Here is a 71,463-nt window from a genome sequence, read left to right on the forward strand (position 1 = left end):
GCTGGAGCCCCAGTCTTGAATTGGAGGGAGTGACTGCTGGAGAAAACTAAGTACAAGAACACTCCCAGCCAGACAGAGCTAGACTGGAGGGCCTGTCCTCTGCTGGGGGAGCTGCCTCTGTCCAGTGAGACATGGCCTGCGGCCAAGTGCCCAGAACCTGGCCCTTCTTTATCCCCAAGGCACAAAGCTTGTTTTCCCTAAATCCCTGGTGGAGACTTGGCTTGGTCTTTGTCCCTGGGGGAAGGGGACGGCTGAACCCCCATGAGGGAGAGGAGGAATCTGGGGCAGCTGAGCCCTGTGTGTCAGCACTGGATTCTTGGTCTGCACCAAAGGCCCCTCTTGGCAAGTCTCTCTTGCCTCATTGGCTTTGACAAAGGAGAAAGCCAGGTGGGCTCAGCTTTATTACTAGCCAGAGACCCAGAAGACATAAGCATCACAGAAATTAAACAGTTTTCTGCTTCCTCCCTGAGAATTCCCTCAACTCCAACCCAAAGCACAACAAGCTTTTACTTAGAAGTTACAGTAGGCCAGACACTATTCTGTGGCTTTACATGCATTACTTGATTAAATCCTCATGCTTCTATGAATAGTTGTAATATTATCTCCATTTTATAGATAAGAAAACTAAGATCCAGGGAGGTTAGGTTACTGGCCCAAGATCACCCAATTTTTCAGTGGAGGACCAATATTTGAGCCCAGGCCTCAAGGGAGCCAGTAGGTGCCTAAGTCTGGTTTGGGGGCAGGAAAGCCCAGGTTCAGGAGTCAGATCAGAAGTAGCAAGTAGCTAGCTGTCTGGATCTCAACTGCCCAGGTTCCCCCATCTGACCTGGAGCAGCCATAGGCCCAGCCTTTCCACAAGTAGCATCAACTTCTTGTCTGTGTTGATGGAAAGGTGGAAGCACTTACATCCCTTTCCTTTCCCCTTTTTATTGAACTCCTACCTTCTCAAGAACAAAAGTCTCATCAATTTGAAACATCAACTATTTACATCAATCATAATGTTTTATCCCTGGATCTTCATCAAGGTTAAAACTTGTACTCTTTTGGAGTTGTAGTCAGTTAGACCATACAATCTTTGAATTTTTAAAATGTAGCATTGCATTGCACCTGTATTTCCCTGAATCTACATATCCTCTTAGTCATTATTTTAATTATTTAATCCATCTTGCAGTTGATTTTATATGATACAAAATAAATAATTTTTCAAGTGGCAAAGTTTTTTTCCAACACCATTTCTTGAGTTTTGTTCCCTTACTCCATGTTTTCTAATATCTATATTAAATTATCAGGTGTGGTCTATTTCTGGGCTCTATTCTGTACCACTTATAAATATGTCTATTTTGGTACCTAGTCCACCCTGTGTTCATTTAGTTGCCCTATAACAAAATGTTTTAACATCCAGTCACACTTGCTCTTTTTAGAAAGTTATTCAATATGTTCACCTACTTATTCATGTGAAACTTGGAATCTTATTTTTTTTCTGAGTTCCAAGAAAACTTCTAGTATGGCTTTGATGAGCAGGACATTAAGTCTATACATTTTCTTGGGGGTATTGATATTTTTACATGGCTTGGCATCTTCACCTAGGAACAAAGTATGGCCCACCATTTGTCTGAATCACGGTTGGCACTTTGAACGGCTGTGTACTATTCCTTGGTGCTGATGTCCTCTAGCTGGCTTAACCATTTCCCTGGTGTTGGGTATTTGGGTTGTTTCCAAGGTTGAGCTATTATGAATAGTACTGCTATAAACATCTTTGTACAAATTTCTCTTTTATTTCCTCGGGATATCATCCCAAAAGTGGGATTATCAGATCAAAGGATATGAACAGTATTGTGGTTTTTGTTACATAATCCAGGGAGGATAGGACCAATTTACAGTGCCACCAGCAACATATAAAGAAATATCTACTCTTCCCTTAACAAACCCTTGAACAGCCTGAAGACTTAAAAGGGTAACCTGTTCCTAAGGTAAACAAATCACAGCCACCAGAGGACAAAAGCAGGAGTTTGAGAGTACAGGGTTCTGAAAAGCACTGATCTGTCAGACAAAAGAAGCAGGCTGCCCCTGGCCTGTGGCTGCCCTCCTGCCTCTTAGTCCTTCTTGGAACAAGATTCCCCATCAGCATGTGAGCCTGGTTTGTTTTTAGAATTTACTTAGCATATGTTTGTGTAGCATTTATTACACGTCAGGTACTATTCTAAGCACCTTACAAATATCAACTCACTTACTTCTCATAACAAGCTCACAAGGTAGATCCTAGTATTATTACGTCCATTTTACAGATGAAGAAACTGAGGCATAGAGAAATTTTTCTCCAGGTCATATAGCTAGTAGGATTTGAACTCAGGCAGTCTGGCATTAGAATATCAACCACCAGGCACTGCTCCCCTTGACTAGGAACAGGCACTTCAGACTGTAGCTACCATTCTTTTTCTGGCTCCTGTGTTGGCCCCGACAGCCCCAATCCCCTCCAGGGAAGAAAGACCCAAATCTTCTTGTACTGGGTTTCGGGCCTTCTTACCTGGCCTTCCAGTTACCTCCTTCTCATACACAGCTACCTCCTGTTGGATCCTAACACATGCCAGCGACTGGGTAAGTCCTTTTACATCTTTTCTTTTAAGTCTCACCACAATCATACGAAGTAAGTAGCATATCTTCATTTTACAGAGAAGGAAACTAGGATCAGAGAGGGTAATTGTGTTGTACAAGACCACACAGTTGGTGGAGTGGCAGAGGGAGAATTTGAATCTTGTTCAAACATCAATGCCTTTGGTCTTCCCATTATACCTGGCTCCTCTCTGGCCCCCTGAAGCCCCACCCTTAACCCCGATTGGTTTTCTTGAAGTGGGACTCTGTGTAGAAACAGACCCTTCTGGTGTAGTTTCACTGCTTTTCCTGCCATAGTGAGGCCTGGCTTCACCAGGGCCCCAGTAGTTACCCCTAAGAAAGGGATATCTTTACCTTGCACTTTTTAAAACTGAGAACCACTTCCTGAGAGAGGCCCAAACAACTCCTTCCTTTCTTGTTTCAAAATCCATGCCACTCTGGAGCCTGCCCACTAGGTCCCTACTTCTTGCCTCAGGATCTTCCACTGATTAACAGACTGTAGATGATGGGCAGGTGCTGATTCCAATGAGCAGACCACACCTCTCCACTCAGATCTGTGCTCCTGCTAGTTCTCCAGGTCCTCTGGGATGACTCATAGCTCAGCTACCTATGGGGAGTGGTTTTCCCAAGCCTGTAGTCATACAGTTGTAAGCCCCAAATACTCTTAAGCATACATGATCCTAGATATACAGAATTCCCACCAAGGATAGAAGAAGGTGTTTCCTTGATCCCTGGCAAACTCTGGAAGATTCATTGGCAGCATCAAGTTTCAGAAACTATGGTTGTCATGTTGATTGGTTATGTATTTGTGTGTCCTTTTGTGTGAACATGTCAAAATATGTGGTTGGAATCTTCTCTACATGTATGTGTTTCAGTGGGAGATGCACAGATGCATGTCTATGAAGGTGGACCCAGGACTTCAGTGATGGACTGATGTTTTATGCTCAGGAGTTTGTACATGTGTTTTTGAGAGTAAGGGTCTGAGTTTGTGTGTGTGTGTGTGTGTGTGTGTGTGCATGTGCACACAATGTACAAGTTGGGTAAAAGGGCTGGTTAGGAAGGTTTCCCATACCAAGAGCACTAAGAAAAGACTCAGCAGGGAGACTGGGCAGAGAGGTAGAGCAGAGAGAGAAGAAGAATAGAAAAGAGAGTCAAGTCTAATGCTTAGTAAATAAGCAAAAGGATGTGCTAAGTCCAAAATGTCCCAGACAGATTCATCAGACAGGTTTACAGCATTCAGCAGTCACTTGTAGCCCAGGGTAAAAATGGCAAGTTGGAGTTAGTGGTAAGTATGTGTTGGTCTGACCAGGTGTTGGTGTTGTCCCAGTTTTAAGGGGTGAAGGACAGGAAAATATGGTGAAGCAGTGCCCTGCCACCTGCCCCCAGGCCTGAGCTCTGGCCTGTCCCCTCAGACCATGTGACCTCTCTTAAGTAAAGATGCTTTGGCCTTGGTAGAGAGGTGGTGGGGAGAGGAGAGAGGCTCCAGGAACCTATAAAGAGGACTTGTTGGTACCCTCTTCCCCTCTTGCCTGCTCCAAAGGCAAAGGAACCTCCTTCTTCCTGGAGCAGCTCAAAGGTTTTGCTGACTTCAGAGGGATGGCAGAGGAGGGAGGAAGGAGAAAAGGCCTCTGAGGTGGGGAAGGTTTTGCTGAGCCTGCAGGCTACCCAGCCCCTCCCTGGTTCCTCATTACTAAGGTCCTTGTGCATGAAGTCTTTTTATTTGAAGGCCAAGAAGAACCCAGGGATGAGTTAATGACCAGCCAGCACCTGGGTGAGGCCTGAGGCAGGGGACTGGCTCTTTTGACCTAATTTTCTAGAACTTATCTCTACTGCCTTATCCCTGTCCTCTCAGTGAGACCCAAAAGAGGCCTCAAGAGAACAGAGGGAGACAAGGAGAAGGGCATCTAGTATGTCTGAGGAGCTCATCAACTGGGTCTGGGAAACTGAGCAGGGCTGGACAGCCATTCCACTTCAACAACTCCCAGACCAGTAAGGATGACAAGCATTTTACCTACATGTTAATACAAAAGGAAAGATGGTAAAGCAGAGACAGACCTAATGAATTAGGAAACTTTTACATTGTTTCCACTTTATATTGATTCTGACAATGGCTTAATGAAATAGAAGGCAGAGTCCACTGTGCCTGTTTTGTAAACAAAGAAAGCAAAGGCCAGAGAAGTCAACTCATCTATTCTGATTCACATGTATAAAGCCACGTGGCTGGGACTCCAATTCATGTCTCTATGACTTCAAACCTACAACAACGAAAAAGGTAATTTTAAAAACTTGTGTGCTGTTGGTCACTTGGGCTCATGAATTATGTCTGGAGAATGTCAGGGGTGGCAGAAATTTGAGCCGATTTTTGAAGTCAGAGTAGGAGTTATTCTTGTGAATGTGTGGCGAGGGAGGAAGGGTGTTGTTGGAGCAGTACATGCCAAGAGATGGGTGCAAGTGGGAAGGTGCAAGGGTTTATCTCAGTTGGTACAGAATGGCTAATAGTAGCTAGCCATTGGGAGAGGGCCCTAAAGATGAAGCAGTGAGTTGAGGGCCTTGAATGGTGGGATAAGGGGTTTGGATTTTCCCATAGGCTATGGTGAGTGGTTTCTTAGCTAGGGAAAAATGTGCCCTGTAGGCCCTCTAGGGGAGGAGAACTGAGCCCCTCCAGTAGTACAGATTGGGAGAGAGGGGTGGGGTGCCACAGACCAAACTGTATTGTCAGGGGGGAGAACAGTTAAGTGGAGAAAGTAAGGGTGTTAATGAGGCGCTGGGGGTGGATGGGGAAGCCTGCCTCCAAAGGGGTGCAGAGAGGGAGCTGCAAGCCAAGAGGCCTAGAGAGGAGGGAGGTGGTAGCCCATGAAGAAGGTGCAAGCTGGGGACATGCCTGAGCTCCAGGCAGCTCTGCCACCGCCATTCTTACCAAATGTGTGGCCGCCCTGGGCTCCACATTCTGAGCCTTGCGCCTCATTGAGAGGTTATTAATAGGGAGTTTGTCTGGTGTCAGAGCACAGACATAAACTGCATTAGCATTACCCCATAATCTTATTTAGTAAATGCTCTTGCCGCTCCGTCTCCTGTAATTGCATTGGGAAGATGTAATATTTATGAAAGGGGAGAAGGGGATGTCACTGCTCATCTTGGTGCTGCAGTAAAAGTCCCAGGAAATATGGCGCAGGCCACCGAGGCCTGGCCCCAGGCCTGTGAGGGTTGGCAGCATTGGAGCTTAGTGTCCTAGCCCACATTCCTTGCCCCCTCTCCAGAGCCTTGGCTACTGGGGCATGGGAGTATGGGCAGAAGAGGCAGCTACTGCTCCCCTTGGCATTAGTCCTCCAGAAGGTTCAGGTCCCTATCAGATGCACTATGCTTTGGATTGCTCCTACCCCTAGTTGGATTTCTAGGGGACCTCATCTTCACTGCATAGCCTGGGTGGTTTGGTGAAGCTATGAGGGCAGCAATGAAGGGCAGCAGCAGGCTGGACGTCAGGGGCCAGGGGTCCTGGCTGGCATGGGATCTCTATAGCAGTGCTGGGAACTAAATGATCCCCAAAGTCCACTGCAGCCCTCGGTTCCTGGGGCTGTGGCCCTCCTCCACTCTCCTGGGATCCTCAAGGCTCAGTTCCTAGGACAACCTCCATGTACACTTCGGGTCAGTCCCAGGTTTCCTGCTTCTGGGTGAAGGCAAGGGTATGAACTTGCCCCATGAGACTTGGAAGCATGGCCAAGAGCCAACCATACCTGAAAACCGTGGTCGCTGAAGCTCTGGGAGGAGCTCACCAGACAAGGAAATCTCGCTGGTATTCAGAGCATCTATGAGTGTATGTCAGTGCTGAGGGGCAAGCCAGGACTCTGGTCTGCCTCCAGGCACTTACCATTTAGGAGCAGTACAGTTGCACAGAGATGCTTCCTATTCGAGGAGTCCCTGGCCACCTTGAACAGGGGAGTTATTTCCCATCCACATGTGGGGGAGCTTCCTGTGGTGAGGGTACTGCCAGTCAGAACTCATAGGGCTGCCAGTACTGGGCCAGCCAAATGCAGAGGATATCAGGGTAGGAGAAGAACTGAACAAAAAGATGCCTGTGCTTGGAGACCATTACCTAGAAAGGAGGGAGAGAGCTGGGTGTACTGGTTCAGGAACCATATTGTCAGTTGCTGGTGGTGGGGTTCAGGTGGGAGTTTTCAAGAGGCCGCTGTGAAATCCAGGCTGAGAGGAAGGCAGGTGCCCAGGCAGGCACTTCCTGCAGGATCCAGGGCAGTGCACAGCTCAGCCTAGGTTCCTGGCCTTGAGGTCAGTGTGATGACCCCCAGAGCCAGGAGCTCCCTCTGCTTACATAGCCCATTCACACCCCTTCACCTCACAGCCCCTGTGCGGTGTGCTTAAACCAGCACTCCTGTTCACTACGGAGAGGCTTAAGGCTCTCAGTGCCCTTAACACATCATGCAATCTGTGAAGATCCCCACCCACTCTTCTACCCCAGCTCGTGTGGGCTACACTGTGCCTGCCCATGCAGTGTATACACCTCCCTCACCAAGGCATCCAACTGATCTAATTTCTAGTGGCCAGTTCGCCTCCCTCCCACTTTGGCCCTCACTTACCTAGCCTGGTGGGGAAGGTGCACCCAAACTGAAGGCAGCTGAGAACCAGGGAGAAGGGTGGGTGGAGGAGGGCCATGGGCCCTCCCAGTGTCAGCTCCCTTGCTGCTGTCCCATTAATCACAGCGTCACAGTGCAGTTGGGGATCCCGGACGCCAGTGCCACACGCAGCCCCAGGAACAATGGGATTATTTCCGGGGGGAGAGGCCGCCTCGGGCAGGGGCTCAGGCGGCAGTACCGCCTTCCCTCAATCCGTCCCTCGGCACCCGAGTGCCTGCGGCGTCTGGGGACTGGTGGCAGAGCAGGCACGGGTGGCCCGCGGGTGGCAGGGCCTGGCCGGTCTAATTCAATTAGCTGGGCCGCCACTGCCTCCTCGCAACTCAGGGCCCACTGGGGCTCAGCTTCGGGCAGCTGCTCTTTGTGCTGGTAACCCATACATATGGATACAGACCCTCCCCTTTAGGGACCCCCACCCCTCCTGGCACCTGGGGCTCCATCCCTCGTTTGAGAAGGCAATGTTGGCCTCCCCAGAAAAGTTGGGGAACTGGCAGCTTGTGGGCCCAAGGTGGCAGAGAGTGTGCCTGAGGGAGGGAGGTGTTTTTTATCTGAACTGGAGAAGCAGAATGGAAGTGAGTGTACTTATAGGTTTGTAGCAGCTGTGTGTACCCTTGTACATGTGACCTGTACGATTGTGTGTGTGAGGAAGGTTTATGTTTTGTTTTGAATCTGTGCGGGAGGTGTGTGCATCTGGTTGGGTGTGCCTGTGTGCATCTGTGTATGGATACACGAAGGCGGCCTTGTAAGCATCTGTGGGGACTACACACAAGAGTGCCTGCCTTTTTGTATGCAAGGGTGAGTGTGGGTCTCTGAGTGTGAGCCAGACAGGGTGTTGTACCTGCTCCAGTGCTGCACCTGGAAAGCCTCTGTGTTTGGCATGCAGGTGTGTCTGCACTGCCCGCTGGTGCGTAGGCAGTGGTCCCTGTGCAGGCAGGACAGTGTGGAACACATTACCTCAGCACAGCAGCAGCAGCTGGGTCTCCCAAGCCATTTGTTCCCCCTCGTACTGCCTGTGCTTTTCTGATGGAGAAGGAGCTTGGTGAGTTGATTTCAAGCCTGAAGTCCAGTTCAATTCATTCATTCAGAGCACATTTCTCCAACCCACCTGGCTCAGCAATTAGGCAGAGGTTGTGGCCAGGCCCTATCCTCTGGTAGTGGGGTCAGAGCCAGCCAGGTTTCCACTCCCTGGCAGAGCCGGACAGCAGCTCAGAGAGTGCCTACAGCTTCCATGTGCCCTGGGCACCCCTGAAATTACCAGACCTGCTCGTGGCAAGGTGGCTCGAGCTCCTAGCAGTGACCTCAAGACCTTCAATTCTGCCTCCTCCACCATAGCCCAGGACTGAGCCCCTCTGGGAATCTGAACTTCCAAAGCGTAATGGTCTCCATCTACCGATCCTCTGAGGCCAAATCTATGCTTCCAGTGGGGTGAGGGATCCAGGTAAGAAGTGCAGGTTCATAGCCCAGAGGGAAATCCCCCTCATTCTCAGCTTTATTGAGGGGCCACAGTGGGAGGGCCCACACACCCGCAGAGGTCTGGTAGGATCATGGAGGGAGACTGCCAGCCCCGTTCTCACAGAGAGTAGTAGGTTCCTAGAAGTCAGTTGTGGCCCTCAGAGGCCAGGTCTGAAGCTGGCTAATGTTCTCTCTGTTCCTTCCTCCTCCCCGGCACTCTGCTCAGAGCCTGGCTACCAGGGTGTCCTCTGCCTCCCCAAATTGCTCAGACCAACAAGAACAGGGCAGGGACCCTACTGACAGCTGAGTAAAGCCAAGGATAAAGGACAAGGATGGGTGAGGCCGGGGTGGGCCCATAGCTGTGGGTCCTAGGCCAAAGCACTCTACTGGGGTCCGCTGGTGGGAAGCCTAACTTGGTGTCACCCTGGGTGGTATCTGGGGAGCCCTCTGGATGCTGCAAGGGGATAGCAGGGCCACAGAGGTCTGTCCTGACCTGAACCTTCTCTCAGTCCACCCCCTGCCCTGCCTTTTCTGCCATTCTGGTACCCTGAGAAGAGACCTATCATCAAAGATAGGCCCAGTCAAGGGCACTAGTGGTAGACGGCACCAGCCTTGGGGGTTTCTGGGCCTTCTTTGGGAGGGAGTTGATCAGAGAGGCCTGAGCCCTAGTTAGACGCCCAGAGATGATGAAGCCAACCCAGCCTCCTTTCAGTCAGAAGCTGAGAGGGGGTGCCCTAGAGAGGAAGGTCTAGATATAAGGGTCCCATCGCTCAAGCGGGCTCTGGGGTGGGGAGTAGAGGAGAAAGGTGCTGGCCTCTACACCAGGTGACAGCTGAGGTGTGTCCTCTGTCAGGGAATGTCTGTCCCCATCCCTGTGTCTTCAACCCATTCAAGATCCCTCCACTGATAGGGAAACATGTATGCCTGTCCTTCCATGTTGAAGAGGTCCTCCATCCCTGTTACTGCAAGGACTGGGTGGGGGCAGCTGGGGCTGGCCCTGGACAGCCCGTACCCCCAGCCCTGAAGAATCATTGAGTTGTGTATGGGGAATCAGCCAGGCCTGCTCACTCCCTCCTTCCCCAACCTAGGTTCCTAGAGAAAAACCATCCACCTCCCAGTGGGTGGAGAGCCCTTTATTGGATCTCTAAATCCCTAAGTGACTAGCTGTACCTGCCCTGTCCATGGAAGGGGAAATTTTCTGCCTCCTTTCTAAAGCAGATGAGCAAGGCAGCATGGGTCACTTTGGTACTGGGAATTCAGACTCCAATGGCCCCACCATGGACTGCTTCATGTTACATGTCCCAGTACATATTTCTCAGTCGGTTCCACCCTTTTCCTGCTAAATACTTATTGAGCATACCTGTCTCCCCCTTCCCACACCCACAGGCTCATATATATATATATATAAATGTCACATTTCCCTGACAACCTGACTAGAAAATAAGATGCTCCTCTCACAGATGTACACAAACACACATTGTTATTGTCCTCACTCTCACACAGTAGCCAAGGGATATTATCACCCCATAGTATGTGCCTCCTATGGAGGAACAGTTGTAGAAACACACATTCTTATCCTGTTCCAGAAAACACACATTCACCTGCATTCTCACTGATACACACATCCTTACACATCTAAATCCAATTGTAAAAATGACCCAGACCTCCTTCCTCTCTCCCAGCACCCTTACAGGCATGTGTTTTGCTTGCAGTTGTACCCCAACAGCCTAACACTGATACCTCATAGACACTCAATACATATTTGTGGGGTAAATTTGAAAAATTATTCCTCAAAGACATGCCCAGTATATCTGCACAGCTACCCTCACTGCCATGCACACTTTCACATCTGGCTCTCCCCTTGTGGATGCACAGTCCCACAAACACAAAGTAATTAAGTTATCACACAACCCCCTAAGCTAAAGGACAACCCCTGGCCCAGGGGTCTCTCCTGAAGGGGGGAAGGAGTCACTATGGGATTCAAAGGGGCCTCCCCCTGTGGCTGTTTCTCCCTTTTCTCCTCCCCCAGCCCCAGACTCAGCCCCAGCTGCTCCTCTTTTAATTGGAGGCACTTCTTTATTTTGCAGGCAGAGGGGGAGGGGGTGTGGGGATGGTGCTTGGAGGAGGATGTTACCAGGTGGCCTCAGGGCTGGAACTCACCTAGATGTGTGCAAGATACTCCCGTAAAGCAAGGACCATATCTGCCAAGTTTGGTGCTGAGAAAGCAGTTTGTAATGAGTAGAGTCAGAAAAGCAGCATTTGGGTCCAGTATCTGTTCTGTTCCAGCTTTCAGTGCCTTGGTTTTCTCATCTGTAAAATGGAGATAGCAAAAGACACATCATGGGATTACTAGAGGATGGGGTGAGATGATCAGTGTGACTGAAGGTGCCTGGGACATCACTGGTGTCTTGGGAGTCCTGTTTTCTTTTGCTCTCCTCTTTCCTAACAGGGCTACTCTGCACAGTTTGCAAAAGCACTATGGAAACACAGAAGCTGCACCGTATATAAGCTCTGTGTGAGTCTCCTCCACCATTTCAGAAACCTTTCCAACCACAGCACCGTGCTCAAGTAACACTGCTTCCAGAAGGGGACGGGGCCAGAGCCAGTGAATTCTGATGCTTTTGTCTCATCTTCCTAGGCAGAGAAGGGGCTGAGAGGGTAACCCTGGTCCTCAGCAACTACCCAATTGGAAAACAAAGGCTGAGGTAGAGCTGGACTCAAAGAACCCAGCTGAGGGGAAGCCAGCACGTCAGAACTGGATTAGGATAAAAGTTGACTCTAATTAGTGAGGGAGTGGAAAGTACAGAAAAGACCAGGAGGCAGGCAGTTAAGGGCAGGGAAAAGTCAAGACGTCCCTGGGTTGCTGGATTTCCATGAGAAGAGCATCCTAACCGTCTTAATGGACTGCGAGGCAGCTGTGACCTCTTCGGACATTAGGCTGGACCAGCAAGGATAAGGTCTCCTCCCATGTACCCTGGACAACTGGTGCCAGATCTGAGGAGTCCAAGAGGTGAGTGGGGCAGATGCCCTAAGGGTTGGAACAGGCAAGACTGGAAAGCCACTGGGGCTGCAAAGTGCATGGAAGAGGAAGAGAGAAGAGGGAGAGTGTTAGGAACACTCTAGGCATTCCCTGCATGGGCCAAAGTGACAAAGAGAAGTTGTTCTGAGGACAACCTAGAAAGATAGAGTTTTCACTGCAGCAGGCAAAACCGTGAGTAGACACAAATGCGACTTTATTAAATGGAGCAGAGCCACTGGGACCCAGTGTCAAAGGATGCTGAAACACCCCTTCCCATAGTTTTCAACCTCATACAGGGAAAATAGTTCAGATTTGGGGATCTCAGATTAATCCTCTTCTGTCTGTGGACTTTGGGCAACTTTGTTGATCTCACTGAATCTCAGTTTTGTTTTTTCTTTCTAAAAATGAGTTTTAATTCATGTACTATAATATTTGGCCCTTTAAATTGTACAAGTGAGTGGTTTTAGTGCATTCAAAAAGTTGTGCAAACATCACCACTATCTAATTCCAGAATATTTTCATCACACCAAATCTGAACTTTGTATTCATTTGCAGTCACTGCCCACTCTCCCCTCCTCCCACCCCCTGGTGACCATTAATCTGCTTTCTGCCTCGATGAATTTGCCTATTCTGAATGTTTCATATAAATGGAATCATACAATATGAAGTCTTTTGTCCCTGGCTCCCTTCACTTAGCATAATGTTTTCTAGGTTCTTCCATGTTGAAGCATGAACCAAGACTACTTTTTATTCTTTTTTGTGGCTGAATAATATTCCATTGTATGACTATACCACATTTTGTCTGCCTATTCATCCAATGATGGACATTTGAATTGTTTCCAACTTTTGGCCATTATGAATAATACTGCTATGAACATTCATTCCACTTTCCTATTTACTAAAAATAGGGATGTTTCTATTAAGTTCACAGGGTTGTTGTCTTAAATGAGATAAATGTGGTCTGATGCCTGGCACATGGTAGTTTCTCAGTAAAACATGTATATTTATCTCTGCTATAGTTTCCTCAAGATTAGAGGCAGGAAAGAGATGAATTCAGGTTCAAACAACTTCTAAAGAGAGTGATAGAACCTCCTGGGTAGAGGTGTAGACCTGGATTGCATAAGTGGAAAGGAGAGAACTGGGAAAGGAGTGGAGCTCTCTCCTTATGTTTCTGCTGGGTGTTTACAAACAGCCACCAAGTTCTCACCTGGCTTTGTCTGAGGGCCTTTGTCCCCCTGCCTGGATCCCAAACAAGGCTTTCCCTGTAGAGATGCACTTCCAAATAGCAGCTAGGTTTCCAAGGTGTCACTTAGCTTCTCTGAAATCTGATTTCCTTGTATCTGTAAAAATAGGGATAATACTTGCCTCATAGAGGTGGTGAGAGTGTATGGTGTTCCCCATAACACTTATTATTATCCAGCTTATTGTATTTGCTTATTTTTTATTGTCTGACCAACTTCTAAGGAATGTAAGCTGTATCAAGGCAGGGACTTTGTTTCGTGCACTGAACTTTCCCAATGCCAAGAACGATGCCTGCACATAGTGGGTACTCAATAAATATTTGTTGAATAAGGAGATTCATTCATTCAATTTCCACCCAAGGCGAGAATATTTTCTTAGTGAAGCTATACTCCACAAGAGGTAACAGATAAGTAAAACCATTCCCTGCCTTCAAGGAGGTCTTTTCAAATGGGTGGGACATGGCCCAAGCAAATAGATTGCTATGAGACATGATAAGTAGAATGTGAGTCTTCACATTCTAGCATCTTGCCTGGTAGAGACAGCCTCTCCCTGAAGGCCTGTTGAATCTGAAGTAGACCAGAAATAGATCCTAAGTGATCCAACCTGCACCCTTCCCAGAGCTTGGCTCCTAGGAGGGAGCAGACCTTTCACTCCTGGAGAGGGGAAAGGGAGGAAGCAGAAAAAGGGAGTTTCCTCCTTCTCTCCTGGGCTCTAAGCCAGTCAGCCACAGGCAAAACTTCGAAAAGGCCTGAATTTGTCCTGGATGCACTTCCCTGATCTTGGTCCCATCATCCCCAGCCCCCACCGCCTTAGCCCCTAGGCCTCCCTCCCAAGGCTCCAAAAGTAAGAAAATAACTCCTTCCCTCACCACAGTCCAAAGGTTTCCTGCTTGGAACAGCCAGCCTTGGGTTAGTTGCTCGTGAAAACAACCTGATTGAATTCATTCACATACTGTGGCAACTGCTTCTGAAGGCAACTATTTATTTAAAACAAAAGAGGTATCTTGAAGCTTGGGCACTCTGGCAGTAGTCTCCAAGCCAGCTCCCTCGACTTGCGCCTGCCTTTGAGTAAGTCTTCCTTTCCTCAGTTTCTCTGAACAGGCTGAGTTTAGGTGTTTATTTTTTTCACCCATATATAGCCAGTTATTCATAAGCCTATGTTTTAAAGAAGGACAAGCCTGAATTCACCTTCCTGCCTTAGGGGGCTGGGCTCCATACCTGAGGAAAAGACAGTCTTCTACTTTCTAACGAGCTGGACTTGAAGTTTGGAGTAAATCCTCTGGTTGAAGGGCAGGTGCTTCCCAGCTGAGCGCGTGGGGAAGTTCTCCAGCAGCACAGGGACACCTCTTCCCTAGACACCTGATGGACTGGACCCCTTTGGCCCAATTCAAAGAGAGCGGGAGGCTCCTGCCAGCTTGGGAAGAGGGCTCTGACCTCCACTTCCTTGAGTCCGTCTGTCGTTCTCTGGGAATGGCCGGCTCCTCTTCTTTCTCCTTCTCCTTTTAAATCTCTGGTTCCCCTCTTCTCACGCTTCCTGAACTACTTCTCTGAGCCTTGGTCTCCGTCCCTCTGTCTTCGGCTCCTGCGTCTGTCTCGGCTCCTGGCTTTCCTCTCCCCCTCTCCGCCCCTCCCCCGCGCTGTCATTCACCCCACTCCTCTCCGCGCACAGCCAATGGAGAGACCCGGCCGAAACTGCAAGGCTCGCTCGCACCGGGCTTTTTCGCCCCGTGATTGATGTCCCAGAGTCAACATCGAGCTAGCAGCCGGAGAGGGGAAGGCGCAGCCGGAGAGGGGAAGAATACGGCGACCACTCTCTCCTTCCCCTCCCCCCTACTTTAGCCCTTCTGTGCACTTCGCCTCCAAGTCTCCGAGCAGCCAGGAGCCGCTGCCGCCCCCGCGCCCCTGCGCGCTGTCCCCAGAGCCAAACTCAGCGAGCGTTGTTGTCCAGGCCCCCCGGCGGGGCCGGGGCCGGGGGCCAGCATGGAGCACCTGGGCCCGCACCATCTTCACCCAGGCCACGCGGAGCCCATCAGCTTTGGCATCGACCAGATCCTCAACAGCCCGGACCAGAGCGGCTGCATGGGGCCCGCCTCGCGCCTCCAGGATGGAGAATATGGCCTTGGCTGTTTGGTTGGAGGCGCCTACGCTTACGGCGGTGGGGGCCCCGCGGCCGGGCCGGGGGCCGGGGGCGCTGGGGCCTATGGTGCTGGCGGCCCGAGCGGCCCTAGTGGCCCGGCGGGAGGCGGCGGCGGCGCCTGCAGCATGGGCCCTCTGGCCGGCTCCTACAACGTGAACATGGCCTTGGCAGGCGGCCCCGGTCCCGGCGGCGGCGGCAGCGGGGGCAGCGGGGGCGGGGGGTCACTGAGCGCTGCGGGTGTGATCCGAGTGCCCGCGCACAGGCCGCTAGCTGGAGCGGTGGCCCACACCCAGCCTCTGGCTACCGGCTTACCCACCGTGCCCTCCGTGTCTGCCGTGCCAGGCGTCAACAACCTCACCGGCCTCACCTTTCCCTGGATGGAGAGTAACCGCAGATATACAAAGGACAGGTTCACAGGTGAGTCCGGCCTGCGCGCGCCCCGCCTGGCCGCGGCCCGGGCTCTGAGCTTACCTCTCTCCCACCCGGTTGCTACCCGCAGCCCCCTCTGAGTGCCAGGTCGCCCAGTTCCTGAGTGCCTTCCCCAAGTTCAGCTGCCACCTTTCTGTGCTCGCAGAATCTCAATGCTCTAAGTGTTCTCCCAACCTGGGCCCCTCTCCGGCTCTCCCGCAAGACCCCTGTTATGAGAAGCGCTCCCTGATCCCCTCTTGGCGTCCCTGGGCTCGATCAGGGTAGTGATGGGGCATATAGCTTCGGGACCACCTTCCACCGGCATGTGGGGCTCGGGAATCACGGGGAAAGGGGCACAATGTGAAGCAAACTATTTCTTCAGTTCTGGCCGACGTTCTCGGACCTATGTGCCGAGCTCCAGAATCAGACGCGAGGAAAGAACAGGTTCCCATTCACCCGTCTCCACGCACACACGCACACACACACACACACACACACACACACACACACACACACACACACACACACACACACACACACACACACCGCACTCCCTCCTGTAGAAGCCCCGAGTAAGGCAGCAGAGCTGGCAGACCCTTCTCCCCGGATTTCGGGCCTCGTCCTGTCCTGGTGGTTGGCAGCGTGAGGCTAGGCCTCCTGCTTCATTTTCTTTCGGTCCGGTCCCGGCATGGCGTCTTCCCCCGAGCCCTGATCTGTTCCCTCCGGCGTGAGTAACGCACCAGCCGGGCCAGCGATCAATCGGCGGCCGAAGGACCACTCCTGGGACGATTGGGCACTCGGCGGAGGACTGCCGCCCTCTCCGCTGCCTGCCCCGTGCCTTCCTCCGTTCGCCCCGGCTCCCTCCGCTCCCGCTTCCGCCCTCGGCGCTCGGCACTCACCTCTCGCTCCAGTTCTGCGCCTTCCCAGCCTCACTTCCCGCTGCTCTTAGCGTTCTCTTGGATAGGAGACTAGATCCTCCTGCCGGCCTGGCCCCCAAGCCCGCTGGGAAGCAGCCACGAGTTGAGCCTGGGTTCCCTGCCAGAACCTAGAGAGAGGAGGCAGAAGGCACAGGCCGCTGCCGACAGCGTCGTGGGACTCCCTTGGGGTTTGGGCTCCAGAGCCCAAAGGTGGAAGTGGGTTGGCATCTTAGAACTAGACCCTGGGCTAGGTGGTCCCAAGATACCCCAGGCTCCTTGCTTCTGTTCCAGCCATGGAATCTTGGCCCAGACTCTGGGTCTGTGGCAAAAGCAGAGGCGGGGAGTCGGAGGCAGAAGCAGAACAGCCATTCTGTTCTGGGCCTCCCAAAAGGGCCCTTTATTCAAGGGGGTCCTGTGCTCCAACCAGAGTCCTCTCAGGCATGGGGAGGCAGGGCCTAGTGCCCATCCCACTACCCCCACCAAGGCCAGGCCAGTATTGAAGGTTTCTGATGGAACCCCCAGCCTGGAGCCAACTGGCCCTGGGTCTCTGGTGAAAGGTACTCCACATAAGGCCTACCTAGGGGAGCCACAGCCAGGCCTAATCTTGCTTCCAGCCTGAGGAAGGTTCTGAGGGAGTGAATAGCTGTTATCTTGTGTCGCCTTGTGTTGTCCTGTGTCCTGTGTGCCTGTGCCCATTTGGGTGTACAGATCTGTAATTTGTCACTATGGTATGTAATGTCTGTGTGTTGTTGTGTGATGGAGCTCAGGTCAAGACCCAGGGCTTGAGGCCTTGACCAAGCAGGGCCTCTTACTGTTGAGCAGCTTCTCTGAGGCTGGAGGCCTGGGCTGTGGGGTGTGTTTCCACCTTCAGATCGCCTCAGACATGCCCCTCAAGGAGACCAGGGAGGCTACTGCAGCGTTTCTGGTTGGGCACTTTGGGAGCCCTGGACTAGGGAGGCCTCTGTGGTGGCGGTGGCAGTGGCCTGGCGGTGGGAGGGGGCCGCTTCCCGCCGAGGGCTCGTAGCTGAGGGCTGATGGGAGGATCACGGCCTGGCTCCTGGGGTCTAGCCACAGTGCTCACTGACTCATGGGGTGTCAGGCCTGGGACACTTCCTGACGCTCTGCCGCTTGCCTCTGCCGTCTGTCTGTCTCCCGCTCCAGTGGCCCTCTCACCCTTCACTGTAACACGCCGTATAGGTCACCCCTATCAGAACCGGACGCCCCCCAAGAAGAAGAAGCCACGCACGTCCTTCACGCGCCTGCAGATCTGCGAGCTGGAGAAGCGTTTCCACCGCCAGAAGTATCTGGCCTCGGCCGAGCGTGCCGCCCTGGCCAAGGCTCTCAAAATGACCGACGCTCAGGTCAAAACCTGGTTCCAGAATCGGCGGACGAAGTGGAGGTGAGCGGGCGGCACAGTCTCGGGCAGCTCTGGGATCTCGCGGCCTCTCTTGGGCGCTCGCCTGTTTCCCGTTTGTTGGGAGTAGCTGGCCGCTCCTGCTAGGCTCGCGGGGAGTGGGGAGCAACGACACCGATGGACCGGGATGGGCTGGAGAACCTGGTTCTGTTTTACCAGAGGCTTCATGGCTTTCTGGCGGGCACGCTCAGTGCCGCTGTAGACGTGGCTGATCGCCGCTGCTTGGGAAAACAGCCGTGCTAGAGTACAGTCTATGCGGTCTGGGCTTCGGGCTTCAGGGATCAGTGAGTCCTGAGACACTTTGTTCAAACTTGTGCTTAAAGAAATGCTTCTGTCGTCCCGGAGACTAGAGGCAGGATGGCTCGCTTCTTGTTACTGCGCCCAACCCGGGGCTCCCGGCGGAGTGTCTGGGACCCCAGGCTGCTGGCCTGGGCTCTGCTGATGCCCTCCTCCCCAGATGCCCTGCCTTCACACAGCCGGTCCCCCACCCTGGAAGGGAAAATCAATCTGCACCGTCTGCGTCGGTTTTAGAGGGTTCCACTCAAAGAGGGATCAATTAAGAGCAGATGGGTGGGTGGGTGAACAGAGCTATTTCCCCTTCTTCCCTCACACATGCACAACTACACTAATTTTTATAGTTCGACTATACATGTACCTCGACCTCTCATTTCTCGAACACCCTTAGATATAGATCCATAAAGCGTCCTGCACATTCCTAGGCAGCTTCATTCTCCGCACACACTATCGCTGCACCCTCTTGCACCCCAGCAACTCTCCCGCACATCTGGCCCCTTATACTCAGTTCCACACACTCCAGGAATTTCTCGTTAGTTCAGGCCTCAGGGGTAGTGTGAGAGAGTCTGGGCGAAGTCCGCGGCGCCGGGCCGGGCGGGCCTGGGGGCCAGAGGAAGGAATTGGAGTTTCCTCTTTTTCTGAATGAAGGCGAGGAATCTGCCCGGGATTCCGCCGGCGTGGCCACAAAGGAAGCCACTGCCTGGAGAGTCTGCTGCCTCCCGCCCCACATTCCTGCTGCTGGGGAAGCGTGGGGGGCACAGTTTCGGACCTCTGGAAACCTAGTTAAGAGTGAGGGAAGGCTAGCTGGGTTGCGGGCACTAGTGTTCCCAAGGCCCACCCTGGGCTGCAGCCTAGGGGAGAGGAGGGAGCCAGGCAATCTCCTGAGGAAGGGCACAGAAAGAGTGGCAGGCAAAGAGAAAAACTGAAATGCAAGAGGCGGGGAGGAGACGCCCAGGGAGAAAAGGAAAAAACCAGGCAGTCTGAAGAAGTCTTATGTATAATAAAGGATAGTAGAGGATGACTAAAACCTCCATATTCATTTCAAACGAATTTCCTTAAAGTCGAGAGAACTAAGGGGGTGAGGGTAAGAGAGAACACGAGATAACACAAAGCCTAAAGGAAGAGAAACAGGCAGTTTGAAGTGCAGGGAAGAAGGGCAAGACGAGAGACAGAAAGACGCAGAGAGAGAAAAGGCAAGCAGGGGCGGCGGGAAGGAGGCCGGCGTCCGTCGCTCGGAGAGGCCCTCACCGGCTTCGCGCGGCTTCATCGATCGCCTACAAATTGCTTCTGGAGGCCCCGGGGACTCCCATTAGGTCTGTCCACCTTAGAGACAGACGTTTGATCTCAGTTGACGGAGTGGAGGGGAGGCATTAAATGGAGTAAGTGAGTCATCGCCTCCCTAGACCGCCTCGGAGGAAGCCGGCTAGTCCGGCGGGAGTCCCGGCAGGGCACAGGGCTCCGCGCAGAAGGTCAGAAGCCTGGGAAAGGTTCGCAGAGAAAAGGGAGAGAAGAGAGGTCTAGACTGATAGCCCACCTCCACTGGCCCTTGCCTCTGCCCCTCGGAGTTGGGACTGTGTCTGGTCTTCTTCAGGGCTGGGGAGAGGCCAGATGCCACCTGGATGTGCATTCGAACGCTAGCGGGGCCGTGGGCACTGCGCGTTGTTGGGGAGTCAAAGCTGCTTGGGCCTAGCGGATTTTCCCACAGCTCCCCCTGGGATACCTCCGCTCCATCTAATTTTGAGGTTTTCAGCCTTTGACCCTCAAGATAAGGGACTGCATTAAAAGGGCCGAAGCTGGAGTTGGGGGCTGTGAAGGAGAGCAGAGATCGCTCAGACTATCTCCCAGGAGCACACCCCAAGCGTCGGTAACGACTTGTCCCCGGTGCAGGCGGCAGACCGCGGAGGAGCGTGAGGCGGAGAGGCAGCAGGCGAACCGCATACTCCTGCAGCTGCAGCAAGAGGCCTTCCAGAAGAGCCTGGCTCAGCCGCTGCCTGCAGACCCCTTATGCGTTCACAACTCGTCCCTCTTCGCCCTGCAGAACCTGCAGCCGTGGTCTGACGACTCGACTAAGATCACCAGCGTCACGTCCGTGGCGTCGGCCTGCGAGTGAGCCTGCGTGCTCTGCCCCGCGAGACCCCGCGCCCCGCCAAGGGGGTCACGGAGGCCTGAGAGCCAGGACTCTCTCCCACCCCTCCCGCTTCAGACTGCACGCAGCCCGAGAGCACTGCGCCCCTGCGCACCGCGTGCGTGCTCGTGTTCTCTGTTTGGTGGAAAAGAAGGGCACAGCGCGCCAGACAGGGACCTCCTCCCAGATGCCTATGCGGTTGGGTCCCACTGGAGCTGTTCAGAGTCCTCTCAGTTTGTGTCAATTTTATTATGATTTTTAACGTGGGGCCGAGATGGGGAAAGAAGAGCTTCTGGGGTCCCCAGAGGATAGCATGGGCTGTCATTTGAATTTGTCCTGAGGAGACCCCCTTCTGTGTACTCCACTCACTGTCTCACATGGATACACACAGGCCCACACAGAAGCAATTTCACTGTCCCTCTTGGTGTCACCCCAGAGTCACACACGGGACCAAAGGGAGAATGCCATGCACACACCCGACCATAGCCTTCACACCCTTGACCCTCACAATCAGTCAGACATAGGTCGGGGTGACCCAGACTCATTCTGAGCAGCATGGCACTTCTCGCAAACACAAGGTCACGGCCACACTCTGACACACCATCTCACACAAAACAGCGTCACTTGGCCTGCCAGGCCCCCATCACATATAGCTGCACCCAGATACGCACAGGCAGGTTTTCACCCGGACTCAGACTATTTCTCCAGATCCTGTTCATAGGGGGGGGTTTAAGTTATGCACTTATAAGGTGTTTTGTGTGTAACCATTTTATAAAGTGCTTGTGTAATTTATGTGAAAAAAGTAATAAAACCCTCCGGATCCGGAATCAGGGCTGCTTGCTCCTTGCTGAGCCCAGTACCTTGCTCCTTGCAGCTCCTGGGTTTGGTGTGAGCTGGGGCTGCAACGGTGGCTGCTGGTACCTGAGCTTGAGGGACATCAGTGGACTAGGACCTGCAGGCTCTGGAGGCAGGAAAAAAGTAGGGGGACAAATGAGAAAAGGCAAAGCTGAGAAAGGAGGGAGAGCCAGGCTCTTCTGGGACAGGTAGTGATCCAGAGAGTGTAATGTTTCAGGGTATGAGAGCTGTGTGTGTGCACTGTGTATGTGATAGTGTGGGCAATTGGGACATTACTGATAATGAATGTATAGTGTTTAAGTAATTGCAATTATTGTGTGTGTGCTTGTTTCTGCTTAAGTTGCAAATCGAAACTATCACTGTACACACGAACTTGTGAGGTGTGTGTGTGTGTGTAATCATGTGTGAATGTGACTGTTTTTTTGGGTAATTGTGTGACCACCCACCCATAATTGTGATTGTATGAGAGTCATATGTTAACATTAGTGAAAATACATATTAGTTTCTCCTTTCCATCTATTTCTGTGTTAAATGTGTGAATGTGATTGTCAATGATTTGTAATTGCATGAATGTAACTGTGTGTAAAATGCAATCGTGTGAAATATGTATTTTACTATACATATTTGTGTGTGACAGTATGTAATTGGGGAAGTGAATTAGTGGGCAGTGTGGATCATTGTGGGTAACTGCTTCTGTGGGTGAGTGTGTGTGATTGCATGTGCATGGGTGTAATTGTGTACTGGTGGGGTACATGGTCATGGGTGTCTGGGGTGGGGTATGCAGATACTTTGTGGGGGCACCAACATCTGCTAGTTCTGGGGTTCTAGGTCTCTACCCAGTAAGCTTCAGCAACTGGGACACACTGAGTCAATAATTAGGCCAGGATCCTCTGTGGTGCTCTAGGCAGGACTTCCCAGCTCCCAGAAATGGCCTGTCCTAGGAAGTATCTGAGTGACTTCCCAGGGACCTTCAGGGAGTCCCCAGAACACTACAGCCAGGATGGCAGTCATAAACAGTCTGCTTTTCTGGAAGAAAATAGGTATTGGAAGGTCTGGGGAACATGTCATCCTGAGGGAGTAAAGTGGAAGGCTAGGAGCCTCTTTCTTTGGGATGGGAGAGCGAGAGAACTTTGTGGCTAAAAACTAAAAGTGAGTGGGGTGTGGGGTTTGTTCAGGTATGCAGAGCTGTGTGCATCAGCTGGAAGGGTGGGAGAAGCCATGGAAACCATCAGAGCTACTGTCCTTTATCCCTGCCCATGCTGCTATCCTGGACTTGTCACACCATATGGGGACAAAGCACAGCAACCTCTTATCCAAGGAGACCCAAGGGGAAATTTGGCTGACTGGGAAATGGGCAGTGCTCATCCATTCCCCATCGTGGCCCCCTAGGCAGGAGAGGAGTCTGGGTTCAAAAGTCCCCCTGCCCTCACCACTCAGACCCACCAGGGTGATCAGGCTGGCCAGACAGGCTGTGTGTTGATCCTGGGGAGAAGGTTCTGGCCTCAGTGCCTGGTGCGCAGGGGGTCTCCTGCCTGTATCGGCTGCGGCTCCCAGTACCAGGCTGAGCAAAATCCAAAATGGCTTCCCGGAACCGCAGAATTAGTTTCCCTTTGCCTGGGCAGGTCTGGCTGTCCCCAACCAACCCGCCAGGACTGGAACTGCCCAGCCTGCACCTTCTTCATTTGGTGCCATCTCTGTTCCATTGGCGTCCTTAGAATGCACCTTCAGAGCCTCCCAGCTGTGCTACTCCAGAGTAGCTGTACCCCAGGGGAAACTGGCCTTTCTCCCACGTCCCAAGTCCCTGGGACACCCCTCAAAAGGTTGCTGTGCCCCCAGGATATTTTCTGGCCACTGACTGTCCAGCTGAGGAGAGTGCTGACTTGAGCAGCTGCCCAGCTCAAACACAACCTCCCAAATTGTCTCCAAAGTTGTGGCTCTTCGCTGCCACTCTCTTGCCCCCTCTTGCAAGACAAACACAAGTAAAATTAGGCATAACACCCCTCTCCCCAGAATACCTCCTACCTCCCTAATCTTCACAAACAGCTGGGACTCACACTCAACCACCAGGGTGAGTGCCCCTCAGCCCTGCTGTCCCTGGACCCTGTCCAGCTTGATGAGGACTCTCCCGGAAGTGGGCATCCTGAACACAGAGATCCCTGCCTCTCACCAGAGGCCACCCGGCTACCCAGATACCCGGCGCCTGCTCTCTGCACTGGCTGGCCGTGGCAGGCCCAAGTAGTGCACTTTTCCAAGGCTCCTTCCAGGCTCCCAGGTCTTCGGGCAAGGTGTCCCAGGGGGTTCCGGACTCTTGGGGACACTGAGGCCCTGGGCGCTGAGGCACGGCACAAGACTCCCCACTCTCTGCCAGGAATTCGTTGGGGCCAAATCTCAGGGAATCCCGTGTCGGCCGAGGGCTGCGGCAGTGGGGCAAGGCCAGGATGGCAGCAGAATCAGCCCTGGACAGCTGGACCTGTACATCCCTCCCCGAGTGGGACAGAGACTGGAGGGGAGGGGGCTGCCAGGGTCACATTCAGTGACAACTACCCGCAGCAAAGAGCTCACAACTCCTGGCCTGCCCTGGTGCTTGCCACAAAATGGTGGGTCTGTACAAAGAAAATAGAAAAGGAAATAATTATGTGAATAACTGCACGTAGAGGTGCAGGGAGAGAAGAGAATTTAACGAACCTGCCTGGGCAGAAAGGCCCACTTCCTTCTACGGTTTGAGAGAGCCAGCTGCACAGACCAAATTCTGCGGTGAGTGAGCCTTGTGACTGGCTCAGACCTGGCGCAGCCCAGCTCAGTGGCTAAGTGGGTGGTGGCTTGCAGAGACCCAGAAACCCATGCAAGGCTGGGGTCCTAGAGGCCCCCGTGCTGTGCCGCCAGTGGCACAGAGAATCTGGCTCAACCTGTTAACTATAATAACGGCTTTGTGTGGATCTGTGCTTGGGGACTGTGTGGACACTGGCCTGTGACTGTGCGGTGGCAGGTGTGAGGTATGCCCTGGGCCCAGGACTCAGATGGGCATCCTGTTTGTGGTATGAGTGACTTGCAGGTGGAAAAGGTAGGTTCCAGGTGTATGAGACAACTAAGCAGGAACCTCGGTCCTGGCTGTGCAGAGCTGGAGCAGCTGGGAATCAGCAACTATGCTATGGGGGAGAGGGAGGGGAGCTGTGGCCCTGAGGCTGCCCTGAGGGTCCCTCAGGCCAGACGCAGGAGGAACTGCCTCCCTCCTGCTCTGCTCCTCCTGCTCCCCTTGCACCCACCTTCAGACACTTGTCACTCCCATACAGCCCCCAGAGTCCTGCTCTTAAGCAGCTCCTCACACTCCTAGATGCTCCCTAATTAGCTTGGAGTTTGGTGCCCCACGGCCAGGCGCTGCTAACCGGAGCTGCCTCCGCTTTTCCCGCTTGTCTCAAACTGGTGTCAACGTCAGCTCAGGGAGGCCCCTGCACTGCTCACCGGCACCCATGCCTGGATTCCTTATCCTGGCGAGTCTGATATGAATAGATTGAGCGTGGGTCACAGCTGAGACAGTTTGGATTTTCCAAGGATGGTAAGATAGTGTGTTCCATGGATGCGGGAGAACAGAGGTAAGTGCAGGTGAGGGGTGAGTACAAACTCACATACCCTGACTCACAGTGTGCACGTCTGTGTTCAACCTCACATACCTCCTCCAACTATGCAACGACTGGGGAGGTGCGATGTTACACAAGGGGAGCCACAGGTGTGCTTCACAGTTAACTCTCTCAACTTCGCACCCCTCAGGGCCCCACGAAGCTCCTAGGACGGCTCCTCTTCTCCTTCTCCACCCCTCCTCCGCCAGCCCGGAGGGAGGAGGGTCTAATTCGATTGCAGGTCGGCGTGGGGGTGGGGATTTCCTGGGCCCGCGCTTTAGTTTCCAGCCCTGCAGCTGGGGCAGGTGATGGCATCCCGTGTGCCAGCGGCTGGGCTTCGGGGCGGCGGGCACCCAAGGACCCTAGCAAGGTCCAGCCGCCGCCACTGCCTTCCAGAAGCCTATGGAAATCCGGCTTCTTTTGTGCGCGAGTTTGTGAAGGGCTTGGGGGTGCGAGAACCCCTCTGCTGAGTGCTGCCCTAAGGGGGGCTTCAGTGGATGCCGCTCCTGCCCCCTCACGTTTTCCGTCCTGTGGCCCAGAGCCCACGTGTCTTCGGTTCCTGAGCGAGGAGTCCCAAGACCCAGAAGCTGGAGGCGGCAGCCACGACTCGGCAGCAGCAGCTCAGAAGTGGGAGCCGGACCGGGCCTTCTGCCGAAACTCAGGACAAGTGAGTTCCAGGCGCCCTCTAGGGGCCACGCGGGAAGAGGCGCCTCGAGCCAAGGTCCTGGGAGCTTGCCGTCTGAGGGATCCTTGGGAGCGCAGGGGAGGCTGCTACCAGCCCCAGTGGAAAACAATTATAATATTAGTAAGCAACATTATTGAGCGCTTGATGTGTTCAGGCACCCCAGTAGGTTTTTAAAGGACTAATATGTTCCTAACAACAACCTTATGAGGTAGGTATTTTCATTCCACTTTACAGACAGGGAGAATTTTAGTCCAAAGAGGTTAAACAAATTGTCTAAGAGCATGCAGCTGGTAAAAGGTTAGGGCCAGCACTCCAACCCAGGGCCTAACCCTAGAGCTAGGTTCTCTGGGAGAGATGGCTAAGGCCAGGGTTGCAGTGGATTTGGGGATGACTGGAGGTGAAATCCCACCAGCTTCCTCAAGGGATACCTCATATTGTGGAGGAACCTCTCCGCCCAGAGGTTTGCTGGAAGTTTGCCTCCTCGGGCTAGGGAGAAAGCACCTCCAAATGCTGGGCCCTCTTAGGCTCTGATTGTCCTCCCCATCTTTCAAGGACCCACCCTACAGCACTCCCAGATGTATGAGACCTCCTTCTCTTCCCCACGCCTATCCGGCAACCACCTTCTGAGACTTCCCAGCCTGGGCTTGCCTCTTTCCTGCAGCCCTCTGGGATTGAAAGGGGATTCTGGGCACTTCTACCCTTCCTCCTTCTTCTGGGTCAGCTGGATAGAAGGGCTCAAACAAGCAGAAAGTTAAAAATAGAAGCGAATGAATCACACTTTATTAGACAAAGGAGTGGATAACCAGGAAGGAAAATCCTCTCTTCTTCAATCTGCTGTGTGTAAAGCTTATAGCTGGGGGAGCATGCTTTGGGCTGGAGGATGAGAGATTGCGTTGCAATGTGTAGGAGGGTCAGAGAGTTAGCAGGGTTCTTTTTTTGTCCATCATTTAGGCAGTATGATTTGGTCAGTGTGTGAAAAGAAAACAACATATGGCCTTTGCATCTTCCCTGCCTCCGTCAGAGTGGCAGAGGAGGTGCGGGTGGGGGAGGTATCCCTTGGGAGATTCTTTTATATACAATATAAGGTGTATTCCTTTATATATAAATAGTCCCTTCCAGTGTCTTGAACTTTAACATGTTGTAGAACCACGGGGGGATCTTGCTAAACTGCAGATTCTCATTACGTCGGGGGTGGGGGGAAGCTAAGGTTCTGAATTTAGAACAAGCGTCAGCTGTGCTGATGCTGCTTCAAGAGTCAAAGTCCTAAACCACCCTTTGTCTGAGACCTAATCCCGGGTTCTCAGTCTTGCCTGTCAAATATGGCCTGCAGTCTGATTTTATTTGCCCAATTTTTCCATTTTTTTAAAAAGTGAAAAATAGAGACACAGTGGATAACCCCTTCTGGTATGGTGTTTTACACGCACTCTCCAGCATGCCATTGGCCTTATACTACTGCTATCTTGTGTCCTGTGCTTTCCTGTTATCTTGTGTCTGGCTCCTTCCCTGTCACCTACATGGTCTCCCGATGCCCCATTACCTCTTCTTCTGCTGTCCCTCTTCCTAAAAATCTTCTTTCACTCTCAGGCGACTGCTCTGAGGTGACTTTGGACATCAGCCTAGGTTTTGAGCTTGGCTTTTCTCTTAACCTCAGGTAAGTGAATTAAATTTTGGCTTCCTTGTCTGAATTACAAGGGCCAACCCTTCCCCGGATTACCCAAGAGATTAGGATATAACGCAGGTAAAAGCGCTTGGCTCTTCGCAGGTACTCCAGGAATGGCTCAGGGAGCCCCAGAGTGGCATGACCTGGTTTGTTACGCACCAGGAGGGGTGTGGCGGTAGGAGGATGATTCTACAAACTGCCGCCCCTCCCCCCTCCTCACCTCATTTCTAGACCCTTGATTTTCCGGGGAAAGTCGAGTAGCTGCTCTCCTTGTCAACAGCGTTCCCTCCTCGGCGCTCCAAAAGGAGGCTATTGTGTATTTAGGTGCGGCGCTGCGGGCCCCTCCTCGGAGCATAGAGCAGATCAGGGAGTCCCCGCGTTCACAGGCGCCCAGCTGTCCGTGGTGCGGGCTGGCTGGGTGAGAGCTGGTACAGACCCGGAGGGGATGGGTGGAAACCCGAGGGAGGAAGGGAATCTCGGTGAAGACCCGTCCGCCCCTGGGGGCGCCCAAGGCGCCCGGGAGTGGGGCCGCTGCACAGCAGTCCTTACCACTATCCCACACACACCTACCTGCCCCATCCATTCCACACTTCCGCATGTGTGCACAGGCACACACTACTCGCTCTGTCTCTCTCAACGTTCAGGCTGGATGACCCGTGAGTCCACACAGGAGGGCAGTGGCGCTTCACGTCTACACTTTTACTCCGTTGTTCCCGCCAGATCTCTTGGCTACAGACCAGCTGCTGTCCCGAGATCTCACCCTCGTGTTTGCCTCAGTCCAGGGAAACGCAGGATTGCCCAGATTCACCCGCCTGTTCCCAGGTAGCCACACGGCCACCTCTAACTGCACAACGACTTGGAGGTGGGGTCCACAATTTCACAGGAAAACGCTGAGGGGCCTCGGGCGCGGCCTCTCACCAGTTCACCTGCTGTCAAGGGGAAGACCAGCTCCTGAAGTTCGCACATTTGTTCAGGAGCCCGGCCCACGAGCTTACACACACACAGTCGTACCCTTGAACTCGGTTTTCATATCCACAGATTTCGACTTCTTCCCCTTTGCCATCGGGGCGGCTTGGTTGCTGCAACTGGGGCAGATTGGGCGGAGGCGTAAGGAGCAGGAGGAGGAGAGGACACTTTAGCCCCACAGAAGCTCTTTATTAGCCCCGAGTTAACGCTGCGTCCTCAACTACTGTCCTAGGCGAGAGCGAGGTGCTGGCCTTCCGCTGCTGCGCGCAGGGGCGCTGGGACGCGAAGGCGCCCGCATCCGGTTTACGTCGCGTGTGCTACCTCAACTAGCCTCGCGGGTGAGAGGCTTCTGGCGGAGAGAAAGCGACGGCACGGCGGCGGGAGAGATGAGATGTTTCTCGATGCAAGGCCTGAGGCCTTCGGGTGCACAAATTGAGCAGAACTTCTACCCTGAAATGGGTTCTACAGTCCCCTCCACAGAACAGTCCGGCGTCCTCACTTGCCGTGAACTATCACCGCCAGGTCACAGGAGTTCTCAGGACTCGTGAGCTCCCGCGCCGCTCGCCAACCGGCACCCGCCTGGAGCTGCACTGGAGGCCGTCTGGCCCTGGGGAAAGCTCTGCTTCCCGCGAGCGGACGGCTTCAGGCCTGTGTCCAGGCCGGCCGCTCGGCTGAACGCTTGGTAGGGACGGTTGGTGAACGACTCCGAAGCGCCCCCTTTCCGCCGCCGCCCCAGCCACTAGAACTGTCGGGACGGAAAGCAGAGGACACTCGGAGTCCGGGGATGCCATGTTAGTTTGCCAGAAATGCAAAAAGGGTGAGAAATGAACTCTCATTTTTGAAGCCTGGCCCCTCCGGGATCCGGGATTCGGAATATAAAGTTTCCTGGGGGGAAGGGACATCTTGCACTGCGCCCTCCACATCTGGTCCTCTGGGGCTGTTGAGGGGACTCGGAGGCCGGGAAGAAAGCACAGCCTGCGTCCACCTGCTGGGAGCCCACCAGTGCGCAAGCTCGAGCCTCCACCCAGCTGGGACCCGGCCTCCGCAGGCTCTGGGTGGTGCGCTCCTCACTGCACAGTTGCCACAGAGGCTGGAGAACTCGGCAAACCTGCCCTCCCTTCCACTGCCGATCGCGCCGCCTCGCCTCGTGGACCGGAGGGCGCAGAGCTTCATGGGATCCGGCCACCCTACGCTGTCCCGGGGTACGGAAGGCGGCCTGAAAGGAGGCAACCTCGACCCTGGCCGAGAAGGGCTTGCTTTTTATTCCTGAGCTCCAGGGAGGCATGTCCGAGGCGGCTCGGGCCTCAGCTAGATCTTACGTCGAACTCGCCTGTGGTCTGCGTCCATTCCTGGGACCCGAGACACGGGCCCGGCAGTAAAGTGCGCGGCGCCCTCGCTTTTTCTGCCGGCTCCCTGGCTTTCCCTCTTTCAGAAATTGTGGGCAACGCGCGACTGTACAGAGGCCGTAGTGGAGCCCAGACCTGCAGCACCTGGAGACCGCCGGGGCCGCGGATTCGCGCCTGTGGGCAAGAGACTCGAGAGCAGCGCTCAGCCAGCCCTGGCCTGGCACCTCGCCGAGCCGGGATCCGGACCCGCTCAGCAGCAAAGAGGTAAGCGCCTGGAAACCATGGAAAGGGCAGGGTCTTTGGGGTCAGTCATCCTGTGGCCAAGAGAAGGGCGCAGGATTCCAGGGTGAGAAACTGAAGGAAGAAAGGAGCACTTTGCTGAGGCTCTGGGGTGCAAATAAGTACCACTCTGAGCCTCGTTCTCTCTAGTCCTATTTGTGTGCTGAGGCCTGTGGGGCTCCAGGAGCACCTAGGGAGGTCACTACTCCACTACAGAGAGATGACAGCTCCAACGGGCTCCTGTGGAACCAGCCAGCTTTTCTCTCCCTACTGCCAAGAGTTCTCCCACCGCTTGGCCTAGCTTGTGGCAGCCATGAAGGATCAGTTAGGGCACAGCAGAGTTCAGGTGCTGGTATTTTTTGTTGAGAAAGCACCTGGCTCCTGGTCACTGGGAGGCTCTCCTGCAGCCATACTGTGAAGTTTATGACAGTGAGTACTGCTGCCTCTTCTTCACACCCTTGGAATGGCCAGCAAAAACCAGAAAAGGAATTGCTAACCCAGACCTGACTGCTGCTCTTTGGAGATCTGAACCTTCCCTACAATCTCTGCCGCTGTGGCCCTTGGACATAGGAATGGGGGTAGGAGTGCAGAGTCCTCTGTATCTCTGGGCCACAGGCCATAGCTTGTTGGAATCCTGTCTTAGTATTCTGCAACCTTTTTCCATCCCATACATTTTTTTCCTTTCAGCCAGCACCCGAACTGGTTTGCATTCATTGCCCAGGGGAGAAACAAGCCTTTATTCCAGTGGGTTCTGAGCCCTTGATGGTCCTGCCTATGAAGGCTCATAGTAGTCTTCCATTAACTTTTACCACTGGACAAAATGTACTAGGCAGCACCCCAAAGGGGCCCCTTGGTTCCACGAATATTTTTTTGTGTATTGTATAGAGAAAAATCCTACTTGACTTTGATATTCGCCCTGGCCAAGTCCATAATACCCCTTTAACCTGTTCATCCGTTGGCATGAACAATCAGAAGCGACCAGATAGCAATTTTTGCTTCCAATTCAGTAAAAATATTGTTTCTCTTGGTGGGAACTTTCTTCCCTCAAGGACTCTCTAAACCTCAAAATACACTATTTTAACATTCTGCCCACTAGGAATGTTTCTCTTTGTTGTTTTTCAGAGCTACCCCTGAATAAGACTGTACAGCAATGATCTGTTTCTGGCCAAGCTGATATATTCTATAAATTAGACTTGAAGTTTCCTTCTTCTGACATCAGATGTTAGGGTATTCCCCAAGAGATATATGTGGAACAGTGGCACATACTGGTATGTGTGAGGGTGAGGCATGTTGGCTGCCTATAGTGAAAATATAAGGAGGCATTCACTTTTATGGGTAACAATAACCCCAAGCTCACCAGCCTGATCACCAGTTAGGGTTGTTTCCAGATTTTAACAATTATGAATAAAGCCAATATAAACCTTCATTTTCAGGGTCTTGTGTGATGATAAATTTTATTTTTCTTGGGTGAAAGTAGGGGGATTGCTGGATCATATGGTTAGCATGTATGTATAGCTTCATAAGAACTTCCAAACTATTTTCCAAACTGGCTGTGCCATTTTGCAATTTCACCAGCAATGTATGAGAGTTTTAGTTACTTCATATCCTGGTCAGCACTGGTATGTTCAGTTTTAAAATTTTAACCATTTTAAGGTAGTGGTATTTACTGTGGTTTTAATTTGCATTACCCTAATGATTGAGGATGTTAAGCATTTTACAGTGTGTCTATCTGATAAGTGTTTGTTCAAATCATTTGCCCATTTTAAAAACTTGGATTTCTTTATTTCTTTTTATTGAGTTTTGAGAGAGGTCTTTATATATTCTGGATATAAACTTTGATCAGATATGGGTTTTGCAAATATTTTTCTCCAATCTGTGGCTTGTCTTAATTTTCTGAGCAGTGTTTATTGAAGAGCATACGTTTAAAAATTTTTTATGCAGTCGAATTTATCAATTTTTTCTTTTATGGATAGTGCTTTTGGTGTTATATCTAAGAAATCTTTGTCTAACCCTAAGTTATAGATTTTCTCCTATTTTATTCTAGGTGTTTAATAGTTTTAAGTTTTGCATTGAGATCTTTAAGCCATTTTAAGTTAAGTTTTATATCTGCTATAAGGTACTGATCAACTTCTTTGGTAGTTGGGGGGATAAATTAATTAATACATGTGAAGCACTTGGAACAGCTCTGGCACATAATGAAATTCAATAAGTGATAGCCATAATTATCAAGAGAACATTCTTTTGCCACAATAACAGAATTCCTCACTAAGGACTCTCAGTTTCCTTTTTACTTAAGGGGCTTTGAGTCTGTGAAATAACTGAGGTCTGGGAATTGAGAGAGGCACTTACATTCTCTATAATTGGAGTTTATTACCTATTATCATTACTTACTTGCCTGCAAGTAACAGAGACCTAAAATAACAGTGACTCAATTAAACAAGACAGAATTTCATTTCTCTTTAATGTGACAGTCCAAATGTAGGCTGTCCAGAGCTGGTATGGTGTCTCTATTCCATAAGGCCATCCTGGGACCGAAGCTCCTTTTTATCTTGTTTTCTCACCATCATAAGAGTATTGCCTTGGTCCACATTCCAGGATGCCTCATAACAACTTCTGTATTCTGAGCAGGAGGATTGAGAAAAAGGAGGGAGAAAGAGTATAACCCCTGCCTTTAAAGATACAACCTAGAAATTATACATCATATCTTTCACTCACATCCTATTGATTAGAGCTTAATCACATGACCATACTCAGCTGCAAAGGAGACTGGAAAATGTAGTCTTTATTCTCAGTAGCCATGTGTTCTGCTAAAAATTTGAGGTTTCATTTCTAAGAGAGAAGGTGAAAATAAATACTGGAAACCATTTAGACGTCTTTGCATACAATAATTCAACTTAAGCCTCTAGTCACCAGTTTTTACCGTTGGAAAAAAATATGGATTAAATGGCAACTTTGTGGGCTATTTTGTTTCCAGGCACTTAATTAGAAGAAGCAAAAATAATTAATCAGGAATTTTGTCCATGGGGTACCTGTGCTGACTAATGTGTTATTTATGTCCATTTGCCTCTGCTACTTAAGTGCAGAACCACCCTCCAAAATTGGCATGCTGAGATTGGATATATTGGAAGAAAATGTTGGGTCTCAGAGGGGTGGGGCATCATGGTAAATGGTGTCCTCTTGCGAGGTAACTGCAAAAGAAATCACAGTGTCCTCAGTCAAGGGCAGAGCATGGCAGACAGTGGGGAGGAGCCGGGGAGGGGAGGGGAGGCTCAGTGATAGCTATGGGTGTCCTCTGAATGTCTCTTACATGACCCTATTCCAATTTTGTGGTTCTTAATGTTTTTTCTTAATGTTGTGATTTTGTAAGACTGTGGTTTATCTAATATTATAGTTCAAGAACCATTAGGATCAAATTCAGAGATTGGTTTTCATTTATGTCAACCTTGATATAAGAGATAAGGTCTATTTCCCATCAACGATTTGAGCTGAGAATTTAGAGTTTGAGCTTAGTAATTCAAATTCTGTAAGCTGTCCTCTCATTTTAGAAGCAGGTACTCAATCTCATATGGTTTCCTAAAGCCTCTCTTCAGTGGACATTTCATTCTAGGTGACCACAGGCAATAATTTAATTAGCTGGTTTGCACTATATGCCATAGGCTACCAAATTCCCATTCTTGAATCCTAGTAGACCTACAGCTCTAACTGAGCCAAATAACCAATCCCCCTGTCCTCTATCCCCTGATAATCTTTTGCCTCCCATCATTTGTCTGGTACCAATTTATATACCAGTTACAGTTCTTGGCAGCAAATGCAAAAATTAATTCTGGCTACCATAAAGATAAAAGACTAAAGAGAGTTTTTTGGAAAGATTTTGGATAGCTCATAGAACCCACATAAATAACAAAGAACCAGTGTGCAGGAACCAGGAAGGCAGCAAATGCAGCCAAGGTCAAACTACATGAATATTCTGACTGAGAGTCCACACTGGTATCTCTGCCACAGAGCACCATGTTCCCAGCCCCATTTTCCCCACTTTCAATAATTTTCCTCCTATCCCTGTATTGTACAGTCATCCTGGATAGGAGCATTAATTGGCTTACCTTGGGTCATATACCCACAGGCTAGCTGACAGTAGGGTGAAGAAAGAAAACTTGGGCCTTTGTGCTTCTCCGGTGGCAGCTGAGATTCTGCCTCCCTCCAAGACACACACAAAGGGAGATTCCTCCCAAATCGGAAGGTATTCAGATGTAGGTTTATGGCCTGGTATGGCTTGTGTATCTGAACAGCCCCAGGAGAGACAGTGCCTCCAGGCCCCAGTCTGGCTCCTGGTTCTTCTCCATACCTAGCCTGTCTGCTAACCAATGGCAATGGCCATACCAAATACCTCTATCTGTTTTATCATTTGGGGCACCTGAGTTCTGGGTCCTTGTCTTCTGAGGCAAAAATCCTCTTAAGGCTATCCTGGATCCTCACTTGGGAGAGGCCGCCAGGGCTGTGGGGAGGCTATGGCTTGTATGGCCAGGGTCCTAAGGGAGAGAGGGGGGATGCAGATGGGAAGAGAAAAGAGTTAGACCTTGTACTGGGGGCTTTTACAAGTGAGGGGTATGGTAAGCAGTCTCTGCAATGATCCCAGTGATCCCTGCTTCCTGTGTTATCCTCCTCCCCCTGTAGAATCACATCCCCTTGAGTGAGGGCTGTCCCTAGAGACTTGCTTCTAATGAATATAATATGGCAAAAGTAAGAGGATGTCACTTCTGAGATTAGGTTACAAAAAAACTGTGGGTTCCACCTTGCTCTCCCAGGCCTCTTTTGCCTACTTTCTCTGATGAAGCCAGCATCTAGATTGTAAGCTGCCCTATGAAGAGCCTTATGTGGCACGGAACTGAGGGAAGCTGTCAGCCCTCAGCTCACTTTCCCAAATGATGTCAGACTGCAGAGTTAAGTCTCCTCAAGGGCCAGCCCTGCCCAGCTTGTCTGGGTTTAGGCCCACTTGCCTGGGTGCTGGTTTGAGCATCACTGTTTTAGTTGCAGAGAAGGGAGTATCTGGGTACTAACAGAGGTCTGTCAACCTGGAGAATGAAGAAAGTGCAGTCTTTGTAATTTCCCTCTAATGGACATCTCAGCCCATTTTGGTGTACCTATTTTTCCATCTCTGATCATCCCTTCATTTTTGTGTTTGGTTCCCAGATTCCCATTCCTCTGACTCTATATCTTTTCTCCTGATTTTACACTCTAAAGCCCAGAGCACAGGATACCCCTAAATTTGATCATCCACTTTCTAGTAGGGGGGTGGCTGGATTTGGGAGGATATTTCCCTCTGCTTTTAGCACCTGAAGCAAAGGAGGGGTCTTGAGGCTGCCCAGCTCAGCACCAGAGGACCTCAGAGAGGTGGGCAATCCTGGGTCTTCCTCCATTGCCTCCACAGAAATTCACAAGAGGGCACTCCGCATGCCCACCTGTTCCCTATAGTCTCCAATGGACCGCCCTGAAAGCTGGTCAAATGAAGGCTTGACACACACAAAAAAGCTTGGGAAGGGTATGGTATGTGGCATGAAAGAGAGTGTGGTCTACATGAGTACCAGAATCCATGCAGGAGCTTTGGAGAGGTCAGTCCTCACATCAGTTGTCAGCCTCAGGCTTCGAGAGACAGAACAGCCAGCACTCCTTCCATGACATGTTCACCATTTCCACCAATGTGCACAATTCTCCAGGAGGAACAGGGTAGTATACATCTCTGTGTCCTTTGGGCCTGGATAAATGAATGACCAAATGAACAAAAGAGCAAGCAAACAAAATATGATGTTTAAGAGTCTTTGGTCCAGACATACAACATATGTGCACATGTGTGAAATATGTATACAAAAACATTCATTGGAACACTATTCATAATCTCAAAAGATTGCAAAAAACCTTAAATGTCCATCAGTAGAGGACTAGGGAAATCAATTATACTATATCCATCAAAGTAATAGTACACAGCTATGGAGAGACTGAGACAGCCTTAAATACACTGATGTGGAACAAACTCTAAGAGATACTGTTAGGTGTAAAGAACAAGATGCAAAGCAGGGTGTGTGCTAGGCTGACCTTCACATGTGCATATGTTGGGGGAGAATATGTGTGTACCAAAAAGCTCAGGAGGGACACCATTGCTAATTATAGCTCTGGTTCTCTGGAGAGAGCAGCAGAGTGCCTGAGTGAGAGGGTGGAAGGAAGGCCTATTTGTCACTGTTTGGAACTGTTTGAATTTTGTATTATGTGAGTATATTACTTATTTTTAAGAAGTTAAGAGCACACACTTGGAGCCATCGACTTGGATTGCCATCCCAGCACTTCCACTTAACCAGCTGTGTGATTGTGGCAAGTTATATTACTCTTTGTGTCTCTTCTTCAGCTGTAGAAATACTGTTAAAAGTCTTCCCAGTACTCTGAGAGAGTGCTAAAGGTGTTTCTGTGGCACATGTGGGGAGCCCAGGGTTTTGCTGGCACAGCTGCCGTTTCCATCACTACATACAGATGCAATGGAGGAGAAACCGCTGATTGGGAGAGGTCAAGGTCACTTATTTAGACATCACAAAAGGTAATAGAATGAGAGATCGAGATTGACCGCACTAGTCTTGGCCCCAGCTTCAGAGAGCCAGCTGTCTGCATGTCCTTTTGGGGTTCACTTTCTGGGTGATGTTAACTGATGGATCCTCTTCCCCCATGTCAGAAACCATGTCCAGGACCCAATTCTCAGGGACTCTGTCTTAGCATCAGACCATTCTGTCATAAAATTCCTCCCTTGTTTCCTCTCTCCCTAAATCTTACCAGTGAAAGAATGGTGCAAATCCCAAGGAACAGATGTAGTATGAACGTAGTCATCTGGGGTTTTGCAAAGGTAAGTGCTTGAGATTTCAAGGTTAATGGTCTTTAGAGACATTCTCCCTAGTGAGTGCCAGCTTGGGGCACTGTGTAACTGTGTAACTAGGCTGTGGTGGTGACCTGTATTGAAGCTTTGCATGCCAGGAATACTCCCTCATTCATCGTTTATTCATTTGACAGAAATTAATTCTGTCCCTTCTCTCTGCCAAGGATGTAAAGGAGACTAAGCTGCCCAAGGAAGTTATGGTCCATTGGTGAAAATAAACAATTAAATAAGCCAATCATAGTAAAGCACAACAAGCAGCAGAAAGAGCAGAGAGAGTACTAAGCAGAGGTACAGGAACCGGGGGCAGGGGTCAGCAGACTCCTCTAGGAGGAAATGAGGCTTCAGCGCACACCTGAGGGTACTGGCTGGAGGACAAGCGCTGGTGAAGAGAAGCAGTTTTCTGCCAGCTGTAGTGAAGGTGAAATGGTGAATGTTATGACTACTGCAAGCACCCCATCAGTTCTGGACAGTACAGGAAGAAATTCCCTCAGATGCCCAGACGAGTTTAGGGCTGCCATCACCCTGAGATGCCACAAGGGGGAGCTCACCCACTGTTATTTTGTGTTCTGCCTCCTGTCCCTGCAGCTGCAATGTAGCTGTTCTCCCCACTAAGGGCGGGTTATTTACACCTTACAAAACTTTTACAAGAACCCCGAACATCTGCAGCCCCTTCTAAGTCTAGTGTGTGCCAGAGTTCAAAACAAACAGAGTGCCTTCTGAACTCAGGAGGGGATTTGTAGAAGAATACCTTTTCATCCCCTCTGGAGAAGGACTTGGTGTCTGGTTGGAGTTGAGAAGAGCGAGAAATGCAACCTTGTTCGCCTGGGTGCCAGAGGCATCAGTGGCCAGAGCCTTGCTCCCATCTGTGCTGCTCTAGGGGATGGACTAGCTGGATGCTTGGTGTGGGTAGAAAGAAGCAGGAAGGGTGAAAAGAACATAACTGATGGGTGTTTTTGGGAATTGGAGCTATTCTAAGGTGGTGAGCGTTCAGAGGGACAAATCCTAGGTTTTAAGAGAAAACACTAGTACAGGGCTATCAGGAGCCACTTAGACTTGGGCACACACTAGACTTAGCAGGGGCTGCAGATGCTGGGGGTCTTCTAACAGCTTTATAAGGTGTAAATAACCTGCCTAGTAGGGAAAACAGCTACACTGCAGCTGCAGGGACAGGAGACAGATGGAGGGACTGGCATCTGGAGTGGGAGGGTGGAGGGCAGTCTTGTGGGACAAGCCCTTATCTAGTGCTGTCTCTGAGCAGGTAGAGTCAGAACTGAGTTGAATTTTTGGACACCCTGCTGGGATTCGAGAATTGCTTCCTGTTGTGTCAGGGGAAAATCACACACACACAACGACACACACACACACACACACACACACAGGACTTGGGTCTGGGAACCTGGAAAGATTGGGCAAGGACCCTGGGCAAGTCACATCCTTCCATGGTCATCATTCATAAAGTAGATATTAAAAAATGATCTAGGATTGGAGCCAAGATGGCGGCGTGAGTAGAGCAGCGGAAATCTCCCAAAACCACATATATCTATGAAAATATAACAAAGACAACTCTTCCTAGAATAAAGACCAGAGGACACAGGACAACAACCAGACCACATCCACACCTGCAAGAACCCAGTGCTTCATAAAGGGGGTAAGATACAAGCCCCAGCCCCACGGGACCCGAGCGCCCCTCCCCCCAGCTCCTGGCGGGAGAAGAGCAGGCAGAGCGGGAGGGAGACGGAGCCCAGGACTGCTGAACACCCAGCCCCAGCCATCTGGGCCAGAGCGCAGACACAGTGCGTGCGCGAGGGGCCCTGGATACTAGGGAAACAGGGCAGCAAGAACAGTGAGAGGGTACTGGAGGCCTGGCGCCGGAGGACATAAGAAAAGCGAGAGGCCATTTTTTTTTTTCTGTTTTGTTTTGGCGAGCGCTTTTTGGAAGTCTTAAAGCTAATACTAGGGAATTCCCCAATACTAGGGAAACACGGCAGCCAGATGGGTGAGCAGATGCCTGAGGCTGGCACCGGAGAATAAAGAAAAACGAGCGGCCATTTTTTATTTTTATTTTAATTTTTTAATTTTTTAAATTTAAACATTTTTTTTTTTTTTTGGTGGTTGTTGTTTTGTTTTGGCGGGTGCTTTTTGGAAGTCTTAAAGGGGCAGGGCAGGACACTTAATCCAGAGGTAGAGAATCCGGGGATCTCTGGGCGCGCTAATCCCCTGGGCTGCAGGGAGCTCAGAGGCCCCTTACAGAGATAAATAGCCTCCAGGCTGCTCCCCCTCCAACGTGACTCCACCATTTTGGAGCACCAGCCCAAGCCAGGCCACGCCCACAGCAACAGCGGAGATTAACTCCATAGCAGCCGGGCAGGAAGCAGAAACCCTGTCTGCGCGCAGCTGCGCAGCACAAGCCACTAGAGGTCGCTGTTCTCCCAGGAGAGGAGGGCCACAAACCAACAAGAAGGGAAGTTCTTCCAGCCGTCACTCGTCCCAGCTCTGCAAACTATTCCTATCACCATGAAAAGGCAAAGCTACAGGCAGACAAAGATCACAGAGACAACACCAAAGAAGAAGACAGACCTAACCAGTCTTCCTAAAAAAGAATTCAAAATAAGAATCATAAACATGCTGATAGAGATACAGAGAAATATGGGATGAGAGATATGGCAAGAGATATGGGATGAAGTCCGGAGGGAGATCACAGATGCCAGAAAGGAGATTACAGAAATGAAACAAACTCTGGAAGGGTTTATAAGCAGAATGGATAGGATGCAAGAGGCCATTGATGGAATTGAAACCAGAGAACAGGAACGCATAGAAGCTGACATAGAGAGAGATAAAAGGATCTCCAGGAATGAAACAATGTTAAGAGAACTGTGTGACCAATCCAAAAGGAACAATATCCATATTATAGGGGTACCAGAAGAAGAAGAGAGAGGAAAAGGGATGGAAAGTATCTTGGAAGAAATAATTGCTGAAAACTTCCCCAATCTGGGGGAGGAAATAATAGAACAGACCACGGAAATACACAGAACTCCCAACAGAAAGGATCCAAGGAGGACAACACCAAGACACATAATAATTAAAATGGCAAAGATCAAGGACAAGGAAAGAGTTTTAAAGGCAGCTAGAGAGAAAAAGGTCACCTGTAAAGGAAAACCCATCAGGCTAACATCAGACTTCTCGACAGAAACCCTACAGGCCAGAAGAGAATGGCATGATATATTAAATGCAATGAAACAGAAGGGCCTTGAACCAAGGATACTGTATCCAGCACGACTATCATTCAAATATGATGGTGGGATTAAACAATTCCCAGACAAACAAAAGCTGAGGGAATTTGCTTCCCACATACCACCTCTACAGGACATCTTACAGGGACTGCTCTAGATGGGAGCACTCCTAGAAAGAGCACAGCACAAAACACCCAACATATGAAGAATCGAGGAGGAGGAATAAGAAGGGAGAGAAGAAAAGAATCTCCAGACAGTGTATATAACAGCTCAATAAGCGAGCTAAGTTAGGCAGTAAGATACTAAAGAGGCTAACCTTGAACCTTTGGTAACCACGAATTTAAAGCGTGCAATGGCAATAAATACATATCTTTCAATAGTCACCCTAAATGTTAATGGACTGAATGCATCAATCAAAAGACACAGAGTAATAGAATGGATAAAAAAGCAAGACCCATCTATATGCTGCTTACAAGAAACTCACCTCAAACCCAAAGACATGTACAGACTAAAAGTCAAGGGGTGGAAAACATATTTCAGGCAAACAACAGTGAGAAGAAAGCAGGGGATGCAGTACTAATATCAGACAAAATAGACTTCAAAACAAAGAAAGTAACAAGAGATAAAGAAGGACACTACATAATGATAAAGGGCTCAGTCCAGCAAGAGGATATAACCATTCTAAATATATATGCACCCAACACAGGAGCACCAGCATATGTGAAACAAATATTAACAGAACTAAAGGGGGAAATAGACTGCAATGCATTCATTCTAGGAGACTTCAACACACCACTCACCCCAAAGGATAGATCCACCGAGCAGAAAATAAGTAAGGACACGGAAGCACTGAACAACACAGTAGAGCAGATGGACCTAATAGACATCTATAGAACTCTACATCCAAAAGCAACAGGATATACATTCTTCTCAAGTGCACATGGAACATTCTCCAGAATAGACCACATACTAGGCCACAAAAAGAGCCTCAGTAAATTCCAAAAGATTGAAATCCTACCAACCAACTTTTCAGACCACAAAGGCATAAAACTAGAAATAAACTGTACAAAGAAAGCAAAAAGGCTCACAAACACATGGAGGCTTAACAACACGCTCCTAAATAATCAATGGATCAATGACCAAATCAAAATGGAGATCCAGCAATATATGGAAACAAGTGACAACAACAACACTAAGCCCCAACTTCTGTGGGACACAGCAAAAGTAGTCTTAAGAGGAAAGTATATAGCAATCCAAGCATATTTAAAAAAGGAAGAACAATCCCAAATGAATGGTCTAATGTCACAATTATCGAAATTGGAAAAAGAAGAACAAATGAGGCCTAAGGTCAGCAGAAGGAGGGACATAATAAAGATCAGAGAAGAAATAAATAAAATTGAGAAGAATAAAACAATAGCAAAAATCAATGAAACCAAGAGCTGGTTCTTCGAGAAAATAAACAAAATAGATAAGCCTCTAGCCAGACTTATTAAGAGGAAAAGAGAGTCAACACAAATCAACAGTATCAGAAACGAGAAAGGAAAAATCACGACGGACCCCACAGAAATACAAAGAATTATTAGAGAATACTATGAAAACCTATATGCTAACAAGCTGGGAAACCTAGGAGAAATGGACAACTTCCTAGAAAAATACAACCTTCCAAGACTGACCCAGAAAGAAACAGAAAATCTAAACAGACCAATTACCAGCAACGAAATTGAAGCGGTAATCAAAAAACTACCAAAGAACAAAACCCCCAGGCCAGATGGATTTACCTCGGAATTTTAACAGACATACAGGGAAGACATAATACCCATTCTCCTTAAAGTTTTCCAAAAAATAGGGGAGGAGGGGATACTCCCAAACTCATTCTATGAAGCTAACATCACCCTAATACCAAAACCAGGCAAAGACCCCACCAAAAAAGAAAACTACAGACCAATATCCCTGATGAATGTAGATGCAAAAATACTCAACAAAATATTAGCAAACCAAATTCAAAAATACATCAAAAGGATCATACACCATGACCAAGTGGGATTCATCCCAGGGATGCAAGGATGGTACAACATTCGAAAGTCCATCAACATCACCCACCACATCAACAAAAAGAAAGACAAAAACCACATGATCATCTCCATAGATGCTGAAAAAGCATTTGACAAAGTTCAACATCCATTCATGATAAAAACTCTCAGCAAAATGGGAATAGAGGGCAAGTACCTCAACATAATAAAGGCCATCTATGTTAAACCCACAGCCAACATTATATTGAACAGCAAGAAGCTGAAAGCATTTCCTCTGAGATCAGGAACTAGACAGGGATGCCCACTCTCCCCACTGTTATTTAACATAGTACTGGAGGTCCTAGCCACTGCAATCAGACAAAACAAAAAAATACAAGGAATCCAGATTGGTAAAGAAGAAGTTAAACTGTCACTATTTGCAGATGACATGATACTGTACATAAAAAACCCTAAAGACTCCACCCCAAAACTACTAGAACTGATATCGGAATACAGCAAAGTTGCAGGATACAAAATCAACACACAGAAATCTGTGGCTTTCCTATACACTAACAATGAACCAACAGAAAGAGAAATCAGGAAAACAACTCCATTCACAATTGCATCAAAAAAAATAAAATACCTAGGAATAAACCTAACCAAAGAAGTGAAACACTTATACTCTGAAAACTACAAGTCACTCTTAAGAGAAATTAAAGGGGACACTAACAGATGGAAACTCATCCCATGCTCATGGCTAGGAAGAATTAATATCGTCAAAATGGCCATCCTGCCCAAAACAATATACAGATTTGATGCAATCCCTATGAAACTACCAGCAACATTCTTCAATGAACTGGAACAAATAATTCAAAAATTCATATGGAAACACCAAAGACCCCGAATAGCCAAAGCAATCCTGAGAAAGAAGAATAAAGTAGGGGGGATCTCACTCCCCAACTTCAAGTTCTACTATAAAGCCATAGTAATCAAGACAATTTGGTACTGGCACAAGAACAGAGCCACAGACCAATGGAACAGACTAGACAATCCAGACATTAACCCAGACATATATGGTCAATTAATATTTGATAAAGGAGCCATGGACATACAATGGCGAAATGACAGTCTCTTCAACAGATGGTGCTGGCAAAACTGGACAGCTACATGTAGGAGAATGAAACTGGACCATTGTCTAACCCCATATACAAAAGTAAACTCAAAATGGATCAAAGACCTGAATGTAAGTCATGAAACCATTAAACTCTTGGAAGAAAACATAGGCAAAAACCTCTTAGACATAAACAGGAGAGACCTCTTCTTGAACGTATCTCCCCGGCAAGGAAAACAACAGCAAAAATGAACAAGTGGGACTATATTAAGCTGAAAAGCTTCTGTACAGCAAAAGACACCATCAATAGAACAAAAAGGAACCCTACAGTATGGGAGAATATATTTGAAAATGACAGATCCGATAAAGGCTTGACGTCCAGAATATATAAAGAGCTCACACGCCTCAACAAACAAAAAACAAATAACCCAATTAAAAAATGAGCAGAGGAACTGAACAGACAGTTCTCCAAAACAGAAATACAGATGGCCAACAGACACATGAAAAGATGCTCCACATCGCTAATTATCAGAGAAATGCAAATTAAAACTACAATGAGGTATCACCTCACACCAGTAAGGATGGCTGCCATCCAAAAGACAAACAACAACAAATGTTGGCGAGGCTGTGGAGAAAGGGGAACCCTCCTACACTGCTGGTGGGAATGTAAATTAGTTCAACCATTGTGGAAAGCAGTATGGAGGTACATCAAAATGCTCAAAACAGACATAGCATTTGACCCAGGAATTGCACTCCTAGGAGTTTACACTAAGAATGCAGCAATCAAGTATGAGAAAGACCAATGCACCCCTATGTTTATTGCAGCACTATTTACAATAGCCAAGAATTGGAAGCAACCTAAATGTCCATCGACAGATGAATGGATAAAGAAGATGTGGTACATATACACAATGGAATACTACTCAGCCATAAGAAAAGGGAAAATCCTACCATTTGCAGCAACATGGATGGAGCTGGAGGGTATTATGCTCAGTGAAACAAGCGAAGCGGAGAAAGAGAAATACCAAATGATTTCACTCATCTGTGGAATATAAGAACAAAGGAAAAACTGAAGGAACAAAACAGCAGCAGAATCACAGAACTCAAGAATGGACTAACAGGTACCAAAGGGAAAGGGACTGGGGAGGATGGGTGGGTAGGGAGGGATAAGGGGGGGAGAAGTAGGGGGGTATTAAGATTAGCATGCATGGGGGGGTGGGAGAAAGGGGAGGGCTGTACAACACAGAGAAGGCAAGTAGTGATTCTACAACATTTGCTATGCTGATGGACAGTGACTGTAAAGGGGTTTATAGGGGGGACCTGGTATAGGGGAGAGCCTAGGACACATAATATTCATCATGTAAGTGTAGATTAATGATACAAAAAAAAAAAGGCAGTTCCTGTGTGGAGACCTCCAATGAGTCCTACACAAGGGTATAAAGGGCATATACAAGTGTAGGCAAAGGGTCTGTTTGTGTTTATACAGAGGATCAAAGCCTAATTGGGCTACCCCGAAAATGAACTAAGATACGATATGAAAAAGAACTTCCAACATCAGCACTCTCTGGAAGACTCATGCCAGAAGATGATCATCAAAAAACCCCAACAAAGATCCACGCACTGCTACAGCTGTAGATGCACTCATCCCACCAGTTCCTGGACTTGCCATGGGAATGAAGAAGGATATATCTAAGCTGGCCTGTGCATACAGTAAAACAACAAATTTGACTGGATCTATACTGTTGGAACTCAAACAAGAATTAGGAGAAGTGCAAATTGTAGTGCTCCAAAATCTTACAACTACAGACTATTTACTGTTAAAAGAACATATGGGATGTGAACAGTCCCCAGGAATGGGTTGTTTTAATTTGTCTGATTTCTCTCAGACTGTTCAAGCTCAGTTGGACAATATCCACCATATCATAGGTAAGTTTTCACAAATGCCTAAGGTGCCTAACTGGTTTTCTTGGTTTCACTGGAGATGGCTGGTGGTTACAGGTATTCTTTGGTTATGTAACTATACTCCTATTATGTTAATGTGTGTGCGCAATTTAATTAGTAGTTTAAAACCTATACATGCTGAAGTTACTCTACAAGAAGATATGTCAAAGAAATAATCAATCTTCCCATGTTTTCTTCCGCCTGCTACTTCTATAGCTTTTCTTCTTCCTTCCTAATTACAACCCTTAAATAGAATTCATGCCTCATATCAAATTTACCGAGTATCATAATTCTTCCAAGTGGTAAAGATACCTCAAGACAAATGCTGGGCATAGAAGCCACAGGGCATAAATATGCAAAGAAGTAAAAAGCTAACCTTTTCAAACAATAAGGCTTCTCTCTCACTTACCAACTTTACATTTCCCTGTATGGCCCCAGAAGATGACTGGTTAGCCAGAGACGGGTAAGATTCCTCAAGGGAGGAACAACCTAAGACAGGCACAGTCGCAGGGGGGCCATCAGGTGAGAAATTGGGGATCAACAGAGGTGAGGCTTAGAACCTCACCCCCCTGTTCTGAGAGAAATCTTCTGCATACGTGGATGTTTTATTGCCCTTGTCTAGCTTGGATTAACACATAGTCTACAGGCACACACCTGATCATCTACATTTGCTCTCTTACAACACTAAACTATGTTTTCTACCTTTATCTTGTATCTACCTACCACTTCAGCATTTTATTAAAAATAATAATAATAGAGAAATGTGGTATCCACATATAAATCAAGTATAAAAATCAAATGAGTATTCATATTTGAACTGACTGTTTATAGTTCATAATGCATGAGCAAAACCAAAAGTTTCTGTGATGACTGCCCTTGTACTGTTCACCATGTAACTTATTCACTATGTAAGAATTTGTTCTCCATGTAAGAACTTGTTTGTTATGCTTCAGAAGATTGGAGACTGACGAAAATTAGGCTTGGGGTGGATTAATGATTGTGGATTGAGCATTGACTCCCCTATACAGAATTTTATTGTTGTTAACAACCATTTGATCAATAAATATGAGAGATGCCCTCACAACAACAACAACAAAAAAAGTACACACTTCCAATTGTAAAATAAATAAGTAACCGGGATGTAATGTATAGCATAAGGAATACAGTCAAAATATTGTAACAACTTGGTATGGTGATAGCTGGTACCTAGAATTATCATGTATATAAATGTTGAATCACTGTGTTGTACACCTGAAACTAATATAATGTAATACTGTGTGTCAACTACCCTTCAATAAAAAATAATTATCTAAAAAAAAAAATGATCTAACAACACACTTTATGGGATGTTGTGGGATCAGCGACCCAAGAAAAAAAAATAGTCACAAGTCACTTTATTCCTTTTCTCACCTCACCTATGGAAGATCTTTAAACACACAAAGACTGATGCATAGGTAACTCCTGAAAGGAGGGGGGGCTGCTTCTTGACAAATGACTTCAAGCCACACAGATGAACCTGGGTTCAGGTGGGAGGTGGCAGGAAGTTTGCACACTCCCTTTTAACTCTCTCCTAAGAGGACTCTGGCTGAGGTTGAGGACTGACAAATATAGGATCTGACAAGGTCAGAAAAGGGGCAGCAGAAGGATTTCCAGGGAAGGAAGCACAGATGGATTTCATGGGTCACTTACTAAGTTACTGTCTGTCCTCTCCAGAGGGCAAGAACAAGACCTCAAACACTTGTGCACAGTGTCTGGCAGATAGAGGGCAGCCACCTGGGGTCAAGAGTGACCAGAGCTTTCATCCCCTGGGTATTGGTTCCATTAGGACCCATTACAGCCAATGGATGTTTTAGCCACCTTTGGGAAATAACACAAGAGAGCATCTCAGAGGTGCCCAGTATGAACTGCAGTTTGCTTCTGAGTGAAGCAGGAGTTGGACCAGATTGAAGGTTCTGAAACTGTGTTCTTCAAACCCCTCAGAGACAAGGAGGCAGGGGGAGGGAGGTAACAAGGTGGGCAAGAGATGCTCAAAGCCCTCTCCCTATTTCACTAGATAAGTGCCAAAGGAGGTCATGTTTCAAATGAGATATAAAGAACAGTCCACACAAGTATTTGTGCAGTTTAACAGTTATTAAATGAATGCCCATCATGCAGGTTAAGAAATAGAATGTTGCCTGCACCCTAAGATCCTCCTGAATATCCTTCTGCTTGCCCCCTTAGTGGCCCCAGGCTTGGTTTTAAGGGAGCCAATAGGTCTGGTACAAACTGTAGTGTGTGTGTGTGTGTGTGTGTTTTAAGGGAGCCAATAGGTCTGGTACAAATTGTAGTGTGTGTGTGTGTGTGTGTGTGTGTGTGTGTGTGTGTGTGTGTGTGTGTGTGTGTGTGTGTGTGTGTATGTTTTGGCTGGGGTGGTGTGGGTGCGCGCGCGTATGTATGTGTGGTGTCTGTTTTGGCTGGGGTGGATCTCAGATGCAGATTTTAGTTAACCACACTCCCCAGATCATACAATGCAATCATGGGCTACGGAAGGCCTTTTGTTTTCTTTTATATGCTTATTTTTCTTCCCTTCATCTCCATCAGTGCTCCTATCTCCCCCTTTCCCCTATAGACTTACTATATTATATTTGGCTTATATCTTTGGGTATTATGTGTATCTTTGAAAAATATATTGTGTTTTATATATACATACATTTTAGATCTCTATTCCTTACTTTTTTTCACTGCTTTTAAGATATATCCATGTTGTTATATATGCATCAAAACCACTGCTTCTAACTGCTGCCTATTTACCCCACAGAACGCATTGCTCTATCACATTTTACTTCACCCTTCTAATGATAGATACTTGGATGCCTCAATTTTCTGCTCTAGCAAACACACTCATACCTGTCCCCTCATGGACTTGAGTTTGAGCTCCTCTGAGGCATATAGCCAGGAGGTGATGTGGCAAGGCAAAATGAATAGGCCTAGGATTGGCTAGTTTAAATAATTTCAGCAAACTGTCCCTAGTTGCCATGTACCTGGCCTTGTGTTGATTAGGGCAAGGAAATAGTGGCCTGAAGTGTAAGAGCAGATGGAAGAGGTAGTAGGGTGTGTGGGCTCTGGACTGGTAAGTTTGCATATGAAAGTCATGCTCACAAGTGAGTCCTTTCCTCTTTCTAGGGATTGGCTAGCCCGCAAACGTCAGTCTTTCCAGGGATCAAAGCCTTAGAATAAAAAGACATGCTTAGCATCTTACTACGCTGATGGACAGTGACTGTAATGGGATTTGTGGGGGGGACTTGGTGAAGGGGGTAGCCTAGTAAACATAATGTTCTTCACGTAATTGTAGATTAATGACACCAAAAAAAAAAAAAAAAAGGCATGCTTAGTACAATGGGTTTGGTAGAACTTAGCTGTAAAGCCAGTTGAGCTGAGAAAAAATTTTACAAGGAGATGACTTTATCATTTCAATTATTTTACTGATTGTTGGCTTATTTTCTGTTTCTTCTTATGCATAGTTTGGCATTTTACATATTTCAATAAACATTCATTCCTTATAGATTTAAAATTTTACTGGTATAAAGCTGTTTCTAATTTTTTTTACTTGTAACTTCTTTAATGATGAAATATTTCAAACACAAAAACAATAGAAGACTATAAGAACTTTATAATCTATATATAATAATAATAATATATCTAACTTTATCAAATTTTGATATAAAATACTGACTCTAGAACATTTATTGCAAAATTATATATTTATTGAAAAACAACTGAGACTATTTTTGCTCTCCTCTGTCCCATTCTACTCTGCTCCTTACCAGAAGAAACCACAACTGTTAATTTAGTATGTATCATTCCCATGTACACTTTGATACTTTCATTTCACTTGTATGTTTCCTTAACTATTATTCGATTTGGGCTTCAGGGTGTTTAAACTCAGTTTAAATAGCATCTAATGCATATATCATTCTGTAACTTTTCTCTGGCTTCCCAAATTATGTTTTGGAGATTATCCATGTTAACAGATGTAGCTCCAGTTCATTTTAATTCCAGGGTAGTTTTCCATGTGGCTGTGCTATAGTTCTTCCAGTCTGCTGTTGATGAACATTTAGATTGTCTTAAATTTGTTGCAGTCAATGGTGAACATTCTACTACATGTTTTCTTGTGAACATATGCAAGAGTTTCTCTGGGGTATACACCTGGAAGTGAAATGCAGGGCTGTGGGCATGTTGCAAGTCAAGTTTGTTCTCAGTTCTTGCCCGCCGAAACAAAGAATTGAAAGGCATAGACACAATAATGAAGCAGAGTGAGAGTTTTATTTGAATACACTCCAAAGGAGGAGTGGGCCAGAGTCAAGGTAGACAAAAGCACTGAACTTTTAGGGGAGGGTCTTATCATGTCCTAGCCAGGAGGTGCCTCTTTGATTGACAGGGTGAGATTATTTGATTGATGGTTCTACTTATACACCCATTTCTCTTGGTGCACATGTCTTTTCCCAAAATGCACACAGAAAAGCCTATGGGGTCAGGGTAGAGGGCTGTTGAGAAATACCACAATTTTGTTTAAATGAGATTATGAGATTATGATAAGGTATGATTTGAGCAGTTCTTAGTTTTGTTCAGTTGCACCTGGTTTGTGATCTAGTTGGGACTGGTTTGGCCTAGTCCAGTAGGCACAGAAGTTATCTCCCTGCAAAGCCTTGTTGTCTTCTAGGGGGATCTCCTAACTGGGTGGCTTTTTTCCTTGAACCTTATCTTCCCTTTCCCTGGCTGCTCATGCCTATCTTTCCATGTAACAGGGATCAATATTTTTGTTCTACTAGATTATTTACATGTCTAAAGCACATAGTATTAATTACTTTTACTATTTTTATAATCTTTGTTGTGACTATTTTCTCCTCCGTTACTATTTGTTTAGTTTATTTACATCTTCTTCCTTTTTTCTTGATCGATCTTTTAAAGATACTCTTATCTTGTAAATTTTATTTAAAGAACCAGGCTTTAGTTTTATTAATCTTTTTTGTTATAATTTTCAGTTTGCTTAACTTCCCCTTATCTTTATTTTTTAATTTTTTGTATGTTTGTATATATTCTACTGCTTTTTAAGCTTTCCAAGTTAAATGCTTAGTTTTGTTTCACTTGTTCCCATTTCTTTATTTTCTGACAAATATATTTGAAGCTATAAATTTTCCTCTAAGTACTATTTTAAGTTTGTCCCATAAATTATGACATACAGTGCTCTATTTTCAAGTATTTAAAAATTTCCCGTATGATTTCCTTTTTAAACTAAGAGCAGTTTGAAAATACTTTCTTAGTTCACAGACATAAAGGATTTTTAAAGCTATCATTTTGTTTTTAATTTATAATTTTATTGTATTATGATCTGAAAACTATTTTTTCTGATATAGAATCTTTGAAATTAATCGAAGTTTCCTTTGTGATCTAATACAGAAACAAATTTTACTAACATCTCATAAGTAGTCCCAAATTTGAGGACTAAAGTTTACTCTTGGAAGTCTGGGGAGAGGAAATCACGGGGCAAATACCTCTAAAACTGAAATCAGTCAAAGGGAGAAATAAAGTTTAAAACCCATTTATTGCTTACAAACTGCAGTCCAGGGCCATTTGTCTCTCCTGCTCCAGCAAAAGCCAACCAGCCCTCCCCTTAACCTCTCAGGTTCAGGTAAGCCCTCGGTTGCCCAGGTAATTACCCACTGATATGAACCTTTTTCCACCCCTAAGGATCGCCTATTGATGTGCAGATGCTCTAAAGCCATACTTCTCTCCACCCCTGAGGATGCACTAAAGCCAGGCAAGAAAATATTCTGGAAATATTACAATTTTACCCACAACTCTATACATCTATTAATTTGAAATTATTAAGTATATTATTTAAATATTCTAAGTTTTTGTTTAATTTTTGTCTGTCTACCCTATCAGTTCTCAGAAGGATCTGTTAAAAAATATCTAACTACCATTGTTGATTTATCTATTCCTAATCCCACCCCACTCCCAAGTTTTGCCAGATGTTATTTCAAATCTGTATCACTAGGTGCATATGTATTCATAAATCCCCTTGATTTATTCTTTCACAAATATATAATGTCCCTCTTTGTCTTTTATGTTTGTCACCTTAAAATCATTTTGGTCTGATATGAAAACTGCTGCAATAGATTTTTTTGGCTAATGTTTTCATTTATCTTTTTTCTCTTTATTTTTAACCTTTCTGTATCCCCCTTTAAAATAACATTTCAGTATTTTATTTACTTTTAATCTGAGAGTCTTTGCCTTTTGATTTGTAAATTTGACCCCTTCACACTTATTTTATTTGCTGTTATATTCAGAAATACCAGTGATACTATTTCATGTCTCCTATTTACCATATCTAATTTTTTTCTTTTCTTTTTTCTCCTTTCATAATTTTCACTGGATAAATTGAATTTTTCTTTGTTGGTCTGAAAGTTATACATCCTATTTGCATTCCTCTGGTGTTACCCCTAGGTTATTATAACCATTATTTATGTTTATTTTTTCCTATTAATTTTGAGCTTATCAATAGCTATATCCTTCCCCCACAAAAAGTATGTTTAACTCCCAACAGACTTTATTTCACTCCCTTCCAGATACACAACCCTGCATCATCTAGAATTATAGTGCTCAATAATGGATATAGCTGTTTTTTTTTAATTTTTAGGCTTACTTATCTAGACAAGCATATACTTTACTAAATACTTTAGTCAACCTTCATTCCCTATCTTATAGTGTACTTTGGGAATTATTCTCTCTTTACTAGTATACTTCCTCAAGTGTTTTCAAAGTGGGTTCTTGGGTAAGTAACTTTTCTGTGTGAAAACTTGAGAATATCTTTTTTCACTTTGTACTAAAATTATTGTTTAGTTATATGTGAAAATTCTAGTTTTAAAGCTCTCTTTCTTGCATTCAGTATTGCTATTGAAAAACACTGATGTCCATATGACATTTGTCCCTAGTGGTTAGTGTGGCTGGGTTGTATTTTTCATTTTATGTTTGCTTGTTTGTTTGTTATGAATCTCTAGAAAATCTTGAATTTTTGTCTCTCCCTTTATTAGATTATACTGTAATATGTTCAAGTTTTTTTTTCTTAACTATCTTGGCACTCAGTCTGAAATTTTACACTTTTATCTAATTCTGTAAAATTCTTGGAATTCCTTTCTTCATTTTTTCAAATATTTCATTCCTTCCAGCTTTAAAAAAACAAAACAAAACTCTCTCCTCTTCTGAAACTCTTATCTTAAAAATATATCTATCTTCCATATCTATTAACTTTACCCTTATATTTTTCATTTCTATTCCTTTCTGATACCTTTGGGAGGGCTGTCAACCTTATTTTCCAGTTCAAGAATTCATTCTTAGTCTGAATCTATTTTACCATTCAACTTACATACTGAGTTCTTTATTTCAGCTATTACATTTTTTATACTCAATAGCTTCTTTTATACATTCTCATTGCATATTTCAGATTTACAATATTCTCCATGATCTCTTAGAGGATTTTTATTATGATTATTTTAAAATCTTGTTCTCGCTGGTCCATTAATTCTGCTTCATCTCATACAGGTTGTTCATTTTTTAATTTTCTTTTATAGGGATTGCATTGCTCAAATGTCCTCTTATTTTTCTTTATGAGCTCATGTTTCCCTGGGATATCATTCCCTTGCCTGATCGTGTGTACCTAAGGAGGGAACTACTACTATCTGGCCACCACCTCCAGCCCTCCCTCACATTTGTTTAGACAGGAGGATTTGCCTTTGGATGAGCCCATGATGTTTCAATCTGGGTTCTGCTGCTCCTGAAATGCCACTTCCCAAGGCAGACCTACCCCTCATATGGAGGTTAAAAGTGGAGTGGTTAGCAGGGGGTGAGAATGCCTAGCAATAATCTACAAGGACCCTGGGTCCATATGGTGGTTTTGTACCACTTGTGTCACCTTGGTTAAGCTGGAACTACATTTCCCAAAATACTCTTCCCTGTATGGTTCTGGGTTAGAATTGACCTAAAGAGGAATTTGCTCAAGATTTGGAAAATGGAAATAGCTCTGAAGGTTTTATGTTTCTGAAGGTTGTCATGGTTAGAGGGAATAAGAGACCTATGTAAAGGTGCCAGAGAGTTCCTATTTGACCTTACTCATTTTCCTGAGTGTCCAGCTCATTTTCCTTATTGCCAGCCCTGATAAACAGCAGAGACCCCAGGCTAGCCACCAGACACTGGACAAAAACTTGAAGGAGTAGAATCTATGAAGCTGCAACAGCCTTCCACAGACTTCTACAGCAGCTCCTTTCTTTATCCCACACCAGGAAACAAGATATGCTTTGCTTCCTTATTTGAGTTCTGGCTTGTCTCCCTGTAACCAAACAAGGGTCTGCTGCTTGATGTATTTGGTAAGCCAAACACAGGACACTGACTTTTGCAAAAGGAAGAGCTTTATTGAAAGGCAGCTGAGCAAGGAGACAGGAGGCTAGCTCAGATCTGCCTCTCCACTCATCAGCAAGAGAGGCTTGAAGATTGTGGTGAAGTGGGATTGTTTGGGAATCAGGAAATTCCTACTCAGGTTTCTCCATCCCACAGTGATTTCCACATCCTCTGATCCCTGCAGCAGCCATGTTTTATGTATTATATAACTAGTTGCATGTTAATGTGGGATGTGTTTTCTTATCTAAAGGTCAATGGCTGGGCAAACAAATGTATCCAGGGTTTGACTGGTTTCACCTAGATCCAGTGGGTATCTGGGAAGGGCCTGGCAGGGACTTGTAGTCATCCTCTGAAAAATAAGAATCATCTGTGATTGTTACTTTACAAGACACAGTTTTACCCCTTCCTGCCAACCAGGGCTTCTAGATGGCTAAGTTGTGAGTTTTCCATGATCTTCCAATTCTCCTTTGTGACCTTTGCTTCTCTAGCTCCTTTAACAATTGTGTCATCTATTCTTATAATAAATGATTCATGTCATGATGTAGTGGTTCTGCTTCCCTGATTGAACCCTAGTAGATAAAGTCCCTGCAGACTTCATAGAGCAGAATCTCTATACCAATCCTGGCCTCTCTAGCCCTGGACCTTCACATGAGAGAGATAAATACATTTCTCTCGTTTAATCCACTGTTACTTTGATCTGACTTTACGAAGTAGGACACCAACTCATCTTAGACCCCATCTACCTCTAGACCTCTACAGGAAAAATCCCTTCTATCTTATTCGACCCATTGCATTTTTCAGTTTCTTTCTAACAGGAGCTTAGCCTATAAGAAGTCAATCCTCCGTTTTCTACACTACCTCACTTTTCCCTATTTGAATGCTACTCACCCTGAGGTTTCTCCTGACTCCTAGCTAAGACTGATCCCCTTACAGTAACAGCACTCTCCCAATACCTTGGTCTTCCCTTTCATAGCACATTCATAATCATAATCTAGTAAATATTTGTTCCATGTCTGTCTCCTCCACTAGAATAGACCTTAATTCTCTTATTCCTGTTGTACCTCCAGCCCATAACACAGAACTGACACATAGCTATTGACTGAATGAATGAACCTTCTCTAAGGTAGCTACAGAGAGAAGAAATCATTTGGTGGGTTCTGCTGGGAGTGTGCAGCAGCTCTTAATCCCTTGGGTGGAACCTGGCTTGACAGAATTTGCAGCCCAGACATTCTCCCTTTCATCCTCTCTTACTCCAAAGCCTTGAACTACTTTCTAAAGTGTAGGTACTTCACAGCCAGTTATAGCACATTAAGAGGGGATGATATGTGTGCTCCAGGCATCAAGGCCACCAGACCCTACCAGTTATATGTGATATGTAGCACCACCATTGAGGTGTACCTGGCCCATGCTATCTTCTCTAAGAACTGCCTACCAGACCCCTCCCTGCCAAGCAGTGGGCCCAGCCTAGGGTTGCCACTAGCCGATTAAACACTTCTGTAAGAACTAGAAAAAAGTGCCCCTTTGTCAACACACTTTACTGTCATCTGCTAAAATGGTTTCATTATGAATATACATATTTCCATAGTATGAATGGGACCCCTTGGAGTTATACATTGCACAGTCTGCATAACCATATGTGGATATTTGTACCACCAGCTTCCCCATTAGTCTTATTAGCGTCATGTAAATAAGACTTCACCTCCTTTTGGAGCCAGACTAATTGGACCAGGAGTGGACACCTAACTTTAAGCTGGTCAGATTGGTTCTCCAAGAAATTTGAAGTTGGGATATAAAGCTCTAGCTTGGAGTTATTGAACTAAGAGAAAATGCAGAGTCATAGCTGAGACAGCCATTTCCTGACATGTCAGTTCCCTGACTGCAAGCAACAGAAACCAACTTAAATAGTGAACTTAGCTGAAGCAAAATGGAACATATTGAAGAAGTCTGAGAAAGCCAGAGATTCCACAGGCCAGGAAGGAGGAAGAATAGGAATAGCCTCACATGAGAGCAACCTGGCCAGGCCACACTGCTTGGAGCTGGGGGGTGACCTCCATGCAGTTCCCCCTCCCTGTGTCTCTCCATCAGGACCCAAAGTCTTGGGAGAGTGCATCTGACCAGCCATGCAGTGATAGTGAGAGGAAGGGTCCATTCCTCTGTTTTCTTCTTAACTCAGAGAACACTGTTCCATTTATAAAATTATTTAGAACACGTAAAACAAGGCAGGATTTCTTTTTTTTCTCACTTTCTGGTACTGGGTCTTGTAGTGGTTTCTCTCCTTTGTCTTGTTGTTTTGAATAGTGTCACTATCACTGGTCCCTCCTTCTGTCAGACTGTCCACCCTTCCTATCCTCTTTCCTTGTCCTCCTGAGCAGAAATGCCTTCTTCACCATTCCCTTGGCTTTCTAAAATTTCTTCAAGGTGTCTCCTGTCTCCAATGAAATGCTCGTTTTCCTCCTTTTTTCTTTCTTCTTTCTTTTCTTTGGTTTTGTTAGCTGCTTGCTCTTCCTGCTCTGTGTTCAGCTTGCTCTGCTGCCTCTTTCTTTTCCTCTGTCTTTTGTGGGCTCCTCTGATGTGCAATTTCACCTGCGGTTTTCTCCATGTCCACTTCTACCTTCAAACTGAATAACCATTGAAGTTCCTTTTTAAACATATCTGTACTTTCCAGGAATTTCCTCTTCTTTTCCTGGTGTTGCTCTTCTATTTGAAGTTCAGCTTTTAGTTTTCATTGATGAAACATTAAAAACCAGACTATTGTCTGGGGATCTGATTTCTAGCTGTTGTGATCACTGAACATTTGGCACCACACTCTCCCTAAATATTGCACTGATGAGGTAGTAGTTTCTCTGGATTGAAGCAGTGCTACATGCTTTATTTAAAAAGCCATCATCAAAAGATAAAATGGAAGAAAATCTAGGTGACCCTGGCAATGAATTTTTAGATACAACACCAAAGGCATGATCCATGAAAGAAATAATTGCTAAGCTGGACTTTGTCAAAATTAAAAACTTCTGCCCTATAAAAGACAGTGCCAAGTAAATAAGAATACAAGCCACAACTGGGAGAAAATATTTGCAAAAAACGTATCATAAAGGACTTCTATCTAAAATATACAAAGAACTCTTAAAACTCAACAATGAGAAAAAGAACAATCCAATTTTTAAAAATGGGCAAAAGACCTAAAAAGACACCTCACCAAAGAAAATGTGCAGATAGAAAGTGAGCATATGAAAAGATGTTCAATATCATATGCCATTAGGGAACTACAAATTAAAACAATAATGAGATACCACAGCACACCTATCAGAATGGCCAAAATCCAAAACACTGATAACACCAAATGATGAGGATTTGGAACAACAAAAACTCTCATTCACTGCTGGTGGGAAAGCAAAATGGTATAGCAACTTCAGAAGACAGTTTGGCAGGTTCTCCCAACACTAAACATACTCTTACCATGTGATTCAGCAATTGTGGTCTTTGGTATTTACCCAAATGTGTTGAAAATTTATGTCCATATAAAAACTTGCACACAGATGTCTATAGCAGCTTTACTCATAATTGCTAAAACTTAGAAGCAACCACGATGTCCTTCAATAGGTGAATGGATAAATAAACTGCAGTACATCCAGACAATGGAATATCATTAGCCCAAAAATGGACTATCAAGCCACAGAGGAAACTTAAATACAAAGTACTAAGGGAAAGAAGCCAATTTGAAGTGCCTATATATTATATGATTCCAACTATATGACATTCTAGAAAAGGCAAAACTGTAGATATGTAAAAAAATAAGGGGTTGTCAGGGCTAGGAAGGAGGAAGAGAGGAATAGGCAGAGCACAAGGCATTTTTAAAGTAAAACCTGTTCTATATGATACTATAATGGTAGATACATGATATAATACATTTGTCAAAACCTATGGAATTAGATTCACACCAAGAATGAACCCTAATGTATATGATCTTGAGACATTAATGATATGTCTATGTTGGCTTATTGACTGTAACAAATGTACCACTCTAGAGGATGTTGATAGTGGGGGAGGCTGTCTAGGGGAATAGGAATAGGAAGTATACAGGAACTCTGTACTCTCTGTTCAGTTTTGCTGTGAACCTAAAACTATAGTTAGAAGGTCTATTAATTAATTAAAAAGCCATCATCATATAGCATCTACTACGCTGATAGACAGTGACTGCAGTGGGGGGTGTGAGGACTTGATAATATGGGTGACTGTTGAAACCACAATGTTACTCATGTGAAACCTTCATAAGATTGCATTTCAATGATACTATAAAAGAATGCCATCATCATAATCACCTGGATCTTCAGCAGGCTGACTGCTCATGTAAGGTACCCCTTTCTCCATGTGAGACTGTACTGTTTGTGTTGTCCTCTAAAAGCAGCTCCTGCAAACTTTTTGTACTAGTGTGAGGAAGGTGTTGGGGGGAGGTGGGAGGATTATGAAAGGCCTCTGTAGATTAATTCTACTCTATATATTTCTGCTTCATATTTGTTTAAATACTCTTGCTTCTTTTCATTAGTGAGATCTTGCCATATGCCTCCAATAATCTTGCCAATGTCCTACAACTAAGTCAGGGTTGGAAGCCTTTACTTGGTCCCAGATCTTTCTGATGTACCTCACACAGGACATCAGTGACTTTATTTTTGGTGGTTTGGAATAATAATACCAGAAGACACCATGCCCTGGCTGTTTGGGCCCAGGTTCCTCCTAGCCTGTAGTTGTAGGCATGATGACTATGGACTGTATTCCATAAACCCTGATGTGCTGGGCATTTGTGTTGCAGGAGCTGGGCGGGGAGGTGAGGCATAAAATGATCTTTTTGACATTGTGAAAGATTAAGCTCTCAGTTTCTTAAGGATGAATCTGAGACACAGGGTGCCCACAATTCTGGCCTTGCTTCCCATCTCTCTGGTTTTGTAGGAGGGAGAATGCCTAGATTTACTGTCCCACCAAGATCATAGCCCATGTGAGATGGCTAAGTCCCTATATGAATTTCTTATTTTCTGTATTCCTGGGGTTTCCCTGTTGGACAGACTGGGGTAGCACATGGGAGGTGTGTGTTTCATATGTAAATCAACTAATTCAGAGCACTTGCTCTAAACCACCTCCTATCTGGCTCTTACACTCTGGGGAAACAATATTCCTCTGCCCTAATCATCCCAGGGCCAGGTGCCTGCCTATGAACCTATAAGGTACTTTCCCAGGTGGTGGTCAAAGGTTGTCTGCCTAAGCACCTCCTGCCTCCTCTACCCCTCATTCCCCCTCCCACACAGCAAGAAAGCCTGTCCTCCTGTCTTTTTTTAAATTAAGTATAGTTGACATACATATTATCTTAGTTTCAGGTGTACAACATAGTGATTCAACATGTATATACATTATGAAGCGATCACCATGATAAATCTAGCTACCAGCCTGTCTTAAGATCTGAGACCAGTGTATTTCTAGCTCTAGTGCTTTCTCCTCAATTAGCTCCCTCTCACCTTGTTGATCATAGTTTGATCTCCGGGCGGGATTTCATTCTGCAGAGCAGGGGTGGAGGCAGGGATTCTCTGAGCCTCCTCTCCATTTCTTCCACTTGGGAAGCCCGCAACAAAGGCTGGCAGATGCTGGCTCTGTTACCCCAGTCTTGCTGCCTTACCATTTTAGCCTGAATTCCTGCTCCTGCCTTTAGGAACTGTCGTGTTTAATCCTGCCTGGGGGAGACCCCCTCCACCTCCCTAAATGGAAGGTATTCCATTACACAGCAAAAGTGTGGTTTGAGTAGCTGCAGGGATGTGTGAAAGAAATTCTGTCATAGTTGGACTGGACTTGTCAAAACTTGGTGTAAAGTGGGAATGCCGTCAATGCGCCTCCTAAGGAAACCTGAGCTGAGCTGAGGCTGTGGCAAGTCAGGATGTTCAAGGTAAGAGGCAGGAAATGATGTGGGGGAGGGGCAGACAAAGCTCAGGCACCGGGTGGCCAGAGAGAGCTCGCTGGCAGTGGATGGGGGCAGGGACTTCCTTGTCATTGCTGCCAGACAAAGGCACAGACAGGACTGTCAGTATATCCCTACAGCCTTAGGGGGGAGTGGGTGGGACCCAAATTTGCTGGGGGTGTGGGGTGTGGAGGGGGTGAGGGAGTGGTAGGGAGATGGGGGCAGGACAGGATTTCCTCCAACAAGCGTTTCAGCCTGAGGCCAGAGGCACCTGGACCGAAGAGGAAGCCCTCCGGCCAGAGATGAGAATTTGGCAGTTCTTGGTGGAGAGAGCTTGAGCTTTGGGGCAGCTGGATGGCCCAGGACTGGCCAACAGGAGTGTCCAACAGGGACAGTTTAAGCCCAAAGACCCAAAGACAGCAACTAGCAAATACTAGAAATCGGCCCAGCCAGATTTCGAGATCTTTTGGAGTGCCCTCTCAGGGCTCCTCCTCCCCCACTCCTTTGTTCAATCTGGATGCCCCCAGCTTCCAGCCCCTCTGCTGCCGGCCTGGTGGTCAGGCAGGGCTCAGTATGGCTTTACTTCCTCCCTGCCTTCCTCCACCCCTCGCACCGCAGAAGTCGGCCCTCCTCCATCCCTCCTCGCTGAGCCTAGGAGCTGCCAAGCTGTGCCAACCTCACCCAAGCTACTCCAGCTGGGACATGGTCTTTCCCGCCTCAGCAGGCTGAGGCACCTGAGGCTTTAATTATGAGCCACTTCAAAGCCTTTCTGGATGCCTGTAAGAGATAAAGTGTAAACAAGTGAATGAGTGAGTCATTCAGGCCCTCCCAGCCCTGCACGACAGGAATATCCTCCCTGCCTCTGTCACATCCACCAGCCTCTGGAGTAACCAACCACAAGTTCCCTCCTTATTCCAAGGCTGCCCTGGGGCTGGGACTGTTCAAGTCTCCTCCTTGGCCCACCTTCACGTCATCTTCCTTTTCAGCACACCCCCACCGTGTCAAGTGAGCAATAACTCACCTGGGCAAAGCACTTTCCACAGATTAATTCATTTAATCCTCATGAGGTTGGTACTATTATGTCCATTTTGCAGGTGACAAAAGCAAGGCTTGCAGAGGTTAAGTAACTTACCCAGTTACACAGGTGCATAATGGATCCAGGTTCAAATTCCAGCAGTCTGGAGAGGCAGTACTTTTAAGCACTACCCATACTTCTTCCCCCTCTCTCCTCTTTTTCCCTTTTAGAACTCTAGACTGTGTACACACACACACACACACAAACACACACCATTGTGGTCACCCTGCAGCTTTGCCTCTGGCTCTCCTCCTATTACAAGCACTTGTCCTTTGCATTGCAAAGCTGAGTTCACACCAGCCCTTACTCTGTCTATTCTCCAAGATAGAGGAGAGCCCCTTTGCTCTGGGGTGTGTGTGTGTGTGTGTGTGTGTGTGTGTGTGTGTGTGTGTGTGTGTGTGTTGGGAAAAGGGGCAGAATAATTGAAGTAGGTGTCTTTGTGGAATTTCTGCTCTGGGTATCAGTTTTGGAAGGTTCTTGAGGGGACACAAAGAGGGAAAGGCTAAGGATGGGGGGTTATAGAGATGACACTGCAGCCCATTTCTTAAAATCCATCTGTGACCAGAGACTCAGCCTCATACTTAGGGAGAGAAGCAAGGAGGTAGAGTGGTAGGAGAAATAAGGGTGAGAGAACATCTTATCACCTCCCACATCTCATGGTTGCAGGGGCAGATGGCAGCAGGATAGAAGGGCAAAATCGCAGGCTCTGGGTCAAACAGGCCTGAATCTGAATCACACTTCTATGTGGCCTTGGGCCACAAAGTTACTTGACCTTCAGAATCTCAAAGACTTTAATCTGTAAAATGAGATACTAAATAGTAACTAATTCTAGGAGGTGAAAGAAATCAACCATTTTGCAATGGTCTTAGTAATTATTGATTCAGGAAAGAATCATCAAGGGATGCTAAAACTGTTGGGTGAGCATTTACTAGGGGAAAGGACGGTCTCACAGTTTCTCCCAACAGAGCATTTATTAATTTCAAAAGGAAAAAGGTAACTTCTACAACAATAGATCTGGCATGAACCACATCAACCAAGTTCAAAGTTAACACCACCAGTAATGGGACCAACAGAGATCCTGTGCCTCCTCCTTGATGCACTGAGCAGGACACGGCATCACTCATGTGGCATTCCTGTCCAAAATGCATAAGCTGAATCTGATCATGAGAAAACTGTCAGATGCCCAAACTCTTCCAAAAAGAGTCAATTTTACGGGTAAGATTCCTCAAGGGAGGAACAACCTAAGACAGGCACAGTCGCAGGGGGGTCATCAGGTGAGAAATTGGGGATCAACAGAGGTGAGGCTTAGAACCTCACCCCCCCTGTTCTGAGAGAAATCTTCTGCATCCGTGGATGTTTTATTGCCCTTGTCTAGCTTGGATTAACACATAGTCTACAGGCACACACCTGATCATCTACATTTGCTCCCTTACAACACTAAACTATGCTTTCTACCTTTATCTTGTATCTACCTACCACTTCAGCATTTTATTAAAAATAATAATAATAAAGAGAGAAATGTGGTATCCACATATAAATCAAGTATAAAAATCAAATGAGTATTCATATTTGAACTGACTGTTTATAGTTCATAATGCATGAGCAAAACCGAAAGTTTCTGTGATGACTGCCCTTGTACTGTTTACTATGTAACTTATTCACTATGTAAGAATTTGTTCTCCATGTAAGAACTTGTTTGTTATGCCTCAGAAGATTGGAGACTGACGAAAATTAGGCTTGGGGTGGATTAATGATTGTGCATTGAGCATTGACTCCCCTATACAGAATTTTATTGTTGTTAACAACCATTTGATCAATAAATATGAGAGATGCCCTCACACACACAAAAAAAGTACACACTTCCAATGGTAAAATTAAAAAAAAAAAAAAAAAGAGTCAATTTTATGAAAGGCAAAAGACATTAAGAGGAACTTTTCCAGACTGAAGAAGACTAAAGAGACATGGCAACAAACTGCAACACACAATTCTAGACTGGATTCTGGATCAGAAAGAAAAAAAAATTGCTATAAAAGTGTGGAACAAAGGGCACAATTTGAATATGAACCATGTTTAGATAATAGTGTGCATCAGTGACATTTCCTTAATTTGGTAGTTGTCCTAGGGATATGTAAGAAAATGTCCTTGCTTTTAAGAGATGAGTGTTAAAGTATTTAGGGATGATAGGTTATGATGTCTGAAGCTTATCCTCAGATAGATCAGAAAAAAATTATGCTAAAATAATTAACGTCTGTGTGTGTGTGCAGGAAAGAGAATAAAGCAAATGTAGTAAAATATCAGTTATCAGTGAATCTTGGTAAAGAATGTTTAGGAATTTATTATATTCTTTTAACTTCTGTAGGTCTAACTTATTTTTGTTTTTGAGATAAAAGGTTGTTACTGAATTAACACAACCTGGCAAATTTAGATGTTAGTTTGCACCTTTGCAGGACAGTGGGTCCAAAAGCAGCGCAGTGCCAGTCTACCGGTAAGACCCAAGGTCAAGGTCCTTAGCCATTATCTGGCTTCATTGAGATCCCCAAGCTTCCAACTTTGCATACACTCTCAGAATCTTCCAGGCTAGAGCTGAGAGATGGGGAATAGGAAGTGATGGCCAAGGGTGTAGAGAAGACAGTCCTTCCTCTTTCCTCACCCCACCAAAATTGTATCTTTTGAGTCTGGACAATTTGTCCACATGGATAAGTGGTTTGTGCTGAGAGATCTGCAAATAGAAAAGGTACTGATTGAAATGCAGGAATGCTCCTCTGGCTTGCTCTCCCGCCTCTTGGTGATACCTGTACCTCCCAGCCAAGGAAGGTGCTCCACAGACCCGCCAAGGCATCACTCTGCCCTCAGAAAGCCAGCCTGAGTGTCAACACTCTGACAAAGAAGGGCTAAAATGCATATTTGAGGATGTCAGAATAGACTTGTTTGAGAGACAACTGGAGTTGTGAAGTAATCCTGATGTCTCCCGTGTCTCATTTTTGAAGGCAGGGTTTGCCTGCAGGCCTCTGACCTCTAATGCCTTTCTATTGTTGTTAGCATTTGACAAAACTTTGCTTAAGACTTGGGGGTGACAGGAGTCAATATAGAGAGGAGATTATAATTGCTACTAGAAGGGTTAAAGACCCTCCATGGGACAGAAGTCAGCTCAGTCTGGGATCCTCCAGGCCTAATGCCTGAGCCAGAGGCAGTGCACCAGGGGAAGACCATTTCCTCCATGAATTGACCTCCTCTGGTTCCAGTGGTCCCTGTGAGCCAAGGTTTCCAGCCCCAGTGAACATATCAACCAATGGGAGAATTAAAGGCTCCTGCTCAAAGCCCTGCTTCCAGAATCATTTACCAAAGTATAAGTAAGTGTCCAGGAGCCAATGGGCTGAGTCAGGCAGGCTGAGTCACAGTGGGATTCTGGAGTTCCAGGGAGAACAAGAACCTGTAGGAGGCCAACTGGCTTTTGGCAAAATGATTCCAATCTACAGAGACAGAGCTCTGAGGGAAAGATGGTCAGGAGGACAGAAGAGGAGCATCTGGAGCCATCATTGCCATCTTTCTCATCAGCTTTCCTGATAGTTTATCTGCCACACTCCAGCCTCTGAAAGAGGTCACGCTTCAGACTGTGCACAGTGACCCTCCCCATCAGCTCTACTCTTTAAGGAAGCCCCCTCCCTTCCATGTGGGCATTAGAATATCACACTGTCCTTGGCCTCCTGGCTGTAGTGGTCAGTCCAAGGAGGGAGCCTGACTTAACCTGGGTCATCAGCTCCTTAACAGGGATTTCACATACAGGTAACAGAAAACAGAAGACCTTTCTTTACTCTCAGGTCACTAGTTGGGGTCATACAAGCCTACAGTATCAGCCTCACATATTCCACATACAGGTCCACTATGAGGGAATGAGGCTGAAGCAGAAGAATAGAGCCCCAGTGACACTATTGGTGTTTCTGTGTCCAGTTGTTCCTCAAGCGATTTCCATTCTGTTCATATCAGTTACATGAGCGAATCCATTCCTGCTTTTCCTCTTGGGCTAGTCTGAGTTGAACTTCTGTCTCTTAAAAAAAAAGGCGGGGGGTGGGGTCCTGATCAACACACTGTGTGAGGCTTCTTAACCCTAAAGCCAAACAGAATAAATCTCAATCTCTCTTTCTGTCTGTCTGTAATATTTAAACTAGATACAGAGATTATAATTCAATGGCTTAAACTTGAAGGTTGTATAGATTCAGAACTAGGCAACCATTTAGTTGAGGATTCACTGATGGAGACAAAAAAGAAAACTGGTCTGTTGAGATAAACGTGGGCAAGAAAAGAACCAGATAAGCAGACTGAAAGACAGAGAGATGATTTTTTCAATTCCTGAGCCCCAGTGTGCTCCTGTCCTTCCTTTCTGTGATAGGCTCTGAATCCCTATATATCCTATGCCTTAGGCTTTTTTGAATATGTGGCAGAAACTGAACCCAGGCTAACTTAGACAAAAAGGGTAGTTGTATTATAATGATAGGTTATCTCCTGGGACCCTCTACAGGTGCATACCCAGGCCCCAGGAGGGCCTGAAAGCCAGGCAGCCCTTCTATCTCTGGGCCCCATGGTCTCAAACCTCTTACTTGAGACCAGCTTCCCTCAATTCTCCATGTGTGTGAGGTTGAACATGAATGCTTCAAATAGCCCCAGAGTGCACACGATCAAGTGTCCACAGAGATGTCCTGATCACTCTCCAGCCCTTGTCCAAATCAGGAGAGAGGCTCTGGTAGACCCAGTCTGGGTCAGTTTTTCCACCCTTGCTCCTGTCAGCCATGTCTGGTGGAGTGGGAGTCACACTGTACCCCAGCTTCTGATGGACAGCTCTGGAGAAGGGTTAAAGAGGAGTCTCCTACAGCTTATTAAACCAAGCTGCTTTGGGTGGGTCTCCATTCACTGCTACTAATAGATCTGACTAAAACAATTGCCTATTTGCCCCTCACCTCTCCTTACTGTAAGGTGTGTGGCTCAACAGTTTGTCCAGCTGGATCAAATATCTTCCTAAATGAGAGCAGGGAGCATCCTTCCATAGTGGATTTCATGTGAACAACCAGAATTCATGTGGTAGCAGCTGACTGCCTCCTTTTCCCCACTACACACTACCATCACTGAGAGAGAACTGGCCAGTGACTTATTACCTGGGCCCGCCATGGATACTGCATAGGGTGGCAAAGAATCAGCAGACTTCTACCTGGCATGTACGTGACTGTTGATCATAACTTGCTTCTTTAGGAAGAACAAATAGCAGTATTTCTACATTGCTGGACTTTCTTGGAACCATACAGACTTAGCGCTGAACTGAGAATTCTCAAAGTTAAACATTCTACAGATTATAGTAGGGGTGGTAGGTAGGGCTGCAGGGGCTGAGGGAGGTCAGCATGAGTCTTGGGTATACGTCTCCCACCCCTCCACTTAGGACTCCCCACAGTTTTCTTTCCTGAGTACTGAGTCTGCTTGGCAGAGCCCCTGTAGTATGTCTTGAACTTCTCTTTTTTCCATGATGACTTGGCAACAGGTAGCCCTGGATCTAGGATGGGGATGAGGTCTGCCTCATGGACTACAGGCTCAAACAGCGGGATGCTTTCTATTCTAAAATGAAAAAATAACTGGCTTGTATTCAAGCAGAAGCATATAATTACTGCCTAACATGATTGAAAGGGATCATGCAGAATTTAGAATAAAATATAGAGAAATGAAAATAGTTATGTCTGCATACCTCCCACTCACACACATCCTGTGTCACCCTGTCCCTGGTCACTTTCTAATCTAACTCTAATTTTTTCCTTCAACTTGAGTAGAGTACACTTTCCTAAATCATAAGGAGCATATCTTGACTTGTTCAAGGCCCAACTTTCTGTTTGCCTCCAGTCCCCAGTGGGCAGCTTCCATTTAGCTGTTAGGTTGCATGCTGACAAGAGACTTGTGACTGCTCTTGGCAGATGATATGTTCCCCAATGCACCTCATCAGTAATAAAAGCATCAGAGCTACAACCTACGTGGCATAGGAAGGAGTGCAGGAGAGGGGTGGGGGAGACATGGCAGTACAAACCTAACATTAACAAGGAAAACAATGGCAAAGTACCAAGAAGAGAACTACAGAGACTTGAGGGAAGAAGGGAAGGTAGGTAAGGCAGGACCTGGGCTGGGTGATCATGTTCAATATCATCGGTGATGAGTCGTGTTGATTACGTGATGAGAAGGGCATTTCACTTCTGTGATCGTCTTCCTCAAACTTCTTACCCCAGGCTACAATAAGAAAACCACCAGCAAACCCAAATTGAGAGACATTCTCTAAAATACCTGACCAGTGCTCCTCCAAACTGTTAACGGCATAAAAAAACAAGGGAAGTCTGAGAAACTGTCACAGACCAGAAGAGGCTAAGAAGGCATGATGACTAAATGTAATGTGGTGCCCAGGATGGAATCCTGGAAGAGAAAAAGGACCTTAGTGGAAAATCTAGTGAAATTGAATAAAGTGGATTTATTGAGTAGTAATATACCAATGGTGAGACAAACTCTCCACGGTAATGCCTGATGTTAACACTAGGGGCTGTGGGTAAGGAGTATATGGGGACTCCATACTACCTTTATGAGTTTTCTGTAATTTAAAAATTATTCTGAATTAAAAAAAAAATAATTATATATATATATATATATATATATATATATATATATTTTTTTTTTAGAAAGGTAATGCAGGGATTGAGGGTAGGGCAGGCAGATCTGACTTTCTGGTTGGAGGGTTTGGAAGGGATAAGTTTTAGGAAACCTGAAGTAGAAAATTAGAAGCTACAGGTCTTAAATGAAATAGGCATCCCTGCTCCCAGCAGCCCTGAGGAAGTGGCTTCCTGCATATGTTAGCAAAGGTTTTCCCTTACCTGAGGATGGCAGAGAGAGATGAGTGCTGGACTTCTCCAACTCCATGGGCATATGAATCACTCAGTGAAGTTTTATTAAAATGCAGATTCTGACTCAGCAAGTCTGGGTGCAGACTAAGCTGCTTCTCTAACAGGCTCCCAGGTGATGCTGCTGGTCCCAGGACCACACTCTGAGTTGCAAGCAGCTGAAGAGTCGGACGTCACCATTCACCTGGGAGGGGAGAAGAGATGCTGAAAAGGAAGTCGCAGCCCTGAAGACACGATTCCCAACCTCACCAGGACCAGAGGAAAAGGGCAGGCTGGCAGTGGTGCCTGGTGAGAAGAGCAGAGTGAGGGCTCTGCAGCCTCAGGAAGCAGGTCCAGCAGGCTCTGATCACCTGCCAACTAGTACACTGGGCCGGTGTCAGCCCCCAGACTCATGCCCATCTGTGGGCACTGTAACTCTCAATGCCTATGTCTCAGGGTTGTTCTGGGGATTAAAAGATGTAATCACATGTGAGGCTCTCTGCACACAGATCCGTTCAGTTCCGAACCACCCACTCCGAAGGGAGCGGAGACTGGGAGACCTTGGGGTGCAGCAAATGCAGGGAAATGACTAAGGACCCTGACAAAGGAACTTCAGACAACTTACAAAGTTTGTGTTCCCTGCTTTTTAACATGGCTGTAGCATCATGAAGCCATTTTGCTCTATTTATTCAATCATTCAGTCAGTCAACAGGTGTACAGTTGGCCCTGAACAACATGGGTTTGAACTGCATGGTCCATTTATATATGCAGATTTTTTTCCAATAAATACATTGGAAAAATTTTTGGATATTTGTCACAATTTGAAAAAACTTGCAGGTGAACCATGTGAACTAGAAATATTTTAAAAATGAAGAAAAACAGGTATGTCATGAATGCATAAAATATATAGATATTTGTTTAATCATTTACTACCATAAAATCAACAGTAGGCTATTAATAGTTAAGTTTTGCAGGAGTCAAAAGTTATATGTGGATTTTTGGCTATGCAGAATGTCCACACCTCTAACCCCTGTGTTGTTCAAGGGTCAACTGTACCTCAAAAACATACCATGGGCCTCCAAAGAAGCTGCCTAAAGTCTTGTGTCTTGTGGAATCCAGATTTGCTGATGCTTGGAGTTGAAGAGAAGTGAAAGGCCAGCTGGATCTTACCTCTATTTGCCAAGTCTCCTGCTGGTGAAGATATGGCTCCACCAGTCTCCTCACCCACTCCCCAAGTGTTTATCTCCCCTTTCTCTAGCTCTAGGGCTCTGGCCCAAACATCAGCCACATCCTGACAGCTGTCCTCTGAGGGACATGGGCTGCAGAATTCCTGCTCATCTTCAAGGTTAACTCACATGAACACATTTATTTGCATAGTCACAGGAGTTTTAAAATCAAATCAAGGTTGTTTCCTCATGCAGATAGGAGGGAAAAAGAAGGAAATCAATGCTGTTAAGTTTTATTAGGTTCCAGGCCCTTTAGGAATCTGATAAAAGCACACAATGGCCATCACAACCCAGGAAAACACACACACACACACACACACACACACACACACACACACACACACACACAACTTGACCCCATTTGCAGGGGATTCTGGGCACTGGGTTAAGGATGCCAGGTCTAGAAGCTTAGAGATACAAGGAGAACACAGCCAGACAGCAGGGTAAGGTGGTGGGCGTGGTGAAGGTTCCTAGTGTTCAGTGTCTGCACACTGTCCCTGTGCCCTCAAATCTCTACCTCCATCAGTTGCCACCCACAGTTACCATTTGTACCATCCCCCAGGTCATAGTGTAGACCTGCACAGCAGTGACATCCCTGTCAGCTGCTTCTCCTGGGACTCTTAGGAATGTCAGTACATTGTCCCCACTGGCATGGAAACCCTGGGCCACTTCTTTCTGGCCTATAGCTGATTCTACTCTCAGTGCCCAGGACTCCTCGAGTGTCCTGCAATGCTCTTCTGTCTTCTTCCTCTTGGGCTCAGGCTAGTACACACAAAAAATAGTGCACCTTTCTTCCCAGCATAGAAGTCCACAGATCTTTACTCAAAACCCAGAGGAAGCAGAGGAGATAAACAAGAAGATCCAAATGCATAAAAATGGTCCACTGTGCTCAGGACATCTCCCTGACCCCTGATGCTGGCAGGCCCCAGGTCTTGGTTTCTCCCCTTCCATCTCCTTGTCCCTGTCTTAAGGACCTCCCTTCTTAAATGATCTCTTTATTGTTTTTTTCCTCAGGGTTCCTCTTACTTCTCCTTCCATCACTGTCTTCCTCAGGGCCTGTATGTGAGAAAGATGTAACTGTCCCCAGAAAGAGAGAAAAAAAAGCTAGTTTTCTACCAATGGCCACTCTCCCCTTCTTTCTTTAGCATGCCTGAGTTTCAGTTGGCACATGGTTACACAGCAAAGATTATACTTCCTAGCCTCTCTTGTGGCTTAGGTGAGGCTGTACAACTATATTGTGATTGATGGCCATAAAGAGGTCAGAGGTATGCTCCTTCTAGGTTATGACCTTAAAGGATGTGGGTCACCAGCTCTTGAAGCACCTACACATGCTCACAAACCTTCCTGTACCTCCAACTTACCATCTCAAAGTCAAGGATACACACTGTGAAGACACAGCCCCTCAACTCCTCCCAAAGAGTAGTGCTTCATCTGTTATTTAAATCCAACATTTCAACAGGGTTGCAGTTTGTAGTTTACAAGGTACCACCACAGAATTTTGGCATTGAAAGTTAATAGTATTAAGATTTAGTATTAAGTGAAAAAAGTAAATTTCAGAACAGGATGCATGTTTTGTTCTTATTTCTACACATATCTGTATGTTTCAAAAACACAGCTCCCTCTCTGGAAACAACAGCTACTCATGACCACCCTGAATATAACAAGTCTCAGTGTCATCCCCATTTTACAGATGAGGAAGGTGTGGTTTAGACAGGTCAGGGAACCTGGCCCAGCTGCAAGGCTAGCATGAGGAAACCCCTGCAATCCCCCACCCCTGCCCCACATCTCAAAGCCCTTCTCTTCCCAAAGACCTGCCTCCTGTCCTTCTAAGTCAATGTCATTCTAAGTTATTGACTGCATAGTCTGCCCAACTCACTATTCCCTACCTCAACCTCAGCCTCTGACCTGAAGACAGGTCTCTTGGGGAGCTTTTCTGGTAGGACCTTACTGCCAGCTTATGGTCAAGTAACACTAGATATTCCAGGGCTGTGGGTCTTACTCCCAGTACCAAAGGAACCCGAATTGCCTGGAGACCATGATAAAAATGTACCATCAGGGCACTCTGCTGAAAATCCCTGATTCAGGGCTCAGCCTGTATTTTTTTAATTTTAAAAATTTTTTAACAAGCTCTCCCAGGCAGTGAATGTGACCCACAGCTACTTTGTTAATATCAGAAACTAACACTAGGTAAACCGTATTCCTTTATGGGAAGGGGAAGAGTGTGGCTATTTCCTCCTTAGTTTTCCCACAGAGAATAGTTACATTTCTTTGATGGGATTGGTGGGCTGAGAATAAACAGTGGAAGCGGGGTGGAGACCTTGGGGTGCAGCAAATGAGATGTCCACACATGCCCACAAGGAGGAGAAGTCTCTGAAGGAGGGGTTGTCTCCCTGGCCAGGGAGACTTCCCTGCACTTAACACCTTATACCTGGTGTCGAAGTTCTTGAACAAAAACCAGCATTTGTATTGAAATGTGCCTTTTACAAAGCTCACTTTGGGGACATTCGGTTCATCTGGCCCTCAATGCAACCCTCTTTGAGGCAGGGATTACTGTCCCCAACTCAGATGAAGAAATTGAGGCTCAGAGAGATTAAGTGATTGCCAGTCTCACAGCTAGGAAGTTACAGGCTTAATCCCAGGATGTCTGATTCCCCCTCATGGGAAATGACTAAAGATCTCAACAGAGAAAGGATGGAAAAGAACAGAAGACCCCTCTGCCCCTCTTTCCCCATCTAAGACCCAGGTTTAAGATTCTCATTTTCTTGGGTTACTGAGAGTAACTGGAAATGCTCAATACTTGTGGCTTACTCTGATGTGTGTCCAAGTGGGAGTTCTGCTCTTTGAACATGGCAGGTTGGTAGGAGGGGGCCTGGATTAGACCTCTGGGAGACCTATACACAATCACAGGGCATCACTTCAAATGAAAGGTTGTCACCAGATCACACACCACATGGGGACCTTCAAAGCCCTGTATCCCTCCTTTTGTCACATACATATGTACACTGCCCTCCCTCTCTCTTCTCTGAGACAGTGAG

General features: G+C 46.8%; 1 protein-coding gene, 1 long non-coding RNA gene and 1 pseudogene across 3 annotated transcripts; 2 read left to right on the forward strand and 1 right to left on the reverse strand.

Annotated features, from left to right (window-relative positions):
- Positions 1 to 14,699: 14,699 nt before the first annotated feature.
- TLX1 (T cell leukemia homeobox 1) lies at positions 14,700 to 21,263 on the forward strand. Of its 2 annotated transcripts, none has more exons than XM_036898822.2 (3): positions 14,700 to 15,519; positions 17,589 to 17,826; positions 20,023 to 21,263. In XM_036898822.2, exons 1-3 carry the CDS (start codon positions 14,946 to 14,948, stop codon positions 20,243 to 20,245), a joined length of 1,035 nt encoding a protein of 344 aa, XP_036754717.1. In that variant the 5' UTR covers positions 14,700 to 14,945; the 3' UTR covers positions 20,246 to 21,263. The 2 variants fall into 2 exon arrangements, with proteins under 2 accessions (XP_036754717.1, XP_036754718.1); XM_036898823.2 differs by having other exon boundaries at positions 14,703 to 15,519; positions 17,625 to 17,826; positions 20,023 to 21,261.
- Positions 21,264 to 24,909: 3,646 nt separating this feature from the next.
- LOC130684624 (uncharacterized) lies at positions 24,910 to 28,121 on the forward strand. Its single transcript, XR_008998986.1, has 3 exons — positions 24,910 to 25,396; positions 27,107 to 27,152; positions 27,306 to 28,121. It is a non-coding gene; the product is annotated as an uncharacterized LOC130684624 (long non-coding RNA).
- Positions 28,122 to 28,575: 454 nt separating this feature from the next.
- On the reverse strand, positions 28,576 to 58,318 carry LOC118919050 (SWI/SNF-related matrix-associated actin-dependent regulator of chromatin subfamily E member 1-like; annotated as a pseudogene).
- Between the last annotated feature and the right edge of the window lie 13,145 nt (positions 58,319 to 71,463).

Source organism: Manis pentadactyla, chromosome 8, assembly GCF_030020395.1.
Source record: "Manis pentadactyla isolate mManPen7 chromosome 8, mManPen7.hap1, whole genome shotgun sequence".
NCBI classification, from domain to species: Eukaryota; Metazoa; Chordata; class Mammalia; order Pholidota; family Manidae; genus Manis; species Manis pentadactyla.

Coding starts and splice junctions, on each gene's coding strand:
- TLX1 (XM_036898822.2), top strand. CDS start 14,946: ATGGAGCACCTGGGCCCGCACCATCTTCACCCAGGCCACGCGGAGCCC. Junction 15,520..17,588: donor TACAAAGGACAGGTTCACAG/GTGAGTCCGGCC, acceptor CTCCCGCTCCAG/TGGCCCTCTCACCCTTCACT. Junction 17,827..20,022: donor AATCGGCGGACGAAGTGGAG/GTGAGCGGGCGG, acceptor TCCCCGGTGCAG/GCGGCAGACCGCGGAGGAGC.